Consider the following 60,948-nt stretch of genomic DNA (forward strand, 5'->3'; position numbering starts at 1 on the left):
TCATCCAAGCCTGAAGACCTGGCTCAGCCTGAGAGCCCCTGCCCTCCTCCTCGCCTGTGTAGCAGCGTCCACACGCTGAGCAGCTTGGCGTCTGAGCCCAGGAACACTACCTGAAATGGCCGCATCCTAGCTAAGAGAGGAAAGACCAGCAGCGACGACAGTTCTTGCTATTCGATTCTCACCGTGTGGGAGGCTCTGGCTCTGGCTGAGCACAGCGCATCCATGTTCTCAGTCATGCCCACAACCCCCCGTGAATGGGGTCTCTTATGAGCTCCTCTGCCCACAGAGCAAACAGGCTCCAGGACAGGAAGCTGCACACCTGGCCTCTTAGACCTTTCTGGTAGAAAAGGGGCTGAGCTCTGAGACCCCAAAATCCAGGAGGCATGACTGCCAGGATATGGTTTGTAATAACTGTCTGAATAGATTCTGCCATTTGGCCTCCAGAGAGATACTAACACTCCCCACCCCACCAGCACTGCTTTAACCCTTTCCCTCCTAGAGTCAGCACCTGCATGGGCCCGGGTGCTGCATTCTGCTGGGCTGCCTGGAGACCTGGGTGTTCTGGATGAGCCGCACACCCCCCCAGTCCTCCTCCAGTTTGATGGCCCCCTGCCACAAGGCCTGCTGGATGGTGTTGGCAAGGGTGTCGAAGGCCAGGTCCACATTGCAGTTACTTTTGGTGGAGGTCTCCATAAAGCCCATGCCCAAGGAGGCAGCCAGCTCCTCCGCCTCCTGGGTTGAGACACAACGGGCACTCTGCAGGTCACTCTTGTGGCCAACCAGCAGGAAGATCGCCTTGTCCAGGCCCTGAGTGGCCATGACCTCCTGATGCCAGTCTCGAATGTGTTCAAAGGACTTCCTGTTTGTCACATCAAAGACCAGCAGGACACCCACCACATTCCGGTAAAAGGACCTGGTGATGCACCTAATGGTGAAGGGAGTAACATGGGAGAGGGTTATGCCTTCAACACACCCGGTCCTGCGTCCTCCTCCATCCAGGGACTGCCTCACACCCCCATTTCAGCGCATATCACACCACTCTCTGCTTCCCTTTTCCCTGGTCTGTGTCTCTCCCAAGTTACTATGTGTTCCTCAGTCAGGGAGCAGGTTGATTCCCATACTCTCCTGACCATTCCTGGAGAAAACCTGATGTTTTCCTGACCGCAGGTTTCCCCATTTCTCTCCCTGGCAAACTCCTACGCATCCGTCACAGCCAACACAAATTTCTCTTCTTTCCACCTCTCCCTGACACCTGCCTCTGTGCTTCTGTGGGCCCTCTCAGCACCCAGGTCATTCATCCCTCTAGGTTTCAATGTCGAATATTCCACTGGCAGGGCCAGGTCTCAGGCATCCAGCTCAGGGGCTCAGTCCCCCAGCTGTTATTTGTAGGATGAATGACTCAAGCATGAAGGACCCGGGCCCAGGGCAGGGACCCCCAGATCTCTACTTGGGCCACTGAGGGCGGCGACTCTGAAGGATCCCCATGGTCACCCCGCCCCAACCAGAGACCCCTCACCCCAAACCCTTCTCGTCCCTCCCCCGGCCCACCTTCCACCCACCGCGCACCTGAAGCGCTCCTGGCCCGCCGTGTCCCAGAGCTGCAGCTTGACGCGCGGCCCAGCCTGAAGCTGCACAGTGCGGGTGTAGAACTCGACGCCCACCGTGGGCGCCGACTCGAGCTCCAGCTCGGGCTCGGGGATCCCGGGCGCGCCCCTCATGTAGCACCGCAGCAGCGACGTCTTGCCCACGGCCGCGTCCCCCAGCAGCGCGATCCGAAACTGATAGCGGCAGACCCCCGCCTCCATGGCCAGCGTCTCGCCTCCCGAGGCCGGGCGGCCAACTGTGCGACCCCGCCCCCGCCCCGCAGCCACGCCCCCGCCCCGTCTCTGGGCCCCGCCCCCTGCCTCCAGGCGGCCCCAGAAACGCCCAGACCTGGGCCTGGAGTACCTGGGGCGTCTTCAGCAACGCCGAACCGGACGCCGAGGAAGCCACCCGGCCCGGTGGAAACATCTGGACAGGTCACTTACTCGCTCCGAGCCTCAGTTTTCTCCTCTGTAAAATGGAGATAGTAATCTACTCCAAGGAAGAAGAGATTAAACTAGATAATGTGGGGAGGAGGGCTACAGAGGACAGATCACCACACCCAACGTGCACTGGCCTGAGGCTAACAGCGCCAGAGCAACCACTTCGTTCACTCTTTGGGGTGGTTTCCCTCTGCAGCCCCAACTCTCTTTTAGTCCCCCCGTTGCACCCGTGCTGCTGGACCTGGAGAAAGTTGACGGTTTATAGATGCACTTTTCTCACCCAGATGCCCCTTCCCTGGAGCCCTACTGGCCCTGGCCTAGCGCTCCCGGCTCAGTGTTCGGGTTCAACGGCTCAGCAGGCCCCACTGCTTCCCCGCTGCCTGCCTGTCCTGGGCCCCAGGGTCCAGAGAGAGACTTGGACACAGTCGGGTAGAGGGGGCAGGGTAGTCAGGTAACTGCAGTTCCAGAGTACAGTTGGCTTGTGGACTGGACAGCTACTGTTTCTGAGGTGAGATGGTCAGTTTCTTATGCTTTGGGACAGCAACCCTCTGAGAAGGCTATAGTGTGCCCATTTTAGGGCTCAGGAGACCGAGGCTCAGATGTGTGGCTTGTCACACAACTGACATGTGTGGCTTACGCTTGATGCCACAGAAGGGGACTGGAAAGCAAGTTCCCAAAGGACCAGGACAAAGTGGGTTAGGGGCAAAGGTAAGGCAGATGCCCCGGCATCCAAGATCTCCACTCTTTCCAGTCTGCTCTTGAGAACACCCAGGACATCAAGACTCAAGGTTGGTCCCAAATAGCTTGAATGCTGGTTTAATCCCACTAACCCACAGTGGGTGGATGTTGCAGTTTAACAGGTTGGCAGTAGGAAGCAGTTCTCACTAAGGCAAACCATCGTATCATCACATTTCCTCCTTACACAACCTTGTGAGTGGAGGTTAGTCTGCCCGGCTTTTTACAGACGAGTAACACAGTTAAGTAAGCAGCCCAAGATCACCCAGCACAGAAGACAGAGTAGCGGCCGAATTTGTTTCTGGCTGGACAATCTGGGGACCTGGGAAGGCCCAGGTTTCCTAAGTAAATCAGTGAGAAGCCATTTTGTTAAGCCTCCTAGTAATTCTGCCCTTCAGTCACTGCACTAGCCTGAAGGGGCCCAAGTCTCTGCTCACCCCCACTCCAGGAGAGAAAGGAAAATCAGGTAGGGTGTGTGTGTTGGGGGAGGAATCCTCCCTGCCAGTTCTGTCCAAACCAGGAGAGTCTGCCCCAGTGCCACCTGCCCCTCTGAGGTTTCCATTAGGATGTTCTCATCACCTTGCCCTGTTCAACTGGAAAAACAATTTCTGCATCAGGCCTGTGCAGAACCGTCTCCCCCCATTCCACCCTCTCCCTTCTTTACCCACCACTGTTGATCCAGCTGCGCGGAACATCTTTCCTCTTATCAGCCCAATGGCAAGAACACTCCTCTTCTGCTCTTCAAAGTGTAACTAACCCCAATTTTAGGCCTCAGGTTAGATCTACATCTTCAAGAAGCCCCTCAGTGACTGGGTAGTGAGGTCACAGGCCCTTTTGTCCTTTGTGATGTCTGTCTCCCTTCTAGGCTCAGGCCCCTTGAGGAGAAGGACCAGTGGCTGTATCCTCAGTGCTTGGCTAGTAAATATTTATGGTTGTATGAATGAATAAAAGTAGATTGCTATTCATTTATTCATTCACTCATTATTCACTTAAATACCACAAACAGAGTTGGACTCAGGGAGCCATGGGGTCAGAAAAGACCTCTTGGAAAAGCTGAAGCTGAAGCTGGATCTCCAAGGATAGTGGGAGCTGGGGAGGTAAGCGAGGAAGGGTACTCAGGCAGGGGCAGTGGGTGAAGGCAGAGAGGCATGGAACAGCTTGAAAGGGAGTTTGAAACCAGACATCCCAGAAGCCTTTGTAGTCAGCATGTGGGCAGAGTGCACTGTCAGCATCAGACTCCTGACCTTCCTCTCCTAGAAGTGCCTGCTGTGGGCTGGAGTCACATGTCTGCCCCTGACTGCACCTGGCACTGGAATCCAGTTGTCAGCTGACTTTGTCATAGACTGCCTATGTGACTCCCCAAGGGGCGAGTCGTTTCTCCTCCCCAGCCCTGCTTCCCTTCTGCAAAGTGAGACAAATCATGGCGTCCACCTCACAGGGTAGTTCTGGGGTAACTGTGTGTCACTGCTGCTGCTGCTGCTGCTAAGTCGCTTCAGTCGTGTCCGACTCTGTGCGACCCCACAGATGGCAGCCTACTACGCTCCTCCGTCTCTGGGATTCTCCAGGCAAGAACACTGGAGTGGGTTGCCATTTCCTTCTCCAATGCATGAAAGTGAAAAGTGAAAGTGAAGTCGTTCAGTCGTGCCTGACTCTTAGTGACCCCATGGACTGCAGCCTGCCAGGTTCCTCCATCCATGGGATTTTCCAGGCAAGAGAATTAGAGTGGGGTGCCATTGCCTTCTCCACTGTGTGTCACAGCAGGTGCATATTTGCATTAGACAGATCTTAGTGTTTTCTTTTTCCTTTGTTTTATTTTGTAATTAATGAATCTTCTTATTGGAATATAATTGCTTGACAATGTTGTGTTTCTGCTGTAGAGCACAGCGCGTCAGCTCTGTGCACACATCTATCCCCACCTCCCCATCTCACCCTCTAGGTCATCACAGAGCAACCGTCTGAGCTCCCTGTGCTACACAGCAGGTTCCCAGTGGCTCTCAGATCTCAGTTTTATTTCCTTAATTTTTAAAATTTATTTATTTATTGGCTGCTCTGGGTCTTTGTTGCTGCTTGGGCTTTCTCTGGTTTCTGGGAGCGGGGGCTACTCTTCATTGCAGTGTGCGGGCTTCTCATTGGAGTGGCTTCTCTTGTTGTTCACCATGGATGCTAGGACGTGTGGACTTCAGCGGTTGTGCCATGGGGGATGCCACTAGCATCCAGCTGCCACTAGCTGCTCTGCTGCGTGTGGGATCCTCCTAGACCAGGGATCAGGTAATGAAAGCAAAGAGGAGGAGGAGCCAAATCACCTGTGGCTTCAGAGGCCACTGGGGGGGCTGAGCTTTATTCCAAATGTGTTGAGAAGTCAGTGATTGTGAGGCAGGTGAATTACATGATCTGAACTTTCTCTTGCTTACTTTTTTGTTTTTAGCATCTTTATTAAAATGTAATTGATAGAGTAAACTGCACATATTAAAAATGTACAATATTCATTTGACATAAGTGTACATCCTCAAAGCCACAATTGAGATAATGAATATCTGTTATTCTCAAACGTTTCTCCATGTCCTTCTTTAATTCTTGTCTCCTGACCTCCTCTCCCAGACAACCACCAATCTGCTTTCTGCCACTAAAGATTCGTTTGTATTTTCTAGAATTTTTATCATACAGCATATAGTCTGGCTTCTTTCACTCAACATGATATATTTCACTGGATTAATATACCACAATTTGTTTATCCAATCCCTGTTGAAGGACATCTGTGTCATGTTCAGTCTTTGGCTATTAGACATAGAACTGCTATGAACATTCATATTCAAGTCTTTGTGTGGATGTATGCTTTTCATTTCTCTTGGGAAATACCTCGTACGGCAACCGTTGGGTCAGATAGTAGGTGCATTTTTACTTATTTAAAAACTGCAAAATCGTTTTCCAAAGTGGTTGCACCATTTTACAGTCCTGAATATTGTATGAAATTTCCACGTGCTCTACTTTTCCGTCATTGCTTGATATTGTCAATCTTTTTAACTTTTAGCCCTTCCACGTGTTTGTAGTGTTATGATATTGAGTGTCATTCATGTGTTTATTTGCCATCTGTTTATCTTCTCTGGTGAGGTGTCTTTCAAATTTTGTGCCCCGCCCCTTTTCCCCCTTTTAAAACATGGAGTGATTTTACTTTTTACTGTTGAGTTTTAAGAGCCATTTATTTACTTATAGGTTTCTCATTGCGGTGACTTCTCTTGTTGCACAGCACAGGTTCCAGCTCAGGCTTCAGTAGCTGCAGCACATGGGTTCCATAGGTGTGGCTCACACAGGTTTCAGAGCACAGGCTCAGTAGTTGTGGCCCACAGGCCTAGCTTTTCAGCGTCATGGGGGATCGTCCTGGACCAGGGACGGAATCCTTGTTCCGCGCACTGGCAGGCGGATTCCTAACCACTGGACCACCAGGGTAGTTCCTTCAGAGTTCTTTATGTTCTAGATGCAAGGCCCCTATTCAGTGCATGTTTTGGAACTCTCCCAATTTATCTCTTATTAAAATATATTTGAAATTTAAAAAAAAATTTATTTGGCTGCCTGAATCTTGGGCTTCTCAGGTGGCTCAGTGCTAAAGAACCCATTTGCCAATGCAGGAGATGCAGGAGACAGGGGTTCAACCCTGGAGGAACAAATAGCAACCCACTCTAGTATTCGTGCCTGGAAAACCCCATGGACAGAGGAGCCTGGGTCAGAGCTGGCTGAGCGTGGACGCCTGGGTATTAGCTGCCACAGGTGCGATCTTTAGTTGCAGCATGTGGGATCTAGTTCCTTGACCAGGGATGGAAACTGGGGCCCCTGCATTGAGACCTCAGAGTCCCACTAATTTTTTTTTTGTTGTTGATGGTTATTCATTCTATGGATAAAACCTGTACATGGTACAGTGATTATACGAGTGTGGCGTATGAGGTGAACTTCCACATTTCAGGTCTTAACTCGCTTGCTATCTGCGTAAGCCATTTCTGTTTCCTTATCTGTGAAAGAGGCAAAATTGTAATTCCCATACACAGGGTTATTTTGAAAACTAGCTGAGATAATCGAGCATAATGTACTTAGTAAGCACTCAGTAGTTTTTTTTTTTTTTTTTTATCAGCCGAAGAGAGAAGCCCAAACAAAGAATGCATTCTTCTAATGAATTCTGTAGTCAGTCACCCCTTCCTTTCGGAAAGGAAGCCCGCCCTCAGATCCCTCCGCCGAAGTCCTGCTCAGTCTTTGTTCCTCGACGTGCTCCCAGGCGGTTTGAACCAAAGCCCTGGCTCAGCTCACTGGGTTAAAGGTTAACTTCCCGATTTTGAAAGTTGGTGATATTTATGAGCTCCGTCCTGGGTTACTGGATGTTCACTGAGTGCTGAATGATGGCGGAGGAATCTCTTCGGACCCTGAAGAAACCACTTACACAAGCTTCCTCCAACCGAGTGAAAACGGTCTCACACAGCACACGATTGGGACTGCGAATCAGACACCCGGCCGCTCGCCAGAGGCGAACGAACTACAACTCCCCTCATTCCGCGCGGCGCGCTGCTCCAATCGTCAGGCACAGCTGCGAGGGGCGGGGCCTATATAAACCCGTCCCGGCTCAGAAGCGTCCTTTTACCCGGCAGCCGCGCGTCGGTCGTGGTGTGTGTCTTGGGTTCTCTGCGGTGGTCCACTCCCATCCTCCGCCATACCCGGCCTTAGCCTGGCTGCCACGGGCGCCGCACCTGCCGGGGCTGCCTCTAGAGGCGGCGGGATGTTGAGCACGGCACGGAGGATCCAGGCCTACTGGCCTAGTCGGGCCGAGATCTGGAAGGCCGCGTGGTTCTCAGGCGCAGTGGAAGAAGCCGGACCCTGTATGGGCCACGCCCTGCTCCTGCCGCGGCCCTCGCGGCCGTGTGCTCCGGTGTGACGGGTGAGTAACTGGGGCAGTTACTCATGGGCAGTCGGGTGTACGGCGTTTCTGGGACTGAAGTGGCTTAAGTTAGGGGAGACCACGTGCTGGGGTCAGCCAGACCTTGAATAGGCCTGTGACAGTTGCTCCGTGACCTTGGGCATGTTAACTTGCCTACCTTCTCCTAAATTATCTGGCTGCACAACATATGATAAGGAAGTCACCCTGATGGGTATAAGGACAAGGTCTTCTGGAGGACGGGCTATAGTCATTCAGATCCTATTTTGAATCCCAAGGTTGTCACTTTCTCCATTGATAGAGGACTTTGGCAAGTAAGCAGTCTAAATCTGATGTAAGACGGAGTTGATGAAACGATCCTGTGAAGATAAAATGAGACAAACCACTGGCACATAGTAAAAGAAGGTGGTGATCACAACCTATAGGATGTCTGTTCTTTTAGTTTCCAGAATGTTCCAGTAGATGAGTCCTGACGCACAGGATTTAGGTGAGTCTGAGGGCTGCAGTGTTGGGTCTGCCCTGTGACCTAGATCCCCGCGGGCCACCCCCCCACCCCCGCCATGGCCCTTATCGAAGCTGCAGCTGCTTCCATATAGCTGCTGTGGTCAAAAAGGAGCCCAAAGTGACAGTTTTCCTTGACGGTCGCCGTTCTGTTTGCTGTAACTGATCTGCAACATTTCAGGAAAAGACAGTTCCCATTGTACTTGGCATTTCTCAGGTACAACCAGAGACCTTTATTGGAACTGACAACGTTTTCAGAGGCCACCAGAAATGTTCCATTGATGGGGTCTAACATGCAAGAATAAGGCTTTTGAGAAGTGGCTTGCAGAGGCCAAGAACCAGTATGGAGATGCAGATATGGGTGGGTTAGATGCCTATGCTGGGGAAATCCTGGGGCAAGTGGTGCAGATTGTGGCCGTGCTTTGGGTCTTTACCCTGAAAAGCTTAAGGCATCAGTCCAAAGGCAAGTCAGAAACCTTGGTTCTGAAAACCAGATGAATGGAACGAATAGGTCATTCAGGACAATGCCGTTCTCATTTTAGTTGTGCCAGAAGATTCTAGGATTGACCTTTCTGGTGAGTGAAGAGGACAGTGATGGAACACAAGCCTCAGGACCTGGTAGGTTCTCTAAAGATGTAACTTGGGAGCCACCTGGTGGGTCAGTACAGCATGTTTCCAAGGGCTGTGGCTTGTCGTGGCCATGGGATCTCCAACTGCATGCGAGAGCAACGTGGAGAGACTTTGACAGCACAGGTCAGCGTAATACCTGCAGCTGCCACTCGCCTCTCCTATATCTCTCAGGATTTTAGCTGGAAGTCTTCCACTTGAATCCGTGTTTCCATCAAAAATCACATTGTGTAGAGGATTTTGGTTAGAGCTTCCACACTCTTTTGCAGGTTGCCCCATTTTTTAACTGGCAGTGCCTGATACTGAAGTAACTGAAAATACCAGCTTGTTGCTGGAGCAGGTAAAGTTGGGTATTGGAGACAGCCTGACCCTCCAGTTCCCTTTCCCATCGGATCTAAACCCTGGTCCTGGTGGTCGTAAAAGGAGGAATAGTAGTACTGAAACTGGGCTCGTAATGTGTGCTGTAGAGCATGTGGGCTAGTTTCGGACAAGGTTTGAGTTCTCTTGGAACTTGTTTTCTCCACCCGTTAAAATGGGATAATCTTAGGCTTAAGGGGAGACTATGTGAAACTGGCAGTTGGTATAGTAAATGCTGGCTAATATTTTTGTATTGGGGAGGGATATACCAATAGCTTTCTTGCCTCCTGATTGATATTTTTCTCCCCCTAAGACCTGTTGCCAGTAAAGCTATCTTCATCTGTGTGGATCTACAGAGTTGGGTGAGTTGAATGGCTAACTGAAGCTTTATCACAACTTCCCATTTGTACTTAGCTTGTTGAGACTCTAAGCAGTGTGGCCAATAGCTAGATACTCAGTGTGTAAAAGTCCTGTGTTTATAATGTATCATTTACGTCTGGCTTTCCTTGGAAGCTGTATTTATTGGCTATTCATAACCAGATGACAATGTTTACTTTGTGACTCGGGTCTGCTAGACTTTGCCTGCACTAAGGCCAAGAGCACATCCAGAGTACAGTGTAGCAGCTCGAAGTCTTCACGTTGAGACTTGAGGGCTGACTGCTGCTTATGCTCAGTGGTTTTGGGTAACCATGGAGTCACCCACCCCTGCTTTGAGAGGGGGAGACGACTGGGAAGAAACAGGCAGTTCTGTCTAGCTTGGTATTTTTTCACGCTGTGACTGGTCTAGGATGACACCTAATCTGAGTGGACTTCTGTGGATGATAAATGCGGATATGGGACTGAGACCAGCTCTTAGGAAAACCTGGAGGGGCACTGATTGATTGGGGTGTTACTAACACACTGGCTTATACTTCCTTTTCAGGAGAGAAAAAGGCAAATGAAGAGACAGGGGCCGCTTTCAGGTGGAAACAGCGGTTTTGTTTTTGGTGATGCTGCTACCTGGCATATAAATGACCAATAAAAGACTCACAGATGGATGTTTGTGTCAGTTTCCTGATGTTTTCAATTTATTGCTTATTCTCATTTAAATATTGCATGAGACCCAGGATGAATTAAGAGTCTCAATCTCTGAAGATTGATCTCAGAAAGTGATAAAATGGATCAGTTTATAACTGCAATTATATTACTCTTGCTGAGTGAGAATTCAGGCTGAGCCCAAGATTGCTGCTTAATGATCTTTGAAGGGTACATACTTTGCCACCCCTCAGGTCTACACAAAACTAGGGAAGTGATTCTTGGCATAATTCCAGGCATTTCAGGAGGGCCCTGGTAAAAGGGATTTCCTATTTGGAAAATACATCAAGATCTGGTTTGGTGATGGTTGATAACATTTCCTATATGTAAATAAGACTCATGCATTTAGTTTAATATAGTTTATGCACTTACTTTAGTTTTAACATTTTCTTAAGAGGTGGGATTGGCACATACATGGCACCATCTTGTACCTAAAACAGTCTAGGCCTTTTTGGTCTAGAATAAGCTGGCTGGAAACTGGTTTGCTCAGACAGTAAAGTGTCTGCCTACAGTGCCAGAGACCCGGGTTCGATCCCTGAGTCAGGAAGATCCCTTGGCGAAGGAAATGGCAACCCACTCCAGTATTCTGGCCTGGAAAATCCCATGGACTGTAGCCTACCAGGCTCCTCAGTCTCAGTCCATGGGGTTGCTAAGAGTTGGAGAGGACGGAGATTTCACTTTCAAGCTGGCTCCAACAATTCTACCTTCCCAGGTGGCACAGTGGTAAGAGAATCTGCCTGCTAATACCAGAGGTGCTTTGATGTCTGGGTGGGGCAAATCCTCTGAAAGAGGAAATGGCAATCTTCCTGTATTGCCTGAATTTTCATGGACAGAGAAGCATGAACACTTTTGACTATTCAGATTGAAAACTGAAATTGGAAGTCACCTGTGGACTGGCTTGCCAGGCCCCACTGTCTATGGGATTTCCTAGGCAAGAGTACTGGAGTGGGTTGCCATTTCGTTCTCTAGAGGATCTTCGCAACCCAGGGATCGAACCCGGGTCTCCAGCATTTTAGGCAGTCGCTTTACTGTCTGAGCCACCATTCAACCATACAATGCGCCCTGAAATTTACCCCCCAATTCAAATAATGAATTCCGAGCCACCAGGTTTGAAACAAATTTGTAGGGGGAAAGGAAACCTGAAAAGTAACCGCCCACCATGTGACACTATCCCAGCAGGTAACCACAACCTTAAATGTGAAATTTCCTAAGAAGTTGGCTTAGTAACTTAGGACCCACCTTTGTTCTTAATCATTACGTCCAGGAATGTAGGTGACATTATCTGGATAAATGAGATTACTGTTCAAAGATGAACCTCATTCAACCCTCTTCCTACTGGTCTCTGGGTTTTCAAACTCAAATGAAGGCAGCAGTGTTAGAGGAAAAATATAATTGCAGGAACGGTTGATTACTAAAATCTTTATGAAACATTTCAAAAAAGTCTTGCGGCAACTTTAAAAAAGGAGTCTCTTCTCTCCTCACAAGTCCATTCTGGCTTGTCCCTTGTCCTGGCTATATCATGGCAGGGATCTCTGAAGACACTGTGTCCAGAGGCTGCCAATGACAGTCCATCAGCGCATCGTACAGCTCCTCGCTCTGCTCCATGAACTCCTTGTTGGCCTCGGTCACATCCAGCTGCGGCATGGGGTCTGGAAGAGAAGCAAGGGTGGCTTCAGGGGCGCAGCACTCAGCAGACACGGGACTCGGTGCCCTTCTCCCTTGCCGGGGCTGCCAGCCCTGCTGCCTCTGCAGGGTTTGTGAGGATGAGAGCAGGGCAGGGGACAGTCCACGCTCAAACAGGACAGGGTCCATTTGCTTGTGGAGGCTTTCAGGAGTAAATGCTACAGCCCCCCACGACTCATCCATGGCTGGCTGAATCCAAGGAGGTGAAGGAATGGGAGGTCGAGAAGGCTGACTACAGGTTACATGTGGATTTATGACTGAGGCTGCACAGGAGGCCCTAAGTAAGCCCTAGTTAACCAAGGAAAGAAAGTAGAAAGTGAAGTCGTGTCCGGCTCTTTGTGACCCCATGGACTGTAGCTGCCAGGCTCCTCCGTGGGATCTCCCAGGCAAGAACACTGGAGTGGGTTGCCATTTCCTTCTCCAGGGGAACTTCCCGACCCAGGGATCGAACCCGGGTCTCCCGCACTGCACGGAGACTCCTATGGGCTTACTTGGTGGCTCCGATGGTAAAGTTAATCAAGGGTCTAACTCTAACTTTACAGAATGTAACATGTAATTAGTACTCAAGTAGTTTTGGCTGTCATTCCATGTTTATTAAACACTACACATACCTGTAACTGTCACATGTCTCAGATTTTCTGGTGTGGTCCTTTTTTGAAATTTGGGTTTGGGAAACCTGATCAAGATTACTAAATCAAGAACAGTGAATGTCTAATGAAAAGAGCTAGAGTCAAGTACACAAGCTGAAACACCAAGTTCTGCATTGAAAAAAATTTTTTTTTTCTTGATTGCAATAGTGGTATTTGTTCACCAGAAATCGTGACAAAATACCTAACGGCTTTCTTTTAAACCCCTAACAAGTAAACGATTCTTAGAAGGGAATATTACTGAGCACTGAAAATGAAACTCGGTTGCATCCAACTTGGATGAATCTCACAAATAAAATACTGAATGAAAGAAGCAAGACAGTATACACAGCACAGCATTAAAATTCAAAAACAGGCAAAACTAAACCCTGCTATTTAGGGGTGTATAGTTACGTGATAAACCTATAAAGAGAAGGAAGTTTTGTCACTACAAAACTCCGAACAGTAGGGACTTCCCTGGTGGTCCAGTGGGTAAGACTCTGCACTCCCAAGCCTTTGTGTAGATTACAACAAACAGGAAAACTGCTTCAAGAGATGGGAATACCAGACCACCTGACCTGCCTCCTGAGAAATCTGTATGCAGGTTCAGGAAGCAAGAGTTAGAACCGGACATGGAGCAGACTGGTTCCAAATTGGGAAAGAAGTACGTCAAGGCTGTATATTGTCACCCTGCTTATTTAACTTCTAAAGCACAAGCTGGAATCAAGATTGCCGGGACAAATATCAATAACCTCAGATATGCAGATGACACCACCCTTATGGCAGAAAGTGAAGAGGAACTAAAAAGCCTCTTGATGAAAATGAAAGAGGAGAGTGAAAAAGTTGGCTTAAAACACAACATTCAAGAAACTAAGAGCATGGCATCTGGTCCCATCACTTCATGGCAAATAGATGGGGAAACAATGGAAGCAGTGACAGACTTTCTTTTCTTGGCTCCAAATCACTGCAGATGGTGACTGCAGCCATGAAATCAAAAGATGCTTGCTCCTTGGAAGAAAGGCTATGACCAACCTACACAACCTATTAAAAGGCAGAGACATTATATTGCTGACAAAGGCCCGTCTAGTCAAAGCAATGGTTTTTCCAGTATGGCTCAGATGGTAAAGCGTCTGTCTACAATGCAGGAGACCTGGGTTCAATCCCTGGGTTGGGAAGATCCCCTGGAGAAGGAAATGGCAATCCACTCCAGTACTACTGCCTGGAAAATCCCGTGGACAGAGGAGCCTGGTAGGCTACAGTCCATGGGGTAGCAAAGAGTCGGACACGACTGAGCAACTTCACTATGTACGGATGTGAGTTGGACTATAAAGAAAGCTGAGCACCAAAGAATTGATGCTTTTAAACTGTGGTGCTGGAGAAGACTCAAGACTCCTTTGGACTGCAAGGAGATCAAACCAGTCAGTCCTAAAGGAAATCAGTCCTGAACATTCATTGGAAGGACTGATGCTGAAGCTCCAATACTTCAGCCACCTGATGCGAAGAACTGCCTCATTGGAAAAGACCCTGATGCTGGGCAAGACTGAAGGCAGGAGAAGGGGACAACAGAGGATGAGATGGTTGGATGGCATCACCAACTCGATGGACACGAGTTTGAGCAAGCTCTGGGAGTTGGTGAAGGACAGAGAAGCCTGGCATGCTGCAGTCTATGGGGTCACAAAGAGTTGGACACAACTGAGTGACTCAACTGAACTCCCAATGCAGGGGGCCCTGGTTCGATCCCTGGTCAGGGAACTAGATTCCACATGGCACAACTAAAGATTGTGCATGCTGCAACTGCCACCACTAAAACCTGGTGCAGCCAAATAAATAAGACCCCATGAACTGCAGCACCTCAGGCTTCCCTGTCCTTCACCATTCCCCTGAGATTGCTCAAGCTCATGTCTATTGAGCTTGCCAACCAACCATCTCATCCCCGGCTGCCCACTTCTGCTCTCAATATTTCCCAGCATCAGGGTCTTTTTCAATGTGTTGGCTCTTATTAGGTGGCTAAAGTACTGGAGCTTCAGCATCAGTCCTGCCAATGGGTATTCAGGGCTGATTTCCTTTAGGACTGACTGGTTTGATTTCCTGGCTGTCTAAGGGACTCTCAATAGTCTTATCCAGCACCATAGTTTGAAAACATCAATTCTTCGGCATTCTGCCTTCTTTATGGTCCAACTCTCACATTCGTCCATGACTACTGGAAAAACCATGGCTTTGACTATATAGACCTTTGTCAGCAAAGTGCCATCTTTGCTTTTTAACACACTGCGTAGGTTTGTCATAGCTTTCCTTCCAAGAAGCAATCATCTAATTTCATGGCTGTGGTCACCATCCGCAGTGATTTTAGAGCCAAAGAAGAGGAAATCTGTCACTGATTCCACTTTTGCCCCTTCTATTTGCCATGAAGTGGCAATCTGGTATCAAAGCCACTATGATAGCCAAAATGACAAATTGTAACTGTTGGTGAGAATGTGGAGAAACGGAAACGCTCCAAGCATTTTTGGACAGGTCTGGCCATTTCTCAAATGGTTAAACAGAGTTTACTATATGATCCAGCAATACACTCCCAGGTGTACAGTGAAGAGTACTGAAAACTTGTCCCTGAAAACTTTTCTATGTCCACACAAAAACTTACACACGTATGTTCATAACATTATTTATAACAATGAAAGTGGACACAATCCAAATGTCCATCAACTAAATGGATATCCACAGAATGGAATATTATTCAACCATAAAAAGAAAGGAATGACACATGCTGTAACACAGAGGAATCAGAAGTCAAGTCAGAGAGGTCATTCACAAAAGACCACATCTCATACATGACTCCATTTATTTAGAATGTTCAGGATAACGTAAATCCAAAGGAGGTGAGTGGTTGCCAGGGACAGGATATTGGAGTGACTGCTAGTGGCTTCACAGGATTCTTCACTGGAATTAAACAGGGGTAATGGCTGCACAACTTTGTGGCTATTTTTAAAAACTACTGTACACTTTAAAAGGGTGAATTTTATGTTATGTGAGTTACACCCTCCAAAATAAAAACCAAAAAACCTAACCGAGTTCTTACTGTATATCCTATTGTATTTCAGGAATTTTTTCATTGAGAAATTTTTCTATATCAATATTCTTAGAAAAAGACGATTTAATAAAACAAAAAAATCTAATTAAAATCTTACCAATATTTAATAAATCTATCATTAGATATTTGTCTGTATTGATATCATTGTGGGATAAAATCAGGTAAAATTGATTTCATGCATATGAACATTTTAAGAATTCTTTGTAGAAAGACTGTATATTTTAATTTGTATTTAAGTACTAATATTAGCAGTATGATAGTTACATTTTGTGTCAACTTGGTCAGGGTGGTGGTGACCAGTTGTTTGGTGAAACACTAGTCTAGATATTTTGTAGATGAGATTCACATCTACAAATCAGTTGACTTTAAGTAAAGGTGATTATTCTCAATAATGTGGGTGGGCCTTAACCAATCAATTAAAGGCCTTAAACTGAGGATTCTCAAAGTAGGAATTCTACCTCTAGGTGCTAATATAGAAATCCTGCCTGAGCCTCCAGCTTGCTGAAGCACATCACAGATTATAAATACATATATCCTTTCGGCTCTATTGCTCTGGAGAATCTTGACTAACACAAATAGTATATGCTTAAATTATTTTCTCTTGTGGTTTATAGGCCATTTGAGCTTCTTTTGTAAACTGTTTCCAACTTTCTCAGGTACTCGATAGAAATTAGCCAGTTAGTGCTAAATCAACCAATCAGAGGTGAATCTTTTCACATAAGTACTGTGCCCATTGCTACAACCAGAGGAATCTCTCTTGTAATTCTAATCTAAATTATGAGTTGAAGTTTTGAGCACATACAGCAGCTCCATATGGGAACTCTAGGAAAGCAGAGCATGGCCAGTCTGGCCACTCCATTCAGTGTTGGTAATGGCATATGGGAACAGATTAGCAAAAGGCTCCAGCAAGGGCAAGCATTTCTGCTGCTGCTGCGTTTTGTTTTAGGTGTTTCTGGCCGCGCCACACAGCTCTAGGGATCTCAGTTGACCAGGGACTGAACCCGGGCCATGGTGGTGAAGCACCCAGCACTGGACCGCCAGGGAATTCCCAAGGACAGGTATTTGGGTGTGTAGAAGTGTATGGACGCATGGACAGTACAGCACCCTTCCTCACTTGGATGACAGGGCCTGGAAGATGGCCTGCTGAACCCAGGGTACAGATGAAGAATGACAATCCCTCCTGGGCCCTGTCTCTGTGGCGATTAGGTTAAAATGGGAGGCATTAGAGACTTCCCTGGTGGTCCAGTGGTTAGGACTCCATGCTTTCACTGCCAAAGGTGTGGGCTCATCCCCGACTGGGGAACTAAGATCTGACCACCAAAAAAAAAAAAAAAAAAAAGAGGGAGGCATTATAACTGTGGTAAAGAGCCTGAAGTCTAGGGCAAGACTGCAGGGTTCTAAGACAGTCTACCTCTTGCTACGATGTTGCAACTAAGCTGACCCTGAACACGAAATTTAATTTGTTTCCTCTCCTGTAAAATCGAGATAATTATGGTACTTACCTCAAAACCATTGTGAACACCAAGTGAGTTAATACCTGTATATGTGCTTAGTGTATACTCACACAGTGAAACTTGTTGGCTGTTAACTATTTAAGCTTCAGTTTTCTTTTCTGTAGAATGGGATTTATAAAAATACCTATTCATCGAAGTGCTGATAGGCAGCAGTGCCTGCAAAACTATTATAGCAGTGTTGGCTGTAATAAAGGATGATGAAGAAATAGAAAATCTCTAAGGAGTCACACACAAATATGATTATAATCAGGATAATTTCTCTAAAAAGGAGGCAAAAAAAGGCAAGAGACTAAGGCTAGAAAGACAGGGACTCCAGGTTGAGCCCTGCTCCTAACTCACTGTGTGATGAGAAGACCACGTGGACCTCCAGCTCACCATCCCTCTACTGGAGCTGTGTCTGCCCAGCCCACCCCTACGGTCGCTGCTGCCAGAATCAGATGACAACACGGTCAGTGTAGTGCTTTAAAACGCTATGAAGTTTGTTCCATGGCTACGGATGATGTTTCCTTTAAAGGATATTTTGCTTACAGATGACATTTTCCCTATGACCTTCTCTTGAAGAATAATTCTTAAAACAGACTTAAGATTTTAAACTTGGAGTCTTTTTGTACCTTAAAATAAAGCTTTATTTAATTAAAAATCGATGTTTATTTTACATCTTTAAACCTTAAACCTAACATTCTGTTCAGAAATATGTTGAAAAAAATTAAAAAAAATTTTTTTACATAATTTTTTCAAACCTTAGACTCCTTTAAAAGTATAAATATCTCATTTGAAAAAAATATTTGTCTGAAGGTCAGCAATTACTTTGGTTTTACTTTTTCTCTGTTAAATTCAATAAAAAATCACAGCAAACATTTTTAACTTTAAATAAGCAATACTGGCTATTACCATGCAGCAAACCTGGGAGGTGATTTCAGTTTCCTCCTTATACTTTACTGTATTTGCCAAACCTTCAATCGTAACTATTACTTGAAAGTGAGGAAAACAGGTAATTTAAGATACATGGGGGGAGCTCCTTGGCGGTCCAGTGGTTAAGAATCTGCCTTCTAATGTAGGGGTCTCCGGTTCAGTCCCTGGTCAGGGAACTAGGATTCCGTATGCTGCAGGGCTCCTAAGCCCGCAGGTGACAAACAGCAAGCCTGCACGCTCCAGAGCCTGTGCCCTGCAACTAGAGAAAGACTGCTGGGCTCAGCAACAAAGACTCAGCGTAGCCCATAAAAAGTATGGAAAAAAATTAAAACGTGAAATTAAAAATTATTTTACAGGAATCTGACAACCTGTGCAACAAATATAAGGCAATGGAGTCTTTGGTTCAGACCTACATCTTGGGGTAGACCACCACAAGTCCAGGGAACCTCGGGAGCCCTCTTTCGTCTGTCGCTCCCTGGTGTGATTTGGGATCCGCACTCCCCACTCAGGTAACATTCACATCTTACACTGAGTGAAGGGAGTCCTTTCTTACCTTCCAATGCATCATCTCCGACTTCTTCATACGTCTGCAAAGAGACCAGAGAGGTGGGTGAGAAGCACGGTGAAAGCCTGGCCCATGACTAGGATGGCTTGTTTTTAACAAGAGGAATTAACCTGCTTCATCTTTCCCTGTCTTTCTGAAGCGCAAGCTCCTGTCCTTAACCACCCCACCCTGGAGACTCACCCAAGTCTCTAGAGGATGTGGGGCCAGACTGGCCAAGTCATGGTTACCTGCATGGTGCTCTGGGTGTAGCCGTACTGGGGATAACTGTAGCTGTAGCTGCCTGTGTTCTGGTCATAGCCCCACTGGGCGTAGTAGTTCTGGTACTGCTGGTAATACTGGTTGTAGCTGTAACTGTACATTTGACTATATTCCACTGGCTTCACACGGCTCCTTAAAGGAAGAAGGAAAAATAAACAAACAAATGAGCAAACATTTCCATAACACTATATGACCGGGACTGTTCTAAGTGCTTTACACAGACTAACTTGTTTAATCCCCACAATGGTGCTATACAGTAAATATATAATTAATCCTATTTCACAGATGAGAAAACTGAGGTACAGAGAGATTACATCATTTGTCCAAAGTCACATAGTGAGTAAGAGATTCAAACCCAGGCAGTCTGATCCCAGAAACCAGCTTTACATAGGAGCTTTGGGGAATTCCCTGGTGGTCCAGTGGTTGGGACTCTGCACTTTAAGTTCCACGGGCCCAGGTTCAATCCCTGATCGGGGCACTGGGATCCTGTGGGCCACACAGCATGGCCAAATTAAAAAAAAAAAAAAAAGGCACTTCCAATGGTTAGGTTTGTCTCCCTTACAAACTTTATTAGTACTGACTTTTCCCCTTCTCAAGATCTTGGGGGGCTGTTTTTCTGCCAGCCACAAAGGCTCAGATTAACATGGCCTGGATAATCTGGATTTAGAATGATCCAAGGAGCATTTTCAAATTATAAAATATCTTATTACCTTTTCCCTGCAAAAACATAAGGTAAGTGTTTCAGGAGCCTGGAACTGTAGTCAGAGACGTCATTTGTGGAGTAGGTACTTGGGATTTGTGTCCATTCTTTTTTATATATGGTCTCCTTCTTTAAGTCCTGCACAGTTCTACGACAGAACTATTATTATTCCCTCTGTAAATATGAGAACATAGCCTCTGAGCGGTTAAGTGATTCACCCAAGACTACACAGAGGACTGGAGCCAAACTTTAACTCCAAGGCTTGCACCCCAACCACAACACGGTTCATTAGGCACCTGCCCTGCAGACTCAAGTCTCCTATCTGTCTCCCCTTTCCTGCATTCACCAACCAGGGCTGAGGCCCAAGGTCAACAGAAAGCTTTCTTCTCTGATTCCACAGCTACCCCAGTCACTGCTAACCAAAGACAGAATGTCAAGCCTGCAAAAGATCCACTGCTTTCAAAACCTTAAAAAACCACAGGTGATGAGCTCTTCCCAGGTTCCTCATGTGCTCAGTGTCGGCTTGGTGAGGACTCAGCCTGAGCAGTTAGGCCGCATCTGACTGCCTTAGCATCACCTCCTGATTGGGCGGCTCGATGAAGTCTGATGGCAGAGATTTCCTCTCCCTGCCCACTGCCAGGCTGAAAACTGCTCATGTTTGCCTCCGTGACCCTACCCTCCTGACCCATGTGTCCAAGGAGTCTACCACCCTCACGACATGCTCAGGTCACTGAAGGCACAGGGTCTGGGTCTACACATTTCTGTTTCTCCACACTTGGCTTACAAGTCTGACTCTCCAAGGAAACTCAGATCACTCAATTCTTAGTGCATGAGGGTACCTCCCCAGAGGCAGGCATCAATGCTGACAACAATGCTCAAAGAAGAAACAGATGTAACAATATAACGGCTCTGCAGAAGGGACTTTGTTTTTCTTGTTTATAGCTACAACTTCAAAGTCTAGGGCGGGGCTGTGGTTGCAGGGACTCAGTTATCATTGACTGAATAAATGATGACACAGCAGAAACCACCAAAAGAGTAAACATCAGAAGAACTGCCAGACAGAATATGCAATCAAAAGAATATTCCGCAGCTATTAAAAATGTTGTAATGATGACAATTATGCAACTGTATGGCAAAGTGTGTATACTGAGTAAACTGGGGAAGAACAAGAGTGAACATTGTTATTGTAATTAAAAATGAAGAAGCAATGAATCTACCACATGTAAACTGACCCGTATGCACGCAGTGTGTGTGTGTCTACATCAATATCTACATTTATACAGAACAGAAGCTTATGGAAAAGCCTGAAAAGGAACCCAGAAATTATAAGCAGTCATCTAGAGTAATAAGGAACTTCTTTCTTTTCAATGTTTTCTTTAATGTTTTTACATATACTGTAGAGTTTAGAACAAATAACATTTGGAGGGGAGAATCGCTGAGGCTAAACTGCAAAGAGCCTCCAAATTTTTTGCTGTCTTAAAAAACACGGCCATCTGGAAGTTCTGCCCAAAGAGTGTAACCACTTATATAATTTAACACGAAGTTTCTCAGCCTTTGTAAAACTGACTTTTGGGTGGCAGAGGAGAGCATTCTTTGTTCCGGGAGCTGTCCTGTGCACTGCAGGATGTTTAGTAGCATACCTGGCCTGTGCTCATTAGATTCCAGAGGCTCCCCTCTCTCAGTATGGGATGTGACAATAAAATTTATCTTTAGGTGTTGCCAATGTCCTCAAGTTGAGAACCACTGTTTGGGCCAAAGGATGGAAGATTCTATGCAGAGAAAAACTGTCTTATATCTGAGTATAAAACATGCTTGGATATGCATGGGAAGAAGGGTTTTCTGCCCAGAGTGACAGGTACAATAGTGATGTATATAATATTCTATCCTGCTTATATCATTATTTTTCTTTTGGCCACAAGGCATGGGTTGTGGCAATTTCCTGTATCATATTCCCTAAATTATTAATTCTTAGCTACTCCCATAGCAAGGGGCACTCCTAAGAGGTTTGTATGTTTCAACAGCAGCTCTACTGGGCAAAGAGCACACAAACTAAGTTTGCAGAGCCCAACTGCTTTTCCAGCATCGCTATGGCGATTCTGAACGTGCCTGCCTCTCTCCTCAGCTGTAAGCTTCTGCAGGGGCAACAGTGATGCTGGCTCATCTCCAGCACCCAGCCTGGCAAATACTGGGCACTCATTATTTGTGGCCTGCACTGAGTCTCCTGGCAGCCTCCCAATCAGCAAGCGGATGCCCTGATTATCAGCAACCAACAAGGCATGTCTCAGTTCCCACGCCAGCGCAGGACTCACGCTTTGGGGATGGCCACGCTCAGCCGCACTGGTTTAGACCCCAGTCCTATGGCTCCCTGGCACTCTGTCAGGGCTCGCTTCTGTTCCAGCTCATCAGTGAATTTCACAAAACCATAACCCCTGCAGGAAAAAGACACACACGCACTATTTAGATCACAAATGTGATGCAGGTAAAACCAAAGAACGGAAAAGAAGCTGAGAAGGGAGAGAGCGCCCATCAAACCACATGGGCAGGCCTGAGCGCCCCATGAAACAGAGGGGTGTCACAGAGCAGTGTGAGACCCCAGCACTGGAGGATCCCACTTTCAGTTCACCAGCCTCCTCCATGCCATCCTGATATGGCTTCTCCCCAAACAGGAGCTTCCTTCCCAATCTACTGGAAAGTATTATTATTATTATAGTAGAAGCAATAGTAGTAACAGTCACAGAAGGCCAAATATTTACGGAGCCTGCCCTGCATGCCAGGTGCTACCCAAGGCACTGGGACTCAGCAGTCACAAGCAGACAAGGTTCCAGCTTTCCTGAACTCATATCCCACTTGGGGATAAATGAATGACAGTTAACATTTAATGACCATTTATTATTTCCCAGGCACTATGCTGAGTATTTTCCCAGTTATCTCAATAAACTGTCCAACAACTTGATGAAGGGATTATCCACATTTTATTGAAGGCAAAACCAAACTTCAAAGACATTTAATGACTTGCCCGAAGTCATACCAGAAGCAGAATTCAAAGTCCAAGCCCATAACTACTACTCAGATCAAAAAGGAATCTTTCCCCGACATGTATGGTATGATCTCACTTATGTGTGGAATCTAAAGTATGATATAAATGAACTTACTTACAAAACAGAAAGAGACTCACAGACACAGGAAACATGGTTATCAATGGTGCAAGAGGTTAGAAAAGGGCTAAATTAGGAGTTTGAGATTAGCAGATATAAACTACTACAGATAAACGAGGTCCTACTGTATAGCATGCTGCTGCTAAGTTGCTTCAGTCATGTCCGACTCTGTGCGACCCCACAGACAGCAGCCCACTAGGCTCCTCTGTCCCTGGGATTCTCCAGGCAAGAATACTAGAGTGGGTTGCCATTTCCTTCTCCAATGCATGAAAGTGAAGTCGCTCAGTCGTTGCCGACTCTTAGCGACCCCATGGACTGTAGCCTACCAGGCTCCTCCGTCCATGGGATTTTCCAGGCAAGAGTACTGGAGTGGGTTTCATATGGAACCATATATATTCAATATCCTGTAATAAATGATAACGGAGGAAAAAATATATATATATAAATCCTTCTTAAGGTCTTTCCACTTTTAAAGTAAAAATAATAAAAAAGGAAATACCTATAAAGCATTCTCTATTGATTTAATACATGATTTCATCCTCACACCAACTCCCATAAGATGCAGATACCATTTCACAGATGAGGAAACAGGCACAGAGGTTCAGGTAACTTGTCTGCTGCATAATCCCTGGGCAGTACTGAGGCTGGGATTTGCACCAGGCGGTTTGGCTCCAGAGCCTGAGCCTTCACCACCGTGGAACACGGCCTCGTTATCACACCCTCAGCTATGAGATACATGCTGCAGCCAACAGGGTAGGCATCAAGAAGAGTAAGGCCTTACTTAGACACGCCTGTCTGGTCCAAAACCACCTTGCCTCCCCGGCAGGAGGGGTAGACTTTGACGAAGAACTCATACAGCATGCCATCGTCCACATCTGGGGTCAGATCCCCCACAAAGAGGGAGTATTCAGGGCTGAGAAGAGAGAACGAGATTCAGACACAAAGGAGAAAACTTCTGTTCTTGTGAGCTCTCTTGGCCCATTCTAGATAAACCTCTTCTGTGCCACGTCAGAGAACAACACATCTGATGGGTCCTTAACCTAGTCCTAATTTGTTTCCTTTGGCAGTCCTGGTAGAAGAGTTTCGGAAGGAGTCTCCTGCCCCAAGCCCCTCACCCACTGAATAAAGCCTATCTGGCTTCAAGCTTTACATGAGTGCAGACCAGGGGCCAAGTCAGAGATGCTCAAAAGATAAAGCCAGAGATTCTGCATTCACTGCATACTTTTAATCCAAATGGTGAAAAGTACAGGGAGCATGAGAACTGAACCTTCTCCCCTGGAGATGGGCTAACATGAAATCCCTCAGCTTTCAGGACAGGGCCAGCAAAATCTTCTGTGAGGCCGCACAGTAACTATTGGAGGCTCTGGGGCACCTCTGATTTCTGTTGTCTTTTGTCTGTTTCCACAATCCTTAAAAAATGCAAGGGGGGCCAGGGGTCCTTCCCTGGTGGCCCAGTAGTTAAGTCACTTAAGTAGTTAAGGTAGTCCACTTTCATTGCAGGGGGCATAGAATCGATTCCTGGTCAGGAAGCTAAGACCCCACAAGCAGAGCAGCATGGCCAAGTAAACAAATGAATAGTTTAAAATATAGAGCAAATTTCCTGGCGGTCCAGTGGTTACGACTCTGTACTCTTACTGCCGACGGCCTGGGTTTAATCCTGGTTGGGTAACTAGGATCCTGCAAACCGTGAGGCACCGCCAAAAAAAAAAAAAAGTAAAAAAACATTTTTAGCTTTCAGGTAATGACAAAATTAGGTCAGTTTGCCAACCCCCGTAATAGAACAATAAACTCATTATTATTTTATTTTGGGTATGATACATATTTCTTGCATAAGATCAGAATATATAAAAGGACAAAGAAAAATAAAATACCAATAACCCAACTCAAAGGGAATCACCATGAACACCCTGATATGCATTTTTGTCGTTTTGCTTTAGCTTCTTCCTTTGAATTTACAAAAATTGGATACAACTCATTTATTTTGTTTCTAGCATTTTTTTCACTTACAGGATCTCACCAACATCTTGACATGTGAGTATTCTGCTACAACATGACACCTTAATGGATTCACAATATTTCAAAAAATGGACATACTGTAACTTAACAATATGTCCCACTTTCCTATTATTAGATTACTTGGATTTCCCCCCAATTTTGCCCATTATATGTAGTATCTCAATGAACATTTTCTTTTTTAAAAAAACTTTTGCTATAGTTGATACACAATGTTGTGCTAACTTTAGGTGTACAGCAAAGTGAATCAGCTTATACATATACACACATCCATTCTTTAATATTCTTCTCCCATATAAGCTATTACAGGGTATCAAGTAGGGCTCCCAATGCTATACAGTAGGTCCTAATTAGTTACCTATTTTATATACACAAGTGTGTATAAGTCACTCCCAACTTCCCAATTTATTCACTGCGTCCCCTTATCCCCTGGTAACCATGAGTTTGTTTCCTACATCTGTGGCTCTATTTCTGTTTTATAAGTAAGTTCTTTTTTATGATTCCACATATAAGTGATATTACACGATATCAAGGCTAATCTTTACACATGCGTGCTAGGTCACTTCAGTCGTGTCTGACTCTGTGTGATTCTATGGACTGTGTAGCCCACCAGGCTTCTCTGTCCATGGGATTCTCCAGGCAAGAATATTGGAGTGGGTTGCCACGCCCTCCTCCAGATCTTCCCAACCCAGGGATCAAACCTACGTCTCTTTATGTCTCCTGCATTGGCAGGCGGGTTCCTTACCACTAGTGCCACTAGGAATAATCTTTACACATATCCATGAATAAATACTGAAAAGCAGAATTATGGGTTCAAAGGGTATAAATCTATCTAAAGCTTTTGATACACTGTTCTCCAGCTTTCAAAGAAATCTGAAATGCTCGATACATTTATGTTGTTACAGCAATTCTTACTGAATAAAATGTCATTACCATGGGCAGTCACGGGACTAGGAGAGGGAGCAAATACAGAGAAGACAAGGGCCTTGACATGAGCAAACTGGAAGCATCCCCAACAGGGATGGGAGGGCTTGGCCTTCAGGAGGGAAGCAAACTGGGGCCAAACTCAGCTCCCCATCCTCCTCTCTGGAAGTGACCAGTGCAGTGAACACATCTTGTCTCTATTTAGACACTTCCCAGGACTTGAAGCTACCTGGTGGCTACTCTCTACTTACCTGTTATCGGGCTGTTTCCCATAAGTGGCGTAATTCAGTTTAAAACGCTTTGCCTGAAAATTTAAAAACAAACAAACTAAAACAGAGAAAGGTGTTTCAAGAATCAACAATTTTTGGAAAAAAACTGAAATAAATTACCTTGGCCAAAACATCTCCCCCTCTCTAAGCCTCAGCCTTTTCTCCTGTTTAAAAGGAGGGGGATGCACGGATGACCGCTAAGGGCACTGCCAGCTCCATGGTTCTATGAGCCCAGGTGTGCCAGCGTGGTGCAGCTGTAAGCTAAGTAACTGTGGGAAGAGCAGAATGCAACTCTCTTGAAACGTGTCCTCACAGCTGCCAGCCTGTTCTACTTTGTCAATCAAGCAAGAGGTCTAGAGGTTCAAGTCTTCTGTGAAGGGAGGCAGCGGTGCAGAGTGCAAAGGGCACGGGTTTTAGAGGCAACCAATCTTCGGTCTGCATCCTGGCTCTGCCACTTACTACCTGTGTTGCCTTGGGCAAGTTATTCCATCTCCCTGAGCTTCAGTTTCCTGGTCTGTCAAAGATAACAATGTCTACTGTTTAGGGTTGTTATAGGATTAAATAAAATATATGGTAGGGATTCAACAAATGACAGTTATCCATGGTAACAAAAATGGCAACATTATCATTATCTAAGTGTCCTTACAGGTGTGGCTCCTGGAAGGGGCTTCCCGTTGATTTTATGCAAACACTTCTCAGCTGTGGCCAAATCTGCGAATTCTACAAAGCAGTAGCCAGCTGGGATCCTGGAGAGAAAACAGAAAAAAGGAATGGTTAAAGATCTGATACCCAGGACTTTGACAGTGATTGTGTGGCTAAGACTCTGAGCTCCCAATGCAGGGGGCCTGGGTTCCATCCCTGGTCAGAGAGCTAGATCCTATATGCCGCAACTAAGTATTTGTATGCAGCAACTAAAACCAGGTACAGCCAAATAAATAAATATTTTTTAAAAAGGAGGGGTATGGGAAGGTTCAAGAGGGAGGAGAGATAGGATATATGTTTAATTATGGTTGATTCGAGTTGTTGTACGGCAGAAACCAACACAACACTGTAAAGCAATTTTCCTCCTATTAAAAAATTAAAAAAAAGAGTAATTCAAGCTTTCACAGACAGACAGACACACACGCACACACAAGATGTGATACCTAGATGAGAGACTGAGTCTGAGCTGGAGGGCAGGAAAAAATGTTTTTCTCATGACAGCCCATATTATTTTTGTTCCATGCTGTACTCCAGTTCAGAATTTATAGACCTGAGTATAAGTACTGCCAATCCAGGCCAGTACCAGACTCATTTAGTAAGTCATTTATTCATGTACTATATCGCCTATGAAGAACTCTTGCCAAAAAGGTTTCCTGGGACTTCCCTGGTGGTCCAGTGGCTAAGACTCCAAGCTCCCAAGCAGGGGGCATGGGGTCCATCCCTAGTCAGGGAACTAGATCCCACCTGCCGCAACTAAGAGTTCGAATGCCACAACTAAAGATCCTGCACAATTGAAGACTGAAGATCTCGTGTGCCCTAAGTCCCAGCACAGCCGAGAAAAAAAAATTCCTATGCAACCCAAGCAAACTTTCAGATCTAATGTCTAGCTTACAGGAAATATTAGGAACAGAACAAATAAAACACTACGACAAGGAAACAAATAAATCAAGAACGTAGGACCAGAATCCAGAATGTAGAACCTAATGTAAGACAATCTTACCTCTTCAAAAAGTCATTATTCTGAGAAAAGAGAGAAGTGGGCATTTCTACATTAAAAAGAGAAAAATGCAATACAGGATCTGATCTCTGACTGGATCCTAATTCATTAAAAAACAATACTCAAATATTTAGAATGTCATAATGCCTATAATTTACTTCCATGTGGTTCAGCAAAAAGAAAACATCGATCTACTTAAATCTCTACAGACACTTAGATAAGGAGAATATAGCAACATATTAACAATTTTTGAAATTAGGTGGTGGTTACATGAGTGTACATTGTACTCTTTGTAAATTTAAATTTTTCGTAATTTATAGTTTTTTTGATAACCTACCACCAGCCAGGCAGATAGAGTTGGAAGAACATGGCACCTGACCTTAAGAAACTTAAAATCTAGTTGGACAAAGTAAATCCACGGACCAGACCTAATTGTGGGGATATGTGTGAGATTCTTGGTGGTCTACTTTTAAAGCATTATTAAGGGACAGAAGGGACTTTATTTTTCTGGGCTCCAAAAATCACTGCAAATGGTGATTGCAGCCATGAAAGTAAAAGACGCTTACTCCTTGGAAGGAAAGTTATGACCAACCTAGACAGCATATTAAAAAGCACAGACATTAATTTGTCAACAAAGGTCCCTCTAGTCAAGGCTATGGTTTTTCCAGTAGTCATGTATGGATGTGAAAGTTGGACTATAAAGAAAGCTGAGTGCCGAAAAATTGATGCTTTTGAACTGTGGTGTTGGAGAAGACTTTGGAGAGTCCCTTGGACTTCAAGGAGATGCAACCAGTCCATCCTAAAGGAGATTGGTCCTGGGTGTTCATTAGAAGGACTGTTGAAGCTGAAACTCCAATACTCTGGCCACCTGATGCAGAGAGCTGACTCATTTGAAAAGATCCTGATGCTGGGAAAGATTGAGGGCAGGAGGAGAAGGGGATGACAGAGGATGAGATGGCTGGATGGCATCACAGACTCAATGGACATGGGTTTGGGTCAACTCCGAGAGCTGGTGATGTACAGGGAGGCCTGGCATGCTGCGGTTCATGGGGTTGCAAAGAGTCGGACACGACTGAGAGACTGAACTGAAATGAAGGGACATAAGTAGGTAGATGTGGCTAGATCCTCTGATATTCCTTCCTTCTAAGAGATTTATACTGAAAACAGTTTTCCTTAACAGCATTCTTAAATCTATCACCAGTGAAAGAAATCAGACTTTTCTGGAACTATGATACTCAATTGAAATAACCTTATGGACACCAAGCCAAAAGGTATGGGCAAGGGAAGTACCAGAGCCCAGGGATCTAAGAACACAGTCTATGAGCTCCATAAATGTTAATGCTTAGAAGAATGGTGGGGCAAATCTGTGTTTTCTGTCTTGTGTGTGCTAGAATTTAAGCCGATGTAAAGACCACCACCAGTAAGAGCTGACTGTTACTGAGCAGTCACTACAGGCCAAGCACTGTGCTCGCCAATTCACATGCACCACCTCATCTAATTCTCACAGAAAAACTCCATGAGGGAAGCAAACTACTGCTCCCATTTAGATATGGAGACTGAGACTCAGGATTATACAAGATGCCTTAAACCACACAGCTGGTATTTGCCAAAGGCTGGACTTGAGTTCAGGATAATCTGACTATATTCCTTCCCCAGCAGTTTATTATGAAAAATTCCAAACATAATAATTATAAGAGCTGCCATAGCAAACACCTTTATACACACACACACACACACACACCCCTACCACTTTTTAAAAAATATTTACTTTAAAAAAAAAAAAATTTACTTTACCAAGTGATAATCCATCCATCCACATCCTTACCCATTTATCATCCTTTTCTGTTTTTGTTGATTTTTTTTAAAATAATGAAAGTATAACATTTACAGGAGATGGAAAATACAGGTATCATCCTTATTTTCTGATATATTTCAAAGTAAGTTGGAGATACTGGTACATTTTTCTCAATTATTTTAACATGCTTATTATTAACTAGAGTTCAATTACTGTGTACAGTTTTTTCCTTTTAAGTTACACGCAATGAAATGCACAAATTCTTCTAGATGCTGAGTTATTTCCACCACAGATTAATTCTGTGTATTTTAGAACTGACTCAGTGCAAAGATCCTGATGCTGGCAAAGAATAAAGGCAAAAGGAAAAGAGGGTGGCACAGGATAAGATGGCTAGATAGCATCACCAACTCAAACAACATGAACTTAACCAATTCTGGAAATTGTATGCCGTATACTGTATACGTATACCATACATATACATAAACTGTATGTGTATGTATACCAGTCATATACTATATGACTATACAAGTATTTATATATTTACCTATTCAGATACCTGGACTGCAGTTTGGGGCCAACATGCTATGGGGCTTCCCAGGTGGCACAGTGGTAAAGAATCCACCTGCCAATGCAGGAGATGAAGGAGATGCAGGTTCAATCCTGGGCCTGGAAGATCCCCTCAAGTAGGAAATGGCAACCCACTCCTGTATTCTTGTCGGGAAAATACCGTAGGCAGAGAAGCCACCAAGAGCCGGACACAACTGAGGGACTGAGCTCGTATGCATGCACGCGCACGCACACACCACACAAAATGTGCTATACGTATTCAAGTCGTTTTCATGGTAGTTACACACTTTCACTTCTCTTGAGTAAATACCTAGGACTAGACTTGCTAAGGAAAAGGCAGTGGCACCCCACTCCAGTACTCTTGCCTGGAAAATCCCATGGATGGAGGAGCCTGGTGGGTTGCAGTCTGTGGGGTCGCTAAGAATCGGACACGACTGAGTGACTTCCCTTTCACTTTTCATTTTCATGCATTGGAGAAAGGAAATGGCAACCCACTCCAGTGTTCTTGCCTGGAGAATCCCAGGGATGGGGGAGCCTGGTGGGCTGCAGTCTATGGGGTCACACAGAGTCGGACACGACTGAAGCAACTTAGCAGCAGCAGCAGCAACAGACTTGCTAAGGCAGATGTATTGAAGATGTATGGACTTTCCTGGTGGTCCAGTGGTTAAGAATCCACCTACCGATGCAGGGGACACGGGTTCCATCCCTGTTCAGGGAAGATCCCACGTGCCTCAGAGCAATTAAGCCCATGTGCCACAACTACTGAAACCCACTTGAGCAGAGCCCCTGCTCTGCAACGAGAAGCCACTGCAATGAGAAGCCTGCGTGCTAGAGAGCAGCCCCCACCCACAGCAACTAGAGAAAGCCTGTGCTCAGCAACAAAGACCCAGCACAGCCAAATATCAAGGTTTGTTTTTTTTTTTTGAAAGGAAAAAAATTAAAAAGATACTGCCAGATACTTGTCCCCAGTGGTTGTAACATTTTCTAGTCCCACCAGTGATGGAAGAGATGTGGTTACTCCATATGCAACTGTATTCTTTTTTTTCCTTGCTGAATTAAAAAAATTGTTGTTAAGGATTACATTACATTGGAAAAGGTTACGGCAACTCACTCTAGTATTCTTCTCTGGAGAATCCCACAGACAGAGGAGACTGGTGGGCTAGTCCATGGGATTGTAGAGTCAGGCACGGCTGAGCACACGCAGTTACATAAAATGTTATCATTTTAACCATTTTTTAACTGTACAGTTCTGTGGTATTAAGTATTTTGCAACCAATCACTACATTCTTAAGCACTATGCTTTATTGTGCATTACTTTTTCTTGGGTCTTACTCTTTCCCTGTATTTTGTTCCTTGTTTTAAATTCACATTTATTTATCTTACAGTATTCTCACAAAGCACTTCAAAGTCTTTGTCATTTGAGGCAGAGTGCACATGTAATATGTATGTCGGTGCCACCATAAAAAACAGCTAGGGTTTAGTAATCAGTGGTGGCTATTTCTTATTTAGTCGCTAAGTCATGTCCTACTCTTTTGTGACCCCATGGATTATAGCCCGCCAGGCTCCTCTGTTCATGGTATTTCCCAGGCATATGGGAGTTGGTTGCCATTTCCTATTCCAGGGGATATTCCTGACCCAGGGATTGAACCCAAGTCTCCTGCATTGGCAGGAAGATTCTTTACCACCCAGTCACCAGGGAAGCCCAACGCCAGGAAAGGATGATTCCAATTCTTAATAAAGATTAAAACGTGAGAACCTATGTCAAAGTGTTTTGGAAAGTATTACAGAATGTATTTTCATGCCAGTAGCTGATTTATCAGGGTTTTCTGTCTATAAGAAAGTACCTGTTTACCAAACAGCCAAAGACTAGGCCGCACTTCATATCTCCCATCATTTTTCAACTGACTGATGCTTTAGCAAGCTGCTTTAGTACTCTGCACAGAGTAGATACTCAATAAACACTGTCTTTTTTTTTCTCTATGTGAAAGTATTCTTCATATTTTGTTTTGTGTAAGTATTTACTGTCTTATTCCTCTATTAGAATGTAGTAAAATCCATGAGAAGAGGGACTACTTCTGGGTTATTTCAGCCATGTGTCCAGGAAATCTAGAACAGTAGCACATAGGTAGTGTTTCACATGAGAGTTAAGGGTACTCATGAACTTGAAGAACACAGCTGAATTAGAGTCCTGGCTTCTCATTTAAAAGCTGTGTAAATTTAAGACAGCTATTAAGCTTCTCTAATAACAATACTTAGCTCAGAGGTTTTTGTGATTTTAAAGTGCTTATTACCTAGCAGATCATAATCTATTTATATTTACCAAGCATATACCATATGCCAGACATTGTGGTAAACCTTGACCATGAATTAATGGCACTTAATCCTCACCAGGGCTCTATGAGGTAGGTGCTTTCATTATGCCTATTTTTACAGACAAGAGGGAGAGATTAAGTCACTTGCTCAAAGTCACACACAGCAGACAAGAGCTTTCAAACCCAGACTGGCTCAAGTCATCTGTACACCACCAAATGTTAACATCATTATGACAACTATTACTAGGGGTCAAAGCCCTCACCCTCCGCGATGTTAACCTTCTCTTGAATGACACACGCAGCGCGATCTATAAAGCAGAACGAGGACTGAAGTAAGAGGACAAACCCAGTGAGGCGGTTTCGGATAATTTTGACGCTCATCACTGTCTCCCCCATGGTAGCAAAGGCTCTGGAGATGAAGTTCTCATCCATGTAGGGCTCCAGCTGCGTAAACACAAGAGCAGAGCGGGTCGGGCCACATCCAGACTCCTCGTTTTCCGGATCCGGAGCCCCTCCGCCCTCAGCCCGGGGTGGGCTGCACGCTGCTGGCGGGCGGGAGTGGGGTTGGGGGTGTGGGGGAAGAGGTTTCCATGCGCAGAATGACCTGAACCCCCGCGTTCCCGGTCCCTCGCCTTCTTTAAATGTGCTCCTTTGTAGAAGCCGCCCCCCTGGGATGGAGGAATCCATCCCTCCAGTCCCGGAACCAGGGGCGCTCTTCAACCCTTAGGATTCCTCCCATTATATCCGCCCCCAAACCCTCCCTTTCCCCTCCGCGAACCCAGGCGGGGCCCCCAAGACCCCTCCCCCTCCGAGTCAGCCCCCTTCACCTACACGCTGGGACTCACTTGGGCGTCACCTAAGAGAACTGCCCCTCTCCAAGGACTCTGAGGACCCGCCCCCTCAGTCTTGGCCCCCCGGCACCTAAATAACTGGGACTCGCGCCAGCGTCGCCTAAAAGAACTCCCCTCCCCATTCACGTCCACCCTTCTGGAGATTCGAGGGCCCTCCCCACTCGGCCCCTTTCTTCCTCGCGACGCTAACATTCCTGCGCCACAGACCCGGGAAGCCGCCCTCACTCACGTCGCCCATCCACAGGCTGGCCGCCATGCCCGCGGCCCCGCAGGGACTCTGTGGGCCCCCGGAGCTGGCGCGGACGCGGGAGCCGCGGAACCGGGACCTCCACGGAGCATGCGCCTCAACCGCCTTCTGCGCATGCTCCGCAACTCGGCGCACCGGACCGCGCCCGCGTGCCGCTCCGGGTCTTTCCGGCTCCCGGCGGGCAGGTCCCAAGACTGGAGCCCGCGGGAGGGGGCGGGGCAGAGCCTGCCCTAGGCTGGGCTGTGGGTGGAGCTGGTGACTAGCTTTCTCGGGTTTCTATTTAAACTCACACGTACAGATAAAATTACAGAATTTTACGCTCCTTGTAAAAAAAAAAAAGCAAATATAAAAACTTTTCTTTTTTTTTTCAAGTAAAAGATCTCCTTTGGGAGTCTGGGCGATTCAGTTCCACTCACTCAGGCAAATTACTGACTGGTCCGCTCCAGCCACCCCTTCACACTGCATTTCCCAGTTTGCAAGAGATTTCTGTTGACTGCTGCGCTGGGATTCTTCCATCATTCCCTGGGGAGCAGGGAGGGCAGAATTACAGCGAGTGTAAATTGGGGCAACTGTGTCATCTCAAACCAATCAATCTCCAAGTCTTGTCAATTTCTGGCGTCTCACTTCTACACTAACCCAAACCACCAGTTCTAACCTGTCCCCAAACAGTGACCTGCCACAGAAGGCTCTCAGTAAACACCATTTCTAGATAATCCTGACAATTTGACTTCTAATCTGAGTGTCCCAGGCCTTCACCTCAGTTTAATACCCATTTCCTAGAATGTGAAACTTCTATGAGAATTGTCATCTCCAGGTGTGAAAATCACTCCAAGTGCTTGAGGATCCATTTCTGAGGCTCCTTCTGGGCTGATGGGCCACTTCAGCCCTTCCTTGACAGTATACAAATCCCAAACTTGGGGTGTTTGGACCCAAAGACAAGCACTGGTGGATCCAGCGCTAGATCCAATCGCAAGTTGCCAAATTTCCAGTTTTATTCTGTTCACTTCCACAGTAGTGTAGTGTCTAGGTGCTCTGACTATAGATTTGAACAAATGGAGCCCAAATCCCAGCCCTCCTCACTATTTTGGGTAACAGTAGCACTTGGTTCCCCTGCTGGGTCAGTGGTGAAGAATCCACTGGCCAATGCAGGAGACACAGGTTCCATCTGTATATGGGGAAGATTCCCTGGAAAAGGAAATGGCAACCCTCTCCAGTGTTCTTGCCTGGGAAATACCACGGAAGGAGGAACCTGGCGGGCTATAGTCCAAAGGGTCGAAGAGTCGAACTCGAATTAGCAACTAACCACAACAACAAATAGCAGTGCTTACCTTGTGGCAACCCACTCCAGTACTCTTGCCTGGAAAATCCCATGGACTGAGGAGCCTGGTAGGCTACAGTCTATGGGGTCACAAAGAGTCGGACACGACTGAGAGACTTCACCTCACTTCACCTTGTGCCATGTTTTGCTTGGCCAAGCAGTGTGGCATGTGGGATCTCAATTCCCAGACCAGGGATCAGACCCATGCCCCCTGCATTGGAATTGTCTTCACCACTGGCCCACCCGCGAAGTCCCAAACTGTGTTTGTTGTGAGGAGAAAATGACAAGTTGGAAAAACATTTGGCCTAATGCCTGGCTTCTAGTAAGTCCTCCAACGCAGCAGTTGGAGGCCTCTGAATTATAACTGATAAATAGTACTATCTGCCAAACCCTGTGCTTTTTGCTATTTTTAAATTTCATTTTACATGTGGAAAATTTTTACATATTTATTTTTAATTTAGAATGTAAGTTTTATCAGACAGGATTCCTTCTTTGCTGTTTCTAATCAAATTTCCACAAGAATGTCGGGGATATGTTAGACATCTTTGTGGGCAAAGTAATGTCTCTGCTTTTTAATATGCTGTCTAGGTTGCTCATAGCTTTTCTTCCAAGGAACAATTGTCTTTTAATTTCACCAACAAAGGTCCATACAGTTAAAACTCTGGTTTTTCCAGTAGTCATGTATGGATGTGAGTTGGACCATAAGGCTAAGTGCCGAAGAATCAATGCTTTTGAACTGTGGTGCTGGAGAAGACTCTTAAGAGTCCCTTGGACTGCAAGATCAAACCAGTCAGTCCTAAAGGAAATCAGTCCTGAATATTCATTGCAAGGACTAATGCACCTGATGCAAAGAACTGAGTCATTGGAAAAGACTGTGATGCTAGGAAAGCTTGAAGGCAGAAGGGGACAGAGGATGAGATGGTTGGATGGGATCACGGACTTGATGGACATGAATTTGAGCAAGCTCCAGGGGTTGGTAATAGACAGGGAAGGCTGGTGTGCTGCAGTCCATACGGTTGCAGTCAGACACAACTGAGCGACTGAACTGAGACAACAGAAAAAAAATTAATTTTATGTCAAACAATAGACAGCTGTCCCTTACCCTACCTATCCCTTATCCCAACCTTTTCCCTAAAATATGTGTATTTCTGAATAATGTACTTTTAAAGATGATTTGATTTTTGACTGTCCTGGGTCCTCAGTGCTGCGCCGGCTTTCCTCTAGTTGAGGAGTGGAGGCTACGCTCTAGTTGCAGCTCACAGGCTTCTCCCTGTGGCAGCTTCTCTTGCTGTGGAGCACAGGCCCTACCTGGGGCACGAGGGCTTCAGTAGTTGGGGCCACTAGACTCTAGAGCACAGGCCTGATAGTTGTGGTGGGGGCTTAGTTGCTCTGCAATACGAGGGATCTTCCAGCATCAGGGATCAAACCGGTGTCTCCTGCATTGGCAGGCAGGTTCTTTACCACTGAGCCGCCAGGGAAGCCCTCAATAATATAATTTCTATTCATTTGTAGTTTCAGATATTTCAGGGACGTCCCCTCAGACATACACTTTTCCGTCTTCTGATTACAATTTGTTAAACCATTGAACAGCTACATTATTATGACTGTAAATAGTATTTACAGCTGAGCCATACGTGGTGATTATATTTGTTTTGGGGTAACCAATCCAGGTTGGAGGAGGATAGGGGAAAAGGTAAAACTTAAGAGTACTTGACATGTTTGAATGTAAAAAAGGAGATTCAAAAAAAAAAAAGAGATTCACACTTCCGATAGACTATGACATTGAATTATTGAACAATATTTATACCAAAAAAGTAAGCATGTGAAAAACAAGGCAATTATGAACCACGGGGCATTTTGAAATGTGCAACAGTTGTAATAGCAAAGGCTTGTGGAGCCTTTACTTTGTGCCTGATACTTTCCTAATATACATAAAGCACCTACAGAGAGCTTTATAACTGTTACATACAATACATATCAGGGCTTCCCTGATAGCTCAGTTGATAAAGCATCCACCTGCAATGCAGGATACCCCAGCTCAATTTCTGGGTTGGGAAGATCTGATGCAGAAGGGATAGGCTACCCACTCCAGTATTCTTGGGCTTCCCTTGTGGCTCAGCTGATAAAGAATCCACCTGCAATGTGGGAAAACTGGGTTTGATCCCTGGGTTGGGAAGATCCCCTGGAGAAGGGAAAGGCTACCCACTCCAGTATTCTGGCCTGGAGAATCCCATAGACTGTATTGCCTATGGGGTTGCAAAGAGTCGGAGACTGAGTGACTTTCACTACAATACAAGGAAAAGAAAGGCAGCTAGATCTTCAATTAGTCTCTTGAACTCCCAGGGACATTTTCCTGAGGGACAGCAGTTCCAACTTCACAAGGCTGATGTGAGGATGAAATGAGCTCTTATTGTATGCAAAGTGCTCAGTACAGTGCCTGGCCCATTTAAGTCTCAGCCCACAAGAGTTGTTTTTAAGGAGAGAGTACTTTCAATCTGCTGTATGTCAAAAGGGAAAGCTTCAATAAATCTAATGGACTTTTTCGGGGGGCAGGGGAGGGAAGAGCAGACACACTCTGCCTCTTTACAATGAAAATATTAAAGTCGAAAGTTGTGATTTTTTCCCTTCTAAGAAGTCAATTTCTAATCAGGATAGGACCTGCATTGAAACTAAAAGTTTGAGGAAAAAACAATCACAGAAAACATTTTAAGTTATTTCACATCATATTCATTTTTCCAAGAATAGCTGACATCAAGAATCCTCCTGGTACTAATAAAACTTCCCTGCTGTACATATATAGATTTCCTATATTAGCATTGTCCACTGTGACTTTCTGCAATTATAGAAATGTTCTATAAATTTCGGTATTTGCATAGCCCCCAAACCATAGGCACTAGCTGCTTTTGACTACTGAGGACTTGCAATGTGGCTAGTAAAATTGAGGAAGTTCATTTTACATTTTTACAAATTTAAATTAAATCTAAATAGCCACAAGTAGCTACTGACCACCATACTGGACAGGTCAGCTCTATGTGATTTGGTTGCTCAAATGCCTGTGAAAATCTACATCATTATGCGTAAGTTGTTACTGTGCAATTAATCATGTTTAATCAGTTACACTAGCTTTTGAAATGATACATCATTAAACTTAGTGTATTTCTAGAGATGTATTGTAGTCAAAAATCTTGGTTTCAAATTAGGATATTAAAAAGATCCATTCCATGTCTCACATACTGTACAATATAATTTTGTAAAAATCCAGTGATTCTTGAAACATAAATACCTAACAAAAACCAATCGACTCATTTTGATTTGTCTAGAACAGACATTGTTCCATACAAAAAACAAAAACAAAACAACAAATAACAAATAATGAACAGCTGGCACATACCAGGACTTCTTGACATCACTGAAGTCCTAGTCTTCCCCAGGTCTACAGGCATGGGGTCATTCTGCCCTTCCCAACACAGCAGGTGCTCCCTTAAAAAAGCAGGGAGTGTGTAGAAAATAAGTGGCCTGTTTTATAAAACTCTAAATTTATTCAAAGTATTAAAAGACTTCACTCTCCCCTCCAAAATACTTTACATTAAAAAAAAAAGAAAATCAAAACCCTTTCCTGTTTTTTCAGCCACTGTACAAGCTGCTGTTTCCCTTTCTGGGGACCAGACTCTACCCCTCCAACCCTCTTCCCCTCCCTCCTTTCACTCTCAATATTGCTGTAAGTTTGTTTATAAAGCCCTCCTTTCCCTCTCCCCGCAAGTCCTGCCCCTGCAGGCACAGCTGCCTTTCCAGATTTCAGGCCCTTGGCTGCAGGTGAGGCAGGATGGATGAGGGAGACTGCAGACAAGGCCTGAAGGACAGAATGCTTTGTGCTTCTGGGAGAAAGGCGGATTAGCTTTTTTCTTGATCAAGCGGAGGAGCCCTGTTTTTCTTTTTGCCCCATGGGCACCTGTTCAGGGCCAAATATTTGGCTTGGGGTTGCCCACGGCTGGGTAGCCCTGCCCCTTCTCCAGTTTCCCCCAGGCATAAGTCCATGACAGCTGGGTCTGACGACTGTACCATGTGTCCGCCTGTGGGTTGTGAAGGACGGGAAGAGTGGCACAGGACTAGAGCGGGGCTTGATGGAGCCCGACTTCTCAGCGTATATGGGCACCAAACACGCAGGGGAGGAAGTTTTGGTTTTGGAGAGGCAAAACCAGGGTCAGCCAGTACCATGGGAAGTAGGGATGAGGGGGAAGGTCTGACCATATGGCTGTGGGGTGAGCAATGTTCCTTCTGATAAAAACCCCTCCCCTCTCTTCCATCTATCCCACCCTCATCCTGTAAGTCCCAGGATGATTCCAGAAAAGAAGGGGACACAAAAGGGAGAAGGGTTCTGTTCTGCTGATGAGGAAAAGGCAGGAGGTGACAGAGTACTCGGGGCTGGGAGAGGCCTGCTGGAACACGTAGTCGTCACGGCTTCCCTGTTCCAAGAGGGAGGTTGTGGGGGCCAGGAACCAGGCCCTCAGAGGCTTCACCAGCTCTGTTCCTTGTCCTTGACTAGTAAGACTGTGTGCTGGCCCCCGCTGGACACAGTTAAGACCACACGGTTCTCCAGCTGTTTGCCTGTCATCTCCACGGGGCTCCAGGCATCTTCGTCCTGTCCCGTGCCCAGTTGGTAGTTGGTGCCCATGCCCCAGGCAAAAACACGACCTACAGGGGAGAGAAACAAGGGAGATCCTGTCTCGAAGATCCCCAGCCCCAGCTTTCTGCAGGGTGAGAAGCCTGGCGCATGGGGGTACCTTCTGGGGTTGGCCTGAGGCAGCCTGGCAATGTCCCAGCCTCCAGGGAGTTCAGAGAAGCTGGGAGGAGGCAAGGAGATGATGGACAAAAAAGAGCTTTGTCAACCAGAGACCACAGCCCTTATGCATTGACAAAGACTTCTCCCTGTTCCCAGGCAGAGCTTTCAAGGCCTGACAATGACTGGTCGGTCATTCCCCAAACCCCTACATCACCTCCATTCCCTGAACCACCTGCCTTTGAGACTATTCTGGATGTTCTCCTTTTCTTACCATCAAGGACTAAACCTTCAAGGTGCAGTACACCCCACTTCCTCAGGAACTCTTTCCAGACAGTCCCGGATCAAGCACCTCTGCCAGCCTGCTTTCTCAAGGCCTCCAAGTCTGCTCCCTCAGGCTTTGGCGACCACTTGTCCACACCCTCCTCTGCTGTGCCTGCCAGGACCCCAACGACTGAGCTTTCTTTCTCCTGATGATATTTTAGGTACAACTCCATGGGAAGCCGGCAGTTACTAGTTTGTATAAAAAAGGGTCACCGAGGTATAAATGTAAAGGCATGCCTGTGTTAGGAGTCTGGAGACCTGGGTTTCAGTCCTTCTGCCTGTCCTTGCCTGTGTGTTCAGCTGTATCTGACTCTTCGTGACTCCATGGACTGTGACCGCCAGGCTCCTCTGTCTATGGGATTTTCCAGGCAAGAATACTGGAGTACATTGCCATTTCCTCCTCCAGGGGATCTTCCCGACCCAGGGATCAAACCCACGATTCCTATATCTCCTGCACTGGCAGGTAGATTCTTTATCACTGGGCCACCCGGGAAGCCTTGCCTATCTGGGCCTCAGTAATTGATATATCCCCTTGGCTCAAACACATTAAAATAATTTTAATAATGTGTTTACCCACTTTATGTCATCGAAGCCAGAACTTCTAACAATCAGGACAAAAATAACGTCATCACAAATACTGCTCTCCACATCTCAGTTCCACAGAATGGTGGGCAACAGAACCTGCTAGGCACTCTGGTAAGAATCATGACTCCCAGACCCCAACCGGACCGACTGTGGGCAGTCCCACTCACCATCCTTGGTCACAGCATACCCTACAGAGGCTCCACAAGCCACTGAGGAGACCGTGGGCAGCCTGGAAATCAGGGTGGGTACGCTCTTCTCCTCAGCACCTTCCCCAAGGCCCAGCCGCCCATACTCAGCCCGGCCCAGGCTGTATGCTTTTCCTGTGGGAGGAAGGAGAAAGATGAAGAATAGCAGGCCCCCACTGAACTCCCAGGTGCTGGCAGGTGGGGTGACCCTCATGGACCCACAGTTAGCCCAATCCATGGAGCAGGCCCAGGTTTCAAGCACTGTTGTTTACGGAGTGGGGCCAGGCCTGTGCCCAGGGAACACTCCACCCCCACCCCAGAGATAGGTCTAGACCCCCTACCTTCTGAATCCATGCAGACTGTGTGGTGCTGACCCCCAGAGAAGCCCACCCAGGACTTGGTGGAGTTCTTGAAGGATGTTAGGTTCTGAGGTATAAAACAGGATTCTGTGCCTTGGGTTCCTGGGAGGGGCGGGGGGAAGGTCAGGATGGGGCTGTCAGGGGTGACACCGTCCAAGGAATTGCTTCTTCATCCCTTCCCTCATCACATCCACTCATCACAACTACAGAAAGCCGCAGTGCAGCAACGAAGACTCAGCACAACCAAAAATAAATAAATAAATATTCAAAACAACAACTGAGGCTCTGAGAGGTTAGGTTGAGCCCCATACGGAGGGGGCACAATGAATGAGTGGTGGAGGCAGGACTGCAACCCAAGTCACACTGGGCTATGCTGGATGATGGGCTTGGGGCTCACCAAGTTGATGGTAGTTGGAGAGGCCGAAACCATATACATGGCCCTCAGAGGAGATGGCGAAGGTGAAGTAGGCACCGCAGAAGGCATCCTGGAATCTGACATGGCCCCGGCTTCCCCTGGATTTCAGCATCACACACTTGGGGACCAGGAGTCGTTCTGCAGGCAGAGAGAAGGTCAGGGCCAGCGGCACACACACGGCCTCTCCTCTCTGCCCCACTGTGTCTCCTTTACTGCTGAAGCCCTCACAGGGAGCCTACGCAGGGACTCTTCTCCGTAGAATACAGAAGAGGAGACTGAGGCGAACAGAGGCCAGGTGCCTCACTCAGACCCCCAAGCCACAGAGGTAACATTTATATGGAACTTGCTGTGTGTCAGACAGCCTTCTATATGAACTCCATTCACTTCACAACAACCCAGTGAGGCAGGTAGTTTAGAGATGAGGAAACTGTCTGGGGGCCCATGGCCAGGAAGGGGTAGAGCCAAGATTCAACTCTGTGGTAGTCTGGGGATTCCTTAACTATCACTGCAGGTCCACCCGATGCAAGCCTGAACACAAGAGAATCCCTTCTGCCTTTGACCTTCAGCAGGGGGTGGCTTGCCAACTTGTCCCACCACAGGAACCTAAGCTACCTACTGTCAGGGAAATTAAAATGGAGGTAGTCTTGTTCAGGCTTCAGAAGCAGGAGAACAGGCCTCTGACTGACATCTGACCTTGCCTGGACCCTGCTTGGACTACATGCCTATTTGTGAGCACACCAATTGTTACCAGTAAGTCAAGTGGCACTTAAGAAAGGGAGTGGGTCTTGGAATTTCTTAAGCCCCTGGAAGTCTAGCCAACACCCTGAGGTCAGATGAAATCTTATGACACACAGGTGAAACCAACAGCATTTTGTTTGTGTGTGATGAGTGGTTTCTTTTGTTAACGAATCCTTTGAACCTAAACTGAAACTAAATCATCAAAACACCTACCAAGGGGCTTCCCTGGTGGCTCAGTGGTAAAGAATCTGCCTGCCAGTACAGGAAGCTTGGATTCGAAAGATCCCACAGGCCGTAAGCTCATGAGCCACAACTATTGAGCCTGTGGTCTCGAGCCTGGGAGCCACAACTACTGAGCCCATGAGCTACGACTACTGAAGCCTGTGTGCCCTAGACCCTGTGCTCTGCAACGAGAGAAGCCACTGTAATGAGAAGCTGGGTACCACGGCTAGAGAGTAGCCCCCGCTTGCCACAACTAGAGAAAAGCCCATGCGGCAATCAAGACCTAGCACAGACAAAAATAAATTAGAACCAAACAAACACCTACCAAGGCCCTGACGGCCACCACGATTGGCAAATAATTCAGGTACGCGGCCCAGTTGGCCCTGCTCCCCGGAGCCCAAAGTATAGAGGTCGCCATCAACTGTCAGCATCACCAAGTGGTCGTTTCCTGAGGGTGAGAGGAAAGCAGGGGATGCAGGGCTTGTCTGTAAGGCCCAAGGCTGGGCCAGACCCAGAAAAAGGTCTTCCAACTCCTGCCCAGAGTGAGAACCCAGACTCACCTGAGGCCACCTTCACGACAGGCATACTCAGCTGCACCTGCACGGGCACCATGCTCTTTTTCATGGGTTCCAAGAGCCCGATCACACCATTATTGTCCTGGAAGGGAGGGGTGGGTCAGTTTTCAGCCAGCTCTGCCTGTCTCATACCAGCCAGATCCAGCTTTGTAGGTACCCCCAGAGCTGTGTGGTGAAGGGCACTGGTGCCAGGTGAGGATGGAGAGGTGGACAGGAGCCAGGCCACACAGTGAAATACTCATGAGTGAAATCATATGTGCTCTGTGATTTGCATTAAAATATAACAAAGGAGTTGGGGAATGGAAGGGAGTAAAAATCGAACAAGTTTGGTCATAAGCTGATAATTGTTCAGGCAAGTAAATAAAAGTTCAAAACAGCATTCTGATTACTCTTACATGTTTGAAATTCTCCATCAAAAAGTGTTAAAAGAGCTCCAATGAGGAAATATCAGATTCCTTTATTTCTGACATTTCAAAATAAACTGAATAATAAAGTGCCAAAACAATTTTAATGCTGAATCTGCTGTTTAAACCACACTCTCCAGTCTTGAAAATTCTGAGATATGCCTCTGAGAAGTGTGGAAGGAGACTGGGATGGGGAGGGGGGAGGTTAAAAGGGAGGAGATGGGTCAGCAGGCTTCTTGGCTCAGCCGAAGACCAAAGGTATCCCTGAGCCACTCCTTTTCCACGACACACACAAAATCATAACATCAGATTCACAGGAGCAGTCAGTAGTGTGCACAGGCCTGATGAAGAACCAGAAATCTGGGTCTGGGTCCAAGCTCTTCCCAGGGTCTCAATCTCTCCACAAGTACAACATGGGCATGGAGATGGGGCCCCACCAGCTGTACTTAATTCTGCTCACAGCTCCACAGCCATCCTCCAGACCCAGTCTTACCCGGAAGGAGCCCCAGAGGAAGACACGGCCATCCTCGGTGAGGGCTGCTGTGTGACTGTCTCCTGCTGACACCTGTACCACCTTCTCTTGCAGGTCCACTTTCCCAGGGACCATCTCTGAGCCCTCCACTGACGTATCCCTTCCCAGAGCACCCTCGTCATTGCAGCCGAAGGAGTAGACCTGTGCAGAGGATGCCCCCCGTTAGTGCGAGGTCTGGCCTCTCAGTATGTTCTAGTCTAGGCCACTCCCTGCTTATCTAGCCAGCTTCATCTCTACAGGGTAATGCATATGGTTCAGAGCTCCTTCCCCAAGGACCCCAGTCCCAGGTCCTGTCCCATCTAGTGCCACCCTGACCTACCTGGCCACTTTTGCTTAGGCACACAGTGTGCATGCCCCCAGCCTCAGCCTGCACGATGTCTTCTGGAATGGACACTAGGGCCGGCTTCTTCCTCTCCATCACATTCTCGCCCAGCCCTAGCTGGCCCACGTCGCCCTGGCCCAGTGTCAGCACCATACCTGGTTCTGTGCCGTGGGACCTATGGGAGACTGAGGGGTAAAGAAGATAGCCCCTGAGCGTGCAGGATGCCAAGAGAGAGGAGAGGTCGCTGCACAGGCTGTGGGATAACACAGACCTGGGTTCAAATCTGTGCCCAGCCACAAAACATTAGTCAGACCTCTCCAAGCCTAAACATCATCATCTGTGAAACGAGGGTAAGAGAAGTACCTATCTCATAGAATGTTTGTGAAGATTAAAAACTGAGCACATTAGGGACTTCCCTGGTGGTCCAGTGGTTAAGACTTTGCCTTCCAATAGAGGGGTGTGTAGGTTCAATCCCTGGAGGGGGAACTAAGATCCAACATGCCTCATACCCCCAAAACCAAAACACAAAACAAGCAATACTGAAACAAATTCAATGAAGACTTTAAAATATGACTCACATGAAAATAATTTTAATTTTAAATTAAAAACCAAAAAACTCCAGCACATTTTTTTTTAAATCTGTAATTTATTTATTTGGCTATGCTCAGTCCTCGTGCAACACGCAGGCTCCTTAGTTGTGGCCTGTGGGATCTAGTTCCCTGATCAGGAATGGAGCACGGAGTCTTAGCCACTGGACTACCAGGAAAGTGCCCACCTAAGCACATTATTAACGTGAGTGGAAGGAAATGGCAATAATATACTTGATACAGAGAAGAAAATTCAGGTGGGGAGGAGAAGTGGGGTACAAGATAGCTTTTCTGATTGGCTGTTCTTGGTCAGGAACCAACTAACAGAGAGGGCATAATAACATCTAACACTGCTTATTCTACGAATGTTCAGTTGACTTGCAGCCCCCCACATTATGCTATAGGTCTTCCATTTCAGGCTCCCATTGTATAGAAAAGGAGAACAGAGCCTCAGAGAGTGTCATAAGAGCTAATAATGAGTAAAGTTTGCAGCGAAACCAAACCGAGGAGGCCTACACGGTCAGAGCATAGTCCCTAGTCTCCATCCTCAGGCTGTGACTTAACCACTGGACATGGGCACACTGACCCCCTCTCCACTTCTTTTGGGGAGCAGACACGCAGCAGAACAGGAAAGGGAGGAGTAAGAGACCGCACAGGTATTTGCAAAGAGCTACGCGCCAATCAGAGTGCCGCGATAGGCCATCTGCTGGGCAACGGGGGGCGGGGCCGCCAAGGCCCCGGAGAGCCAATGGCGTCCAGCCCCTCCCCCCGGGGGTGTGGCCACGGCTGCCAGGACTGCTGCGGCTGCGCAGAGGGTGCTCTGGGCAGGCAGCCACCTGGTCGGGCCTTCTGGTCAGGAGGGTACAGCCCGCAGGCACCTTGGCAGGAGCGGGCGCCTGGAACACGGCGGGAGACAACGGCCCTCACTGCCTGGTTACGAGGGTCTGCAAAAGACAGACACTGTCTGAGTGTGGGTCCACACTCCCCCCACCCTCCCAGACTAGGCGGGGGGCTCTCCTCCCTGACTCCCTCTAGGGTCCCCGCAGGGAGGAGACCAAACGCACTTTTCTCAAGTGCTAACCAGGAAACAAGCTCATTTTCCCCATGGCAGCCCGGTGAGGTTGCCCGTTTTATGAACGGGGTAGTCTAAGTTCAGTGAGGTTAGCAATCTGCCACAGCTATACAGCTAGAAAGTGGCGGAGCGAGGATGTGAACCAGTCTGGAGGTCAATGGTCTTAACTAGGCATTACTGCCTAGGGCAAAGCCGTAGGGTCTAGTTTTTCACCTGTATCTGAGGGCTTTTAAGCAAGTCTCTGCCCCTTTATCATTCCCAGAGGGTGGGAATCAGTGAGCTACAGGAGACCCTCCAGCTGGGTGGAGTTCCTGGACTTCCTGGCCCCTTGGCTTCAAATCTCAGGGAGGAAGGAGCCTGGTACCAGATTCTGGGGATGCCAAGAGGCCATCCATACTGAGGGCCAACTTACCTTTCACCTTCTTGCTTTTGGGGAGGGCATCTTCTGGGGGAGACCTTCTCTTAGCTACACGCTTGGGTGGCATCTTCTTGTCCTGAAAAACCCAGGCAAAGACTCCATGTCAGAAATGGCTCTATTCAGGCAATATTTATCAAAAACCCTAAAAAAAGTGAAAAGAAATGCCTAGCAATTCCACTTCTCAGAATTTACCTGAGAAGAACCAAATAATAAATAAACCCAAAAATTAAGTTCCACTAATATTCTCTACTGTATTCTTCGTAACATTAAAAAAACAAAAACAACAAAAAATGGAGCAACCCATGTACTTAGGAGTAGGGGACTGGCTAAATAATATGTGGCATACTAATAATAAAACAGTACGAAGCTATTAAAAGTGATGTTTTCAGAGACTTATTTACTGAATCATTGCCAAGTAACATAAGCAGACTGAAAAACAGGCCATCATCTACTTGTGGAAAAGAAAAAGCATACATATATAAAAATATGTGGAAGGAAATACATTCAATATTAATAATGGTAACCTCTGGAAAATGTGATTATGGACAAATTTTACTTCTTTCTTTATATCTTAATCTAAGATACAAACAGCATGACATGTATTTTTAAATTTTATTATTAAAAAATTAATGTAAAGTAATTAACCCCCAATTAAAATAAATAAATTTATATTAAAAAATTAAAAAATAAACAAATAATTAAAACACTGAAGAACATTCAATGAACATCACAACTACTCCCAACCCCAACATAACCACAGTAACTCTGGTGATACATTACTGTTATAATCAGACCACACAAACACACATTCACAGCTATTTTCATTAAATAAAACCAAACCACACCATTTTCTCAACCACAGTCCAGTCGTTAGGAATCTACCTGCCAATGCAGGGGACACAGGTTCGATCCCTGGTCCGGGAAGACTCCACATGCTGTGAGGCAACTAAGCCATGTGCCACAACTACTCTGCCTGCATGCCCTAGAGCCCACACTCACAACGAGAAGCCACTGCAATAAGCCCATGCAGCACAACAGCGTAGCCCAGACTCACTGCAACTAGAGAAAGCCTGTAAGCAGTAATGAAAACCCAGCATAGCCAAAATTTAAATAAATTAAAAAAACAAAACCATTTGTGCCCTTTCATCCAAAATGCCACCACTCCTAGGAGGAACCTGGCTTTCCTTTAAACCCATCCAACAAGAGATAAACACTGTATATACACTCATACTAACATAGTAACACCCGGTATTACAAAGGGGGAAAGGAAATCACCTCTGGGTGACACGAAGGGTTGTGGCAGCTCGCACGATCCAGGGCAGCTGAGCCGTCAGTGCTGACTGCCTCCTTACTTCAACTAACTGCTGTTGCCTTCTCAAGGCCACTGAGAACAGACACTCTGCCCTAGTGTCTCAATTTCAACCCAGCCCAAATTGGGTCAAAAGCCCTTTTTCCTCCACATAAGCAGTTTCTGAAATAAATCTTTATTGAGCCCTGGTTTTTACGGTTATGAAAGACAGCTGTCTAAGCCTTAAGGCTCCCAAACTCTGTGATCCCTCTGGAATAGAGAGCAGGGCCCAGGCAATTTGCAGCTATCCAGATGCAAAAGCGGTAGAGCAAGTAGTGGTTAAGAGGAGCCAGGCTATGTACTCAGCTACTTTCTGGCTGTTTGACCTTGGACAAAGTTACTTAGTCTCTTCACCATTCAGTTCCTCCTCAGTAAAATGGGGATAGTAATTACTCAAAATCGCTATGGATGGTGAGTGCTGCCATGAAATAAAAGACCCTGATGCTGAGAAAGATTGAAAGTAAAAGGAGAAGGGGGTGGCAGAGGATGAGATGGTTAGATAGCATCACTGACTCAGTTCAATTTAGTCGCTCAGTTGTGTCCAACTCTTTACAACCCCATGGACTGCAGCACGCCAGGCTTCCCTGTCTATCACCAACTCCTGGAGCTTACTCAAACTCATGTCCATCAAGTCAGTGATGCCATCCAACCAACCATCTCACCCTGTCATCCCCTTCTCCTCCCGCATACAATCTTTCCCAGCGTACAATCTTTCCCAGCATCAGGGTCTTTTCAAATGAGTCAGCTCTTCACATCAGGTGGCCAAAGTATTAAGAGTTTCAGCTTTAACATCAGTCCTCCCAATGAATATTCAGGACTGATTTCCTTTAGGATGGACTGGCTGGATCTCCTTGCAGTCTAAGGGACTCTCAAGAGTCATCTCCAACAACACAGTTCAAAAGTATCAACTCTTCGGCGATCAGCTTTCTTTACAGTCCAACTCTTAATCCATATGTGACTACTGGAAAAACCATAGCCTTGACTAGATGGACCTTTGTTGGCAAAGTAATGTCTCTACTTTTTAATATGCTGTCTAGGTTGGTCATAACTTTTCTTCCAAGGAGTGTCTTTTAATTTCATGGCTGCAGTCACCATCTGCAATGATTTTGGAGCCCCCCCAAATAAAGTCTGCCACTGTTTCCACATCTATTTGCCATGAAGTGATGGGACCAGATGCCATGATCTTAGTTTTTCTGAATGTTGAGCTTTAAGCCAACTTTTTCACTCTCCTCTTTCACTTTCATCAAGAGGCTCTTTAGTTCTTCTTCGCTTTCTGCCGTAAGGGTGGTGTCACTGACTCAAAGGATATGAATTTCAGCAAAGAGATAGTGGAGGACAGAGGAGCCTGGCGTGCTGCAGTCCATGGGGCTGCAAAGAGACATGACTGAGCAACTGAACAATAGTATCTACACATTGTTATGACTATGACTAAATGACCTAATACTGTAAAAGTAATTACAGGGTGGTTTGATCTCTAGGTCGGGAAGATCACCTGGAGGACAGCATGGCAACCCACTCCAGTATTCTGGCCTGGAGAATCCCATGGACAGAGGAGCCCGGTGGGCTATAGTCCATAGGGTCGCAAAGAGTCAGACATGACTGAAGCGACTTAGCATGCACACATACAATTACAGGGTAGGGTAAGGGCTCAATAAATCAATGCTGGTGTTTAAACATCTAGGGTCTGTTCCAGGTAATGCTTAGGCACAGCTAATCTAATCTAACCACCTTTCCTCCATTTTATAGAAAAGGGATAGAGACTTTAACCAAGGCTATAAATGGCAAGAGAATTCTAAGAACCCTTCTCTGGAGCCTCTCTAGCTCCCTGTTCTGAGGTATATGTACATGAGGTCAACGGCCTGGAACCTCCAGGCACATTTCTGCTGGCTGATCTGGGGGAGGAGAACAAAGTGCCGAAGACAAGGAAGCAGCCAAAGGCCTAGAATGCCCCACGGTTGTGTGGGCTGAGCCTCTGCAGGCTGAGCTTCTACAGGCTGAGACTGGCCCAGTTTTGACTTTGTTGAGGTGGCAGTTCTGTGTTTCACCCAACTTTCATTCTCCCAGGGTGGCACTCCTCCCCTCCAACCAGCCTCTTTGAGACCCCTCTTCCCTCACTAGAAATGCGCCTTCACTGGGATCAGTTCAGTTGTGCAGTCGTGTCCAACTCTTTGTGACCCCATGGACTGTAGCATGCCAGGCTTCCCTGTCCATCACCAACTCCCAGAGCTTACTCAAACTCATGTCCATTGAGTCAGCGATGCCATCCAACCGTCTCATCCTTTGTCATCCCCTTCTCCTGCCCTCAATCTTTCGTAGCATCAGGGTCTTTTCCAATGAGTCAGTTCTTTGCATCAGGGATAGAGCTGTGGTTTGCTCAACCCTGCTTGTGTGACCATGTTTGGCCTCTCTGGCTGTTCTAGCCTCTCTGAATTGTGTGTATCCTCATGTAAAGGGATGTAATGACCACTTCGAGGGCTGCTGTCCAGATGGAATGAAATGTCTGTGAAGGGTTTTGCAGTGCCAAGCACATGGTACGTAGCAGCATGGACTCAATCTTTCCATGAATGCTTATTACCACTGCTTGGCTCTGGACCAGGAGTAGCAAGGAAAAAGGCAACTAACCTTCTCCCTGCTCTCATGGAGCTTACAGACAGAAACACATACACACGCAGAGAGAGTATTATTACAGATAGTGTGGTGTGATGAATAGGCAAGGTGATATAGTAGGAATATTCTAGGGACACAACAATGTAAAGGTATTTAATGCCACTGAACCATGTACAGTTAAAAAAGGCTACAATGGTAAATTTTATGTTATGTATAGTTTATCACACACACACAAAAAGAGAGAGTAATTGGGATAGGGGAGGAGATATAGGTCAGATAGGTGACATCTGGGCTAAGACTTGAAATACTAGGCAGAGAAAGCCAGCAGGGGAAGGCCTGGGCAAAAGCATGTGACGTGCTTGGAACCTGGGGAGGCCAGCAGGGCCGCAGCTGGACAGTGACGGATCAGAGGCACAAGGGGAGCAGGGGCCGGGTCGTACAAGGCCTAGTAGGGAAAACAGACAAGCCGTAAGCAGACTATCTCATTAACGATTGTTCTGGAAGGGAACGGAAGAGGAGGCGATTGCAAGCATCCAAATGAGAGAAGCTGGTGACATGATTTGGTCTGAGGCAACAAAGAAAAATACACAATTTAGGAGACAGGCTTGCTTTGCCAGTGGATTAGATGTAGGGAATGAGGGTGGGGGAGGAACCCAGGTTGACTATTTCATCCTAAAAAATCCAGGGGATCCTGGGCAGGGCCCCTTTAATCCCCCTATGAACTTGGTCCAACACAAGGACTCCTAGCCTTTGGCTTAAGTAACTAGGTAGATGGTAGACTTCCACTTACCAAGAAGACTGGGGGACAAACAGGGAGGAGAGACTGAGAGGTTTTTGTCAAGTGTGAAGTGTGCAGGAACCGATCAAGAAGGGGTATTAAGGTGGCAGAGCTGGATGGGTTAAGGAGTGTGGGATACACCAGGGACCCACTCGTTCCAGTAAACAGCTCATAACCCTTGGCCAGGTTGGCACTGGTTCACTGAGTCTGGGGCCCTGTCCCGCCAAAGGCATATTTCCCCGTCAGCTCATCAGAACGACCTGCAGCTGTCAGCTCTGCTGGGGAGGGAGACTGAGAAGGAGCTCGGAAAAGTACTCACAACAAGAAGCGGAGAAAAGAAACAAACAGGAAGCAGAATGGTATCAGCACATCGGTGCTGCTGTTGGGTTGATCTATGGGAAAGGCCTGGAGTGGAGATCAGAAACACAAAGGCTATAGGAGGTATTCAGCGTCATGGATCATTAACTCAAAAAAAATGATTCGACCACTCATGATCTTTTCAAAAAGACCTCCAGGGTCTGGTACTGACACAACTTCTGGCGTCATCTTATCTGTCACACCCTCCCTTCTCACAGTCTTAGACCGCTCACTCTTCTCTCCATACCAGTGCATCTCCATCCCACACCAGCCCTATCCTACTGCAAGAACTTCTATCCAAAGTCGCCTCCATTGGTACACTACCTGGGATCCCTCTCTCAATCCTAAAGGAATCACCCTCTCCAAGAAATGAGGACAGAGTTTGGATCATAATTATTTAACCAATCTGCTCCTTCAGATGAGTCTCTTTGGGGCACTGGCCACACCTACCTTCTAACAACCTTTAACTTCTCACAACAAGCTGAAGAGGGCTCTGTCACTCTTACTTAACAGCTGAGGGAACTGGGGCACAGAGAAGTAGATTTACTTAAGTTGGCACAGCCGGAAAGGAGAGCCAGGAATGGAATCCAGGTATATCTGAAAATTAAAAGCAAAAGAACGGTTGGCTAAAGGCAGGTCATGATCCAGGCAGCGATCACGGCAGCCTGGACAGGGCTCCCCAGGATCCCCTATGAACCTGGCCAAAGGCAAGGAGCAGAGGGTGGGAGCCTGCTGAAAGGGACAAGACGGTGGGTGAGCGCCAAGGGGAGACACGGAAGCAGTGAGGGCCTGGCAGAGTGGGCCGGAAGGGCAACAGATCTGCTGAAGCACGCGTGGAAGGACCACAAGCACAGCTCCAAGCCGCGGTGCAGAGCGCACTGGCTTTTAAGTCCAGCCCACCTGAGTCCCCTTTGAACCTGAGAGTCTTCGTCTCTCAAAGGGAGGACTCCAGGCACTGCAGTGTCTATGAACCATCCCTGAGGCAATGCGGGGGATGAGAGGGCACCTTCTAAAAGGTGGAGCCCTGCACCCATGACCCACATGCATGTTTTCTACCACACAAAGCAGCCCTTTGGACAGACTTCCTCTCTAACCACTCTAGGTTTTATTTATTTATTTTAATTTCTCTTAGTTCCTTGACCAGCGATTGAACCTGTGTCCTCTACAGTGGAAATGTGGTGTCTTAACCACTGGACCACCAGGAAAGTCCCTGGGTGTGTTTTCTTAAGTAGACATCGAGAGTCTGGGCTGGGTATAGGTCCTAGTCTTTTGTCACCACCCCTCACTCCCCAACAGACAAACACAGCTTCCATCTTCAAGGAGTTCAGTCTGGAAGAAAACTGAGATACAATCTCAATAAGTCAGATACAGAGTCAACTTCCACTAACAGGCTCCTAAGGTGAAGAACTGATGCTTTCCAATTATGGTGCTGAAGAAGACCCTTGAGAGTCCTGCGGACTGCAAGGAAATCAAACCAGTCAATCCTAAAGGAGATCAACCCTGAATATTCATTGGAAGGACTGATGCTGAAGCTGAAGCTCCAATACTTTGGGCACCGATGCAAAGAGCCAGCTCACTGGAAAAGACTCTTGGGAGAGATTGGGAAAGATTGAAGGCAAGAGGAGAAGGGGGCAGCAGAGGATGAGATGGTTAGAGAGCAACACCAACACAATGGAAATGAATTTGAGCAACCTCTAGGAGATGGCAGAGGACAGAGGAGCTTGGCATGCTGCAATCCATGGAGTTACAGAGTCGGACATGACTTAGCGACTGAACAACAACATGTGCCAGTCAATCCTGGAATACTTGCATCCTGCCCTCAGAGGTGTGATCATCCTGGTATTCTCAGGGGAAGGGGGCCCAGGCCACACAGAAGTGGGGTGACAGCCCAGGTCTGCTGACCACGCCCCACCAGGACCAGAGCATCCCCCATCCCCACGTCTCCCTGGGCCTGTTTTTCCATTTGGTAGACTAGACAGTCTACCAGGGCCCTCGTGTTCCTGCTATGACCCCCTGTGACCTCATCTCTGCAAAGGGAGACAGAGCCCTCTCCAACCACAGCAGCTGTCCCCACCCAGCCACCCCAGTGTCAGGAGGCAAACACTTGCCAGACAGATGCAAGGGCTGAAGAATCTCTTTGTGAGGGAAGGGAGGAGAGAGGCTCTGTTTGTCTGTCAACAAACACTGGGGGAGCAACTCCTTCCTGCCTGATGTCAGGCACTGAGCTGGTAGACCTCACCCAAGAGCTCCTTACCAGGATCCCCCGTCAATACAGAGGGGGTGGTGGTGGTTTAAGTCGCTAAGTCGTGTCCGACTCTTGGTGACCCCATGGACTGTAGCCTGCCAGACTCCTCTGTCCATGGGATTTTCCAGGCAAGAATACTGGAGTGGGTTGCCATTTCCTTCTCCAGGGGATCTTGCCCATCCAGGGATCAAACCTGGGTCTCCTCCATCACAGGCAGATTCTTAACCAACGGAGCTACCAGGGAAGCCCAAAAATACAGAGGGGAGCCTAGGCTTAAGTGCATTCATTTTCCCCAGCAGAATGAGGCTACACCTTACCCCAGGTGTTAGAACCACAGCTTTACAGGATATTAGTAACTCTCTTATCTTCATCTTACAGGTAAGGACAAGGCCCAGGGGGATTAGATGGATGGCCCAGGGGTAGCCAACTAGGCAGTTGCAAAGCTGAACAGGATTCCTGCTCTTGCGATGGCTTCCCAACAAGAGCATGGAGAAATTCTAGTTTACCTTTCCAGACTCCACTCTGATGCCCTTCTTGGGTAAAACCGTCGCTGCCTTCTCCGCCCCAACCAGCACTTGCTCTCCAGACCTTTGGAGACCCAGCCCCTGCTCGATCATCTTGCTCTTCCTCTCCTGGTACCCTGTGTGCCAATCAGACTTAAACACCGTGGTACCTCTGATGACAACACTCACCCACACCTTCCTGCATTTGCACGTGCTGTGTTCCCTGCCTGGATCGCCAGAAACCCTCCACCCTCAGTCAGCCTGAATAACTCCTCTGTTCTTTCAAAACCCTGGCCAAGAGTCACCTCGGCTGGAAAGCCATCACTCATCCTCCTGCCCAGGCTTGGGTGAACATTCGAGATCCCCACCCACACTCCCTACACTCGACTTCTGCTATAGGCACTCAAGTCACACTTGGAGCACCTTGGTTAATATCCACCAGGAGTAGCGAGCGTCCCGGCTCCATGGGCACACCTTGGGGATCACCCTGGACAGTAATTGTGGCCCCACATGGGCCTCCCCAGGGGAGGCAGGGAGCTCGATCAAGGCCACCCGGGGCCCTTTCACCATTTTCCCCAGCCCTGCACGCGCGGCACGGAGGAGACTGCCAGCGATTAATCTGCTGACAGATGAGTTGATGTGGAGTTCCCGGCACACCTCTCCCACTGGTCAGCAGTCGTGGCGGTGCCTGTTGACGCTGAGATTTCACTCCCTGCGCAGACCCTCGGCAGCCTACCCTCGAGCTCCTCGAGCCGACCCTTGCCGGGAGGGATTCCCACCCCGCTCCGCAAACCGCACTCTCCAAACCAGTGCTGGACTTTTAAAAATCACTTTCCCGCTCCGGAAATGCTGCACCGCCGGGGCGGCCGCCCCGGTCCGGGAAGCGCGCGGCTCTACGCATCGCGGGCGCCGAGGTCATCGCGGCCGCGCGCAAAACCCCAGCCGGCCGCGCTCGGGCCGTTTGAATCTCCCGCCCCCGCGGGCGGCGCGGACCGGGCACGCGAGGCGCGGCGGCGGAGGGGCCGCGCGGCCCTCTCTCGGGCGAGGCGGGGCCCAGGCGGGCGGGCTGGCTCCCGGGCGCCCCGCGGGGCCGCAGACCCGCGCGCCCGCACCCGCGCCTCCCAGCCGCGCTGGCTTCACGTGGGGCCGGCGCCGCGCCACACGGACGCGCGCGGGCAACCGCCCCGGCCCGCCGCCGCCCGCCGGCGCTCCCGGGCTGTGCCCGCCCCGCGCGCCGCCCTCCGCCCAGACCCTCCGTGCGTGACTGGCGCGACCTACCTCGCTGCAGGTCTGCCACACGGAACTCCTCCGCTCGCCGGCCCGGCCGCGAACTGCCCCAGAGCATGCGCTCTGCGGGCCTCCGGCCCCGACCCCGGGCCAGAAAAGAAAACAAAGAGCCCGGCGCCCCCTGGCGGCCGCCCCGGGAGGTGCCGGTGGCGCGACCCGGCTAAGGCGCTCGCCACCAGGCTCTTTCCGCACCGGCCCGGGGTTACAGAACGGGTGTGTGTCTTGAAGGCCCTAAATTGGAACGAGTGGACTGACAACCAGAAAGACTGCTTGAAATCAGGGTTTGCCTGGGGAAAAAATATGGTATGGAAGGGACTGTACGGATAAAAGAGACACTGATCGTCCCTGCTCTCAAGGGGCTTTCTGTCAGAGAAAGATGAGAAGTCAGACTGTCAGCAACTACTCAGGGCTGTGACAAGGGCTGTTGTGACAAGGGTGCGCACAGGGTTATCTAGCTCAGCCGGGACTTAAGGAAGGTTTTCCAGGTTAAGCCCAAGAGGGTAGGGCATCCTAGGAGAAGCATCCTTGCGAGGACAGGGAGCGATAAAAGCCTCTGGTGGGTTGGGGAAACTGCCCAAGTCTGACTGGGGGCACAGGGTGCCGTGGGAGGGACTTAGCGGTTTAGTCTAAGGAGACCGCCTCCATCCTGGGGAAATGGGGAACTCTGGAAGGGATCTGAGCACATGAGTGACAGATTTTTGTTTTGGAACAAAATGGAGAATAGGCTTGGGTGGAGGGGAAACCAAGAGTGAGGCAGGGAGGCCAGATGAAAGAAGAGGGTGTGAACTGAGGTTGGGAGCTAGCTAGGTAAGCTAGCTGCCTACCCTTCTCTTGTTAACATGCTCCTTGTTCAGGATGGATTCAGGCAGTTCTTCAGTATTTCAAGTTTCCTGTGGTCACCTTTCAGGCCTTTTCATTGTGTCTGGGGGTCTCCCAGGTCAAAGGAGTGACCTCTGCAGAAGGGTGTTTTCTCCATTTCATGTACTCTTGACTCTGAAAGTCATGCTATCATTCCTGAACTCTAGATGGACACTTTTGATGAGTGTTTGAAGTGAAAGTGTTAGTTGCTCAGTTGTGTCCAACTCTTGGTGACCCCATGAACTGTAGTCCACCAGGCTCCTCTGTCCCTGGGATTTCTCAGGCAAGAATACTGGAGTGGGTTGCCATTTCCTCCTCCAGGGTATCTTCCCAACCCAGGGATTGAACCCAGATCTCCTACATTGCAGGCAGATGATTTTTTTTTTACCATCTGAACCACCAGGGAAGCTCCGGATGAGTCTTTACCAGCTGAATTTCTTCCATACAGAGTCCACCCCAAAGCACGCCCCATTTTCAAGGTTTCTTACCTCCTCAAGTTTACTTCTGCCTCCATCACGGACTCCCCTTTTGGATGATATGCTGTGAAATTCCTCCAAGTTTTAACCCTGGGATCGCTGTCTCTGCTGTCTTCCTCCAAGATCTTATTCATTCACATAGCTTGATGTAATTATAAAGATAAGTATTGTTACCTATTTTGTAAAACCTCTAACTTGAACTTGAGACACACATCCATCCATTTGTTCCTCACAAAACTCTTGACAGTTGGAAAATGAAAAAAAATGCGGTTCAAAGACGTTAAGCAAGTTGTCTGGGGTCTTGATACAAGTGGATGGACTTCAGAAATCTTGTTCGGGGCAGAGCCACCACCTTTTAACTGAGAGGACAGCCCATCTGGTCTGGTACTGACCTCTACGCTGGGTTTTAGTCTTATGGCTCTACGCAGAAGACTCAATACACCAAATAAGACTCATTTTCCATGGATCAAGATCCCCCACCCTCACCCTTCATCCTTCAAGCCAAGGTTAAAAGTTTCTCAAACTTCAATATCTTTTCTGGTTCTTCCCTCTCTTCTCCATGTTTTATTTTTGCCCGTCTGGTCTAAAGCAGCACCTCCTGGCCTTCATTTCATTCCATCAAGATCCCCAAGTTAGTCTCCCTAAATCATGACTATGAGACTTTGACTTGCTTAAAAATCTGTAGAGATTCACATATTTCTTTTTTTCTTAACTTTTTATTTTGTATTAGAATATAGCTGATTAACAATGTTTGACAGTTTCAAGTGAACAGGGAGGGGACTCAGCCATATATATACATGTATCCATTCTCCCCCAAACTCCATAACACTCTCCCCATAACACTGAGTGAGTTATGTGGCAGAATTCCCTGTGCTACACAGGAGGACCTTGTTGGTTACCCATCTTAAATATAGCAGTGTGTACCTGTTCATCCCAGACTCCCTAGCTATCCTTTCCCCTCATCCTTCTCTCCAGCATCCATAAGCTCATTTTCTAAGTCTGAAGACTGACAAATCTCTTCAGTGCTGTGCTAGGAGCACCAAATGCCCCAAGCTGTTGGTTTCCCGTCTCCCCCTTGGCTTCTGCACTGTCCTCTCAACGTGCCCATGCTCACTCCTGCTTTCTCACCTTTCTCACCTTTTCTACCAGTGCTTCCTTTCCTGTCTAGCTGAATTCTTGATGTATATATATATATCTGATTTTTACATATATATCAAATATATATATTTAAGGCTAAATTTTATTTGCCATCTCCATGAAGCCTTCTTTGGCCCCACTTATCTTCTTTGAACATAAATATTAATTTTTCACTCTTATTGTTGTATTTTATTTACTGAACATAAACCATAGTAAGGACAGTCGATTGAATCTGACCTAGAAATGACATAGATGATAGAATTAGAAGTGAATATTAAAAGTTATTCTAACTGTATTCCATATGTCCAAAAGTTAAGTAGAGACATGGAAGATATAAAAAGATCTAAAGTGAACTTCTTGATAATATCTAAGATGATAAATATAGTGGATGGCATTAATAATAGATTAGATATTGGAAAAGCAGTGATTAGTGAACCTCATGCATAGCAAAAGAAACTATCCAAAATGAAACAGAAAAAAATTTAAGTGAAAAGAGTATGAGTGAACTATGGAATAACTTTAATAAGTGGCCTGCTCTGCAGGTAACTGGGGACCCTGAAAATAAGGAGGAACTGGGAATAGAAAATATGTGAAGAAGGGACTTCCCTGGTGGTCCAGTGGCTGGAATTCCATGCTCCCATTGCAGGAGGCCAGGGTTCAATCCCTGGTCAGGAAACTAAGATCCCTCATGCCACAACTAAGAACCCACACAGCCAAATAAATAAAATGCTTTTTGTTTCTTAAAATATATGAAGAAATAATGGCTAAAAAACTGTTCGAAATATGAACCTATAAACTATCAGGCAACAGATGTGTGATAAAAAATAAACGTGGTCTGGAGGCTTCCCTGCTGGTCCAGTGGTTAAGAATCCACCTTGCAATGCGAGGGATGGCGGTTCGATCCCTGGTCCGGGAAGATCCCACATGCAGTGGAGCAACTTAGCCTGTGCACCACAGCTACTAAGCCTGTGCTCTAGAGCCCACGAGCCTCGACTACTGAAGCCTATGTGCCCCAGAGCCTGTGCCCCATGAGAGAAGCCACCGCAACGAGAAGCCCTCGAGCTGCAGCAAAAAGTAGCCCCCGCTAGCCGCAACTAGAGAAAGGCTGAGTGCAGCAATGAAGAGCCACCACAGACAGAATGACCTAAAATAAAAATGAACGTGGTTTGAGCACTCCAAATACAAGACAGAGACTGTCATAATGAATAGGAAAAGCGAGACCCGACCACACACTGCCTGCAAGAAATACACATTCAACAGAAACACAGCTGACCCTTGAACAACAGTTTTGAACTGCACAGGTCCACTTACACTCAGACTTTTTTCAATAAATATGAACTATGTACTATAGTACCACACAATCAGAGGTTGGTTAAACTCCAAGTTGCAGAATCACAGATATGGAGGGCCAATACAGGAGCACCCCATTGTTGTTCAAGGGTCAACTCTACACAAATAGAAAAGTAAAAAGACAGAAAAAGAGACTCTGGCAATACTAGGCAAAAGAAAGCTGGAGCAGCTATATTAATAGCAAAGTAAATTTCAGAGCAGAGTATTATTGAAATAAAGATGGTATTTGAGTCAGTTGTAGTGAGGTGGATGAACCTAGAGTCTGTTATAGACAGTGAAGTAAGTCAGAGAAAAACAAGTATCGTATTTAAATGCATATATATGGAATCTGGAAAAGTGATACTGGTGAACCTATCTGCAGGGCAGGAATAGAGGTGCAGACATAGAGACTAGACTTGGGGACACAGCGGGGGAGGTGGGGAGGAACTGAGAGAGGAGCACTGAAACCTATACATTGTTGTTGTTGTTTAGAGTTGCCAAGTCTTTTGCAACTCCATGGACTGTAGCCTGCCAGGCTCCTCTGGCCATGGGACTTCCCAGGCAAGAATACTAGAGTGGGTTGCCATTTCCTCCTCCAGGGGATCTTCCTAACCCAGGGATAGAACCTACATCTCTTCCTTCTCCTGCACTGGCAGGCGGATTCTTCATCATTTCCATTACTTGGGAATTACCATATGTAAAATAGCTAGCTAGTGGGAAGTTGCTGTATAACACAGGGAGCTCAACCTGGTTCTCTGTGACAACTTAGAGGGGTGGGTTTGGGTGAGGGCAGGGCATGAGAGGGAGGTTCAAGAGAGTGGGGACATATGTATACTTATAGCTGATTCACATTGTTGTATGACAAACCAACTCAACGTTGTAAAGCAATTATCCTCCAATTAAAAATTTTAAAAAAGAAGGCACTTTCGCTATGGTAAAGGAGAAAATCAAAATGCACAATCCTAAATATATGCAACTAATAACAGAGGTCCCAAATACATGTAGCAAAAACTGATAGAACTTCTAGAGAAAATAGACAAATCCACAAAGACAGGTGGACATTTCAGTACCTTACTCTCAATATTACTGATAGGTAGGAAGAAAATCAGCCAGGATAGACTTGAACAACACTTTCAATGGATTTGAACTGATTGACATTTACAGAATACGTCATCTTTCACATTCCACCTCGATTTCTTCAGACAGTAACATACTCATGCCTTCTAAGTGCACATGAAACAATTCCCAATATACTGGGTTATAGAAAAAGTCTTGTTAAATTTAAAAAGATTCAATCAAACAAAGTATATAATCAGGCTACAATGGAAAGTAGAAACCAAAAAATGAAAGATCTTTGAAAAACTCCCGATTATTTAAAAATACACTTTTGGAATTCCCTGGGGTCTAGTGGTTAGGACTCAGCATTTTCACTGCCATGGCCTGGGTTCAGTCCCTGGTGGGAAATTGCAAGCCCTGTGATATGGCCTGAATAAACAAAAATATAAACAATAAACATGTACTTTTAAGTAGCCCACAGATCGAAGAAGAAATCAAAACAATTTGAGAGTATATTGAACTGAATTAAATGAAAAGAGAACTTAGCAGAACTTGTGGGATACTGTTTTTGTTTTTCACTTATGGGATATTGTCAGAGCAGTATTTAGGGGAAACTCATAGCACTAAATGCCTGTCCTAGAAAAAAAGGAAAGGTCTAAAATTAATTACCTCAGCTTCTACCTTAGGAAACTAGGAAACAGAAGAAAGACCATAATAAAGATCAAAACA

General features: G+C 46.8%; 3 protein-coding genes, 1 long non-coding RNA gene and 4 other non-coding genes across 15 annotated transcripts; 5 read left to right on the top strand and 3 right to left on the bottom strand.

The window, feature by feature from the left end:
* Nucleotides 1–501: 501 nt before the first annotated feature.
* Nucleotides 502–1,805, bottom strand: RAB42 (RAB42, member RAS oncogene family). The gene is made up of 2 exons (XM_068966876.1): nucleotides 1,567–1,805; nucleotides 502–925 (listed from the first exon to the last, which is right to left on the bottom strand). The coding sequence occupies exons 1-2, from the start codon at nucleotides 1,803–1,805 to the stop codon at nucleotides 502–504; spliced, it is 663 nt and encodes a 220-aa protein (XP_068822977.1).
* A 5,596-nt stretch (nucleotides 1,806–7,401) lies between these two features.
* LOC138075892 (uncharacterized) lies at nucleotides 7,402–10,182 on the top strand. 4 transcript variants are annotated; one of them, XR_011144666.1, is made up of 6 exons: nucleotides 7,402–7,674; nucleotides 8,114–8,158; nucleotides 8,715–8,790; nucleotides 9,069–9,139; nucleotides 9,470–9,518; nucleotides 10,079–10,182. It is a non-coding gene; the product is annotated as an uncharacterized lncRNA (long non-coding RNA). The 4 variants fall into 4 exon arrangements; XR_011144664.1 differs by having other exon boundaries at nucleotides 8,715–9,518; XR_011144665.1 differs by having other exon boundaries at nucleotides 9,069–10,157.
* Nucleotides 8,231–8,365, top strand: LOC138077299 (small nucleolar RNA SNORA16B/SNORA16A family). The gene has a single exon (XR_011144747.1). It is a non-coding gene; the product is annotated as a small nucleolar RNA SNORA16B/SNORA16A family (small nucleolar RNA).
* Nucleotides 8,838–8,968, top strand: LOC138077307 (small nucleolar RNA SNORA44). The gene has a single exon (XR_011144755.1). It is a non-coding gene; the product is annotated as a small nucleolar RNA SNORA44 (small nucleolar RNA).
* Nucleotides 9,167–9,292, top strand: LOC138077314 (small nucleolar RNA SNORA61). The gene has a single exon (XR_011144762.1). It is a non-coding gene; the product is annotated as a small nucleolar RNA SNORA61 (small nucleolar RNA).
* Nucleotides 9,934–10,007, top strand: LOC138077325 (small nucleolar RNA SNORD99). Its single transcript, XR_011144773.1, has one exon. It is a non-coding gene; the product is annotated as a small nucleolar RNA SNORD99 (small nucleolar RNA).
* Nucleotides 10,183–11,589: 1,407 nt separating the features above from the next.
* Nucleotides 11,590–33,479, bottom strand: TRNAU1AP (tRNA selenocysteine 1 associated protein 1). Of its 3 annotated transcripts, XM_068968553.1 has the most exons (10): nucleotides 33,388–33,479; nucleotides 32,654–32,751; nucleotides 26,581–26,680; nucleotides 25,917–25,969; nucleotides 23,510–23,641; nucleotides 21,883–22,002; nucleotides 19,584–19,721; nucleotides 18,843–19,005; nucleotides 18,604–18,637; nucleotides 11,590–11,879 (listed from the first exon to the last, which is right to left on the bottom strand). In XM_068968553.1, the coding sequence occupies exons 1-10, from the start codon at nucleotides 33,412–33,414 to the stop codon at nucleotides 11,743–11,745; spliced, it is 1,002 nt and encodes a 333-aa protein (XP_068824654.1). In that variant the 5' UTR covers nucleotides 33,415–33,479; the 3' UTR covers nucleotides 11,590–11,742. The 3 variants fall into 3 exon arrangements, with proteins under 3 accessions (XP_068824654.1, XP_068824655.1, XP_068824656.1); XM_068968554.1 differs by lacking the exon at nucleotides 19,584–19,721; XM_068968555.1 differs by lacking the exons at nucleotides 19,584–19,721; nucleotides 21,883–22,002.
* A 5,611-nt stretch (nucleotides 33,480–39,090) lies between these two features.
* On the bottom strand, nucleotides 39,091–55,365 carry RCC1 (regulator of chromosome condensation 1). Of its 3 annotated transcripts, none has more exons than XM_068967890.1 (11): nucleotides 55,355–55,365; nucleotides 46,233–46,314; nucleotides 45,627–45,692; nucleotides 44,159–44,346; nucleotides 43,801–43,980; nucleotides 42,889–42,985; nucleotides 42,654–42,776; nucleotides 41,351–41,506; nucleotides 40,936–41,055; nucleotides 40,577–40,729; nucleotides 39,091–39,415 (listed from the first exon to the last, which is right to left on the bottom strand). In XM_068967890.1, exons 2-11 carry the CDS (start codon nucleotides 46,303–46,305, stop codon nucleotides 39,237–39,239), a joined length of 1,335 nt encoding a protein of 444 aa, XP_068823991.1. In that variant the 5' UTR covers nucleotides 46,306–46,314; nucleotides 55,355–55,365; the 3' UTR covers nucleotides 39,091–39,236. The 3 variants fall into 3 exon arrangements, with proteins under 3 accessions (XP_068823991.1, XP_068823989.1, XP_068823992.1); XM_068967888.1 differs by having other exon boundaries at nucleotides 45,585–45,692; XM_068967891.1 differs by lacking the exons at nucleotides 45,627–45,692; nucleotides 55,355–55,365 and having other exon boundaries at nucleotides 46,233–46,305.
* Nucleotides 55,366–60,948: the final 5,583 nt, after the last annotated feature.

This window comes from Capricornis sumatraensis, chromosome 3 (assembly GCF_032405125.1).
Source record: "Capricornis sumatraensis isolate serow.1 chromosome 3, serow.2, whole genome shotgun sequence".
NCBI lineage: Eukaryota > Metazoa > Chordata > Mammalia > Artiodactyla > Bovidae > Capricornis > Capricornis sumatraensis.

What these genes read in the sequence shown, in the direction of transcription:
- RAB42 (XM_068966876.1), bottom strand. Translation starts at nt 1,805, where the DNA reads ATGGAGGCGGGGGTCTGCCGCTATCAGTTTCGGATCGCGCTGCTGGGG. An exon ending in GCGGGCCAGGAGCGCTTCAG is followed by an intron (nt 926 to 1,566) that starts GTGCGCGGTGGG and finishes CTTCACCATTAG; the next exon opens with GTGCATCACCAGGTCCTTTT.
- TRNAU1AP (XM_068968553.1), bottom strand. Translation starts at nt 33,414, where the DNA reads ATGGCGGCCAGCCTGTGGATGGGCGAC. An exon ending in CCAGCCTGTGGATGGGCGAC is followed by an intron (nt 32,752 to 33,387) that starts GTGAGTGAGGGC and finishes GTGTTTACGCAG; the next exon opens with CTGGAGCCCTACATGGATGA. An exon ending in GGGAAACAGCCCGATAACAG is followed by an intron (nt 23,642 to 25,916) that starts GTAAGTAGAGAG and finishes CTCTCTTCTCAG; the next exon opens with CCCTGAATACTCCCTCTTTG.
- RCC1 (XM_068967888.1), bottom strand. Translation starts at nt 46,305, where the DNA reads ATGCCACCCAAGCGTGTAGCTAAGAGAAGGTCTCCCCCAGAAGATGCC. An exon ending in GCCTAAGCAAAAGTGGCCAG is followed by an intron (nt 43,981 to 44,158) that starts GTAGGTCAGGGT and finishes TCCTCTGCACAG; the next exon opens with GTCTACTCCTTCGGCTGCAA. An exon ending in GTATGCTGTGACCAAGGATG is followed by an intron (nt 39,416 to 40,576) that starts GTGAGTGGGACT and finishes TCTCCCCTGTAG; the next exon opens with GTCGTGTTTTTGCCTGGGGC.